We start from the raw sequence: 72089 nt of genomic DNA on the forward strand, positions 1-72089 counted from the left end.
TTACTCGCATGAAGTAAAGTGTTGAGTGCTATTGACAAGGGATTTCAGAACGATTCCGTATTTCTGGATTTCCGGAAGGCTTTTGACAATGTGCCACACAAGCGGCTTGTTGTGAAATTGCGTGCTTATGGAATATCGTCTCAGTTATGTGACTGGATTTGTGATTTCCTGTCATAGAGGTCACAGTTTGTAGTAATTGACGGAAAGGCATCGAATACAACAGAAGTGATTTCTGGCGTTCCCCAAGGTAGTGTTATAGACTCTTTGCTGTTCCTTATCTATATGAACGACTTTGCGGACGACGCTGTTGTTTCTCGACTAATAAAGTCATCAGAAGATCAAAACAAACTGCAAAACGATTTAGAAAAGATATATGAATGGTGCGAAAAGTGGCAGGTGACCCTGAATAACGAAAAGTGAGACGTCATCCACATGAGAGCTAAAAGCAACTCGTTAAACTTCGGTTACACGATAAACCAGTCTAATCTAAAAGCCGTAAATTCAACTAAATGCTTACAGTACAGGTATTACAGTTACGAACAACTTAAATGGAAGGAACACACAGAAAATGTTGTGGGGAAGGCTAACCAAACACTGCGTTTCATTGGCAGGACACTTAGAAAATGTAACAGACGCACTAAGGAGTCTGCCTACACTACGATTGTCCGGTCTCTTTTAGAATACTGCTGCGAGGTGTGGGATCCTTATCAGATAGGACTGACGGAGTACTTGGAAAAAGTTCAAAGAAAGGCAGCACGTTTTGTATTGTCACGAAATATGGGAGAGAGTGTCACAGAAATGATACAGGATTTGGCTGGACATAATTAAAAGAAACGCGTTTTTCGTTGCGACGGATTCTTCTCACGAAATTCCAATCACCAACTTTCTCCTCCGAATGCGAAAATATTTTGTTGACATCGACCTACATAGAGAGGAACGATCACCACTATAAAATAATGGAAAAGCGAGCTCGTACGGAGAGATATAGGTGTTCATTCTTTCCGCGCGCTGTACGAGATTGGAATAATAGAGAATTGCGAAGGTGGTTCGTTGAACCCTCTGCCAGGCACATGAATGTGATTTGCAAAGTATCGATGTAGATGTAGATCAGTTATTAATATGTTTCATGGGCCTCTTGTGAGGAAAAAAAAAAAAAAAAAAAGACCGATACACGGGCGGTCGTAAATTCGCGGTACAAACTTGTAGGACTTGTAGATGGAAGTGAGTAAACATTCTGAACTGGCACCCATGTCCGGAAGCGTACCGTTTATGGCCGTTTGAAAACGTGTTTGCTATGTAGGTATGCAACGGTGTAGTCTTGGTGGGAGGGTCCTTACGTACGAGTGGTTGATGTTACTCGCCGTTTGTCCTACCTCTCTGACGTGGTTCGAGCCTCATTCGCGTGTCTGTGACTGTTAGAGCAGCATGGTTGAGTACAAGTTTGCGGAATACATCGACATGACTCTTGTGTATGGTGAAGCTCACGGTAATGGAAGAACTGCTCGCCGTCTTTATAGACGTATCAGGGGGGCTGAGTGGACAATATTTTGGATTGGAACCCATTTCCTGAAACGTGCCTATTCCGTGCCACAGCCGTTTGAAAACATGTAGGTATGCAACAGGGTAGTCATATGGTGGGGGGGGGGGGGGCGGGGCAGGGAGTCCTTACGTCGAATTGGTTGATCTTATTTGACGTCAGCCCTACCTCTATTACCTGGTGCGAGTATACACGCGTGTGTGAGCGTTAGAGCTTTATAGATGAGTACACGTTTGCAGAATACACCGACACGATCCTTGAGTATGTGGAAGGTCACGCTGACGGAAGAACTCCTCGCCGCCCTTACCCTTACCCATAACCCCCGACCCCATCGCACATCCTTTTCGCCAAAATTTACGCAACGGCTTCGACAAAAGGGTAACTTCACCGTCAGCAGGTGTGATTGTGGTGCTCCAGGGAGACGCCGCGAACTCGAATTGTAATTGTTTGTGGAAACTGGTTAAGTTTTCTGTCTGCTTATTTTTGGTTATTGATGAGTGTAACTATAGCACAAGTGATGAACTGCGTCACGCGTAATAAATTACTTGTAAAAGTGGTCGCTGTACGAACTCGTTTCCAAATGAAACTTCATGGCAGATTAAAACTGTGTGCCCGACCGAGACTCGAACTCGGGACCTTTGCCTTTCGCGGGCAAGTGCTCTACCATCTGAGCTACCGAAGCAAGACTCACGTCCGGTACTCACAGCTTTACTTCTGCCAGTACCTCGTCTCCTACCTTTCAAACTTTACAGAAGCTCTCCTGCGAACCTCTCATTCTGGAAACATCCCCCAGGCTGTGGCTAAGCCATGTCTCCGCAATATCCTTTCTTTCAGGAGTGCTAGTTCTGCAAGGTTCGCAGGAGAGCTTCTGTAAAGTTTGGAAGGTAGGAGACGAGGTACTGGCAGAAGTAAAGCTGTGAGTCTATTCAAGATATTGAATACTCACTTCCCTCCACAAGTCCTAGAAGTTTGTAACGGGGATTTCCGAACACCCTGCATAAAGGTTTGTAAATTTTAACACAGTTTCTGGGTAGTCTCGCAACGAATTCGTCAGCTACATTACTTCTCACGATTTGCTTGAATTAAATTGCACTTGATTTGCATTAGTCAGCCTAGTCTTCATCATTATCTTTGTAATTCTCTGTTACGAAGTTTAATTGTAACTGTTTGTGTATGACTCTAGTTACTTCTCGTTTTGCACTTCAGTGTGACAGAATTTGGAGTGTTGTCTGCATTAGCCACCCCCGGGAATCTTTTGCCGCCCTCTCACAGTCCACCTGGTCCGCTGACTTGAAAGCTTGGCGAACCCTACCCGGCTGTTCGCTGGTCAAACCTACGTACCCGTACCATCGGCCCGACCACCAGCCTATCGTCCACACACGGGCGAACGGGTTGGAGGAGACCCGCTCGCCCGCATCTCGTGGTCGTGCGGTAGCGTTCTCGCTTCCCACGCCCGGGTTCCCGTGTTCGATTCCCGGCGGGGTCAGGGATTTTCTCTGCCTCGTGATGGCTGGGTGTTTTGTGATGTCTTTAGGTTAGTTAGGTTTAAGTAGTTCTAAGTTCTAGGGGACTGATGACCATAGATGTTAAGTCCCATAGTGCTCAGAGCCATATGAACCATTTTTTAGACCCGCTCGACGGACGAATCGGCCGACTAGTCCGATAGTTAAGGAGGCCTTTAGAGGGTACTAGCCCATCGGTGCCAATACTCTGGTCTCCTGGGACAGCTTCCGGGCAGTTCCGAGGATTTGTATAAGGGCTGCCACCTGTAAGCATCTCTCGTGTCCTTGACCCATCCAGCGCAAACAACCCAATACCCATAATCCAAGTTCTAAAATGGCTCTGAGCACTATGGGACATCTCCATCTACATCGTTACTCTGCTATTCACAATAAAGTGCCTGGCAGATGGTTCAATGAACCATCGTCAAGGCTGGTCCCAGCGGAGGTTCGAGTCCTCCCTCGGGCGTGGGTGTGTGTGTTTGTCCTTAGGATAATTGAGGTTAAGGAGGGTGTAAGCTTAGGGACTGATGACCTGAGCAGTTAAGTCCCATAAAATTAAAAAATAAAAAAAAAACATCATCAAGCTGTCTCTCTACCGTTCCACTCTCGAACGCCATGCGGGAAAAACGAGCACTGCCAACAGAATGTTTTCGCTATCGGAGGAAAAACTGGTGATTCAAATTTCACGAGAAGATCCCGTCGCAACGAAAAACGCCTTTGTTTTAATGTTTGCCTTTTCCAATTCACGTATCATGTTTGCGACACCATCTTCCCTATTTCGCGATAGTACAAAACGAGCTGCTCTTCTTTGTACTTTTTTGATGTCATCCGTCAGTCCCACCTGGTGCGGATCCCACACCAGAATAGGTCGGAGAAGCGTGGTGTAAGCAGTCTTTTTAGTTGACCTGTTGCACCTTCTTAGTGTTCTGCCAATGAATCGGAGTCTTTGGTTTGCTCTACCCACAATATTATCTATGTGATCGTTCCAATTTAGATTATTTGTAATTGTAATCCCTAAGTATTTAGTTAGCCCGCCCGGTTGGCCGTTCTGTCTAACGCACGGCTTTCCGGACGAGAAGGAGCGCCTGGTCCCCGGCACGAATCCGTCTGGCGGATTTGTGTCGAGGTCTGGTGAGACGGTCAGTCTGTGGATGGTTTTTAGGCGGTTTTCCATCTGCCTCGCCTTATTCCGCCTCAGTTACACTATGTCGGTGATTGCTGCGCAAACAAGTAGTCCACGTACGCGTGCACCACCATTACTGTACCACGCAAACATAGGGTTACACTCTTCTGGTGTGATACGTTCCCTGGGGGGGGGGGGGGGGGGGGGATCCACCGGGGGCCGAACCGCACAATAACCCTGGGTTCGGTGTGGGCCGGCGGAGGGGTGAAGTGGACTGCGGTAGCCGTCGTGGGGTTGTGGACCACTGCGGCTGCGGCGGGGACGGAGCCTCTCCGTCGTTTCTACGTCCCCGGTTAACAATACAATTCAATACATACAAGTATTCAGTTGAATTCACTGCCCTCAGATTTGTGTGACTTACGGCGTAATCGAAATTTAGGTGATATCTTTTAGTACTCATGTGAAGAACTTCACACTTTTCTTTATTCAGGGTCAATTGCTACTTTTCGTACCATACAGATATCTTATCTAAATCATTTTGCAAGTCGTTTTGGTCATCTGACGACTTTACAAGACGGTAAATGACAGCATCATCCGCAAACAATCTAAGACGGCTACTGAGATTGCCTCCTATGTAGTTAATATAGATCAGGAACAGTAGAGGGTCCATTCGCACAACTGAGGCGATACTCCGTAGGCACGCAGTTTGGTTAGAAGACGCTTGTGAGGAACGGTGACGAAAGCCCTCTGGAAATCTAGGAATATGGAATGAATTTGACATCCCCTGTCGATAGCACGTATTACTTGATGAGTATAAAGCGCTAGTTGTGTTTTACGAGAACGACAGTTTCTGAAACCGTGCTGACTGTATGTGCGCAAACACAGCCGATTGTGCAATATGCTGACGCCCCAATGGCGCCTGTGGATTTCGTCGTCTTGGGCCCTGGGCAGCTGCTGCCATGTTAACACGGCGACATGGTCATTTACTGTTTCACTGAACATGAGAGCATTGAGATTCAACCGTAGATCAGTGAAAGCGTGTCACCTGGTCTGCTGAATTACGTTTCTTGTTCCACTGGGTCGATGTTCGTGTCCAGATGCGCTGTCATCGAGGCTAATAGCTGCTCGAAACCCACGCGAAGCCATGAATGGAGGCCGGCGGGTGCCTGTCATGCTATTGCAGGAATTCAGCTGGGTTTTCATGGGATCTATGGTTGTAATCGTAAACTACATGCCAGCTATGGAATACGTGACCATCACTGCAGGCCCCCTGTTTCCCTTCATGCTTGGTCTCTTCACTGGTGCGGACGTCATCTTCCGGAAAACTGTCCGTGTCACATGTGACAAATGTGGTAGAGTAGTTTTTGTAGCTTGATAGTGAACTTACACTGCTGTGAACTGGATGGAACACATCCGGGACGCTACCAGGCGTCAGCTCTGTACCAACAAAGGTTTGGTCCGTAACTTACAGAAACTGTCACCTCTGCTTAGACACCTGTGCTAGACATGGCTATATAGACCTAGAAGGGACTTGTCAAATGCGTTCTGTGTAATGTTTTGGATCATCAGTGTATGGGAGGCTTGTATCATTATAGTGTACTTGTATTGTGTGCTACTCGAATAACACGATACCTTTGAGAGTGAAACCTCCCCTAAGAAAAGTTTGTGAATTACTGTGCTGGTAAACCCCTTACGTTATTTGATTTTCAAACAGCTGAGCAAAACTGAACGTACTCAGACATTTCTCTCTTTACTTATTCTCATCATCACTAAACTGACACACAATATTTTTAGCGCAACGCAATCTGACTTTTAATAATCTCTACAAAAGAATGGCCCTGAATAACAATAACCTATACCTTTCATGAATCACTTACCTCACAAAAATCTTCGTTACTCGAACTACTGCAATACAGCGAGCGCCACTACTGCCAGCTAAATAAAAGATTCAAACTACTGAAGGCACTAACTACTGATAGGCATATTAAGCACATGAAAGATTTTGATAGAGAACAAACAATGTATTTACCTTAATAGTGTTCAAAAGACATATATATATCACTTCATGACATCCAGTCTTACAAAGTTACTGTCTGTGATGGACACACATCCAGATCATCCGCTCTACGAGGTGCATTCAAGTTCTAAGGCCTCCGATTTTTTTTCTAATTAACTACTCACCCGAAATCGATGAAACTGGCGTTACTTCTCGACGCAGACGTACACATTTTTCACACATGATTCCATGGCAGCGGCGAAGGCTTCTTTAGGAGTCTGTTTTGATCACTGGAAAGTCGCTGAGGCAATAGCAGCACGGCTGGTGAATGTGCGGCCACGGAGAGTGTCTTTCATTGTTGGAAAAGCCAAAAGTCACTAGGAGCCAGGTCAGGTGAGTAGAGAGCATGAGGAATCACTTCAAAGTTGTTATCACGAAGAAACTGTTGCATAACGTTAGCTCGATGTGCGGGTGCGTTGTCTCGGTGAAACAGCACACGCGCAGCCCTTCCCGGACGTTTTTGTTGCAGTGCAGGAAGGAATTTGTTCTTCAAAACATTTTCGTAGGATGCACCTGTTACCGTAGTGCCCTTTCGAACGCAGTGGGTAAGGATTACGGCCTCGCTGTCCCAGAACATGGACACCATCATTTTTTCAGCACTGGCGGTTACCCGAAATTTTTTTGGTGGTGGTGAATCTGTGTGCTTCCATTGAACTGACTGGCGCTTTGTTTCTGGATTGAAAAATGGCGTCCACGTCTCATCCATTGTCACAACCGACGAAAAGAAAGTCCCATTCGTGCTGTCGTTGCGCATCAACATTGCTCGGCAACATGCCACACGGGCAGCCGTGTGGTCGTCCGTCAGCATTTGTGGCACCCACCTGGATGACACTTTTCGCATTTTCAGGTCGTCATGCAGGATTGTGTGCACAGAACCCACAGAAATGCCAACTCTGGAGGCGATCTGTTCAACAGTCATTCGGCGATCCCCCAAAACAATTCTCTCCACTTTCTCGATCGTGTCGTCAGACCGGCTTGTGCGAGCCCGAGGTTGTTTCGGTTTGTTGTCACACGATGTTCTGCCTTTGTTATACTGTCGCACCCACGAACGCACTTTCGACACATCCATAACTCCATCACCACATGCCTCCTTCAACTGTCGATGAATTTCAATTGGTTTCACACCACGCAAATTCAGAAAACGAATGATTGCACGCTGTTCAAGTAAAGAAAACGTCGCCATTTTAAGTATTTAAAACAGTTCTCATTCTCGCCGCTGGCGGTAAAATTCCATCTGCCGTACGGTGCTGCCATCTCTGGATCATATTGACAATGAATGCGGCCTCATTTTAAAACAATGCACATGTTTCTATCTCTTTCCAGTCCGGAGAAACAAAATCGGAGGCTTAGAACTTGAATGCACCTTGTAAAAACTCCACCATCTCTCTCCCCACATCCACCAATGCTGGCGGCTCACCTCCAACTGCACAACGCTACGCGCTGTTAACATCGAGCTGCCCAACACTACAATAGCGACTATGTCAACAATGCCCACCAGCCACAGACTGCACAGAGCACAGCCAATGATTTTCATACAGAGCGCTACCTGGCGTTACCAATATAAAAACCTAAACAGCCTACTTACAAGGGTTGTCAGTCTTGGATTCTGCCCGTTGGTGGTGTACTTTCTTTCTTAGTGTACTCCAGTTCCTGTTGATCGCATCGTGTGTAGTGAGCATGCAGTTTTATTGTTGTATTGACCGCTAGTGCCACAGCAGTGAGAAGCTGTTCCGTCTCAGCTGGGGAGCTGTGCTTCTCCTAGGGAGTCTTTGCCGGGACACAGTGAGCCGAGAGACTGCTCTGGAGGAAGCTGTAAGGGACGGAAAAATATGAGGGACCGCCGACGTCCGCGTCTCTAGGGCCCACACAAAGCGGAGGGCTGCGCACCTCCCCGCCCCTTTGCAGCCGCCCCTCGGCCCTCTTCTCCTCCCCTGCCTTCCACCTGTCCCCACCTGGTCTGACCGCTCCCTGCAGACGCGGCCAGCTCAACCGGAAAATACTGCCGTGTGTGTGGCGAACCCCTCACGCTGCTCGGAGGAAGGGAAAGCCTCCACGAGAAGAAGTCCGAACAAGATTTTTTTTTTTTATTTCCCGGAAACGGGGGACAGCGCTGCCATCTGGCGGCGACGCCGGCCAGCACCTGGCGCCGCGGTGCCCCTCCCACTCTCCCTCCCCCACCTGACGCGCCCCCTGCTGTCAAAAGGCGAGGCTGTGGGCTGCAAAAGACGTCCAGTCCACACCGAACTCCGCTGCAGTCCACGCTTGTCCCACTATCTTACAACATCTATTGCTATATCCACTGTAGCACGGAACTCCATAGGACGCTGCCTACAGCGAACACAATTTTAACATGTTTTCATTAGGTCACCTTGCCTGGTGGCCTGTTAGCTACAAATTTTTGAGCTGATTTCAAACTAATTTCCGGATGAGCTACAAACCGGAAACTTTCAACAAAGCACAGAACTGGAGTCTATATCGTTGACATCGATCTGTTGTAGAACTATGCAACATATTTGATCCTCAAGAATAACAACGATTTTAAAATCTCCCGTATAATAACCAGTGAGGACTCCGCGGACAGGGGTACTGCCAAACTCGGCTCGCTCTGTCCCTCCATGAGATCCATAGCACTGTAGACAACGGCGCATGGGTAGATCCCGTGTTTCTTGACTTCGGGAAGGCATTTGACACGCTGTCCAACTTCGCCGTTTAGTGAAAAAAAAATACAAACTTACTGAGTTTCGCACCAGATTTGCGACTGGGTTCAGGACTTCCAAGCAGAACTCGAAACGACGCTCTGAAGGGAACAAAATCGACACATGTAAAGGCAATTTCCGGAATACCCCAAGGAAGTGTGATAGGACCGTTACAGTTTGCAGTATGTATACAAATGTTGTTGCAGAAAGAGTGGAAAGTTCTTTAAGACTGGCGAGGTGCCGGGGCTAGCAGTGTATTTAACACTAAATTCTTCTAGAATCTACATATGTAAGTGATGCTCTAAGCCCCCCCTATTCTAACTCCGACTTTTGCTGTTGCACAAGGATTAAAAAAATACGCGAACTGACTCTAATCAAACCTGCCAGTGGAGTAGAAGAGAGTTTGGCACCTGCAATAATTTAATTTGATAAATAAGTTAAATAAACGAAGGTTTCATTAACATAGTGAGGAATGATGGGGTTGCTCTACCGATTAACAGAATGAAAGTTCTGTCCATAATAACAATATGATTTATTAAGACTAAACACAAAATAATAAACAAAAACACATGAAACATTTACAATACATCAAATTGGCTCAAATTGGATACTCAAACAAACGCTGTGAATGTGAAGTTGTCCCTAAACTAGATTGTGAGGATTATGACGAAGTGGTATGTGTGTGTCGCCTTATAGGCGCATGACCTTGAAGCGGACTTAGCCGCTGAGCGAGGCAGCCGCGCGAGTGTGCGAGAGAGAGGGCAACACGGGCCCTAGTATTACTAGGCCCGTGTTGCTTTATAATCAAACTGGCGGAAGTTGCGCAACACCGATAAGGCGCACTGACGGCGGTGGGGGCCGGAAGTGACGCGCTTTGCACAGGCAGCAGCATGCTCATTCGACTCGAGGCAGCCGCACGGAGCACACAGCCATGCCGTACCGTCGTAGAAGATATGCAAGAAGGAGCAGAATGCCAGTGTACAAGACTGTTATCAGCTTTGATGCAACTCAAATCTTAGAGAAAACACATAGCCAACCCAACATTAATTGCTGCTACCCAAGACAGAACAAAGTTAGAAAAAGACGAACAGGCGCGCTCTACTGAGCTCTGATTATCACCTAGGAAAATCCCTGTCTGCCGGTGCTGCGGACATACCTTACCAATCTGTCTTCTTAACTGCCAGAACACGATCTGGCGTACCGGAGGCGATGGCAGGTTGCTTCGACGTCCTCGACCGAAAGGCGAGAGCCGACTACCTAGAGCACCCGTACAGGCCGAACACACCACATTTCCGCCCCCACGACAGTGGCCGTGGTTAAACGTTCCAATCAGCAACTCGAAAACCGGCGGAAAATTCCCCTCTATTGCCGGAGCACTACCATTCCACCAATGGAGATTCTTGGCGCCAATTTCTGCGCTGATTTTGCTACGTCACGGAGCTATGCCCTGAGCAAGCCAATCACAGTTACTATTTTGCAGAAAGCGCGGGAATTTTCCCGCCACAACTGCCTGGGTACACAAGTCATTCCCACGCCTCGCTGGTAGCCCGCCAGAAAGTGTTTTCGCTAAGTTTCTGCGAAGTAACGGAACCTCTAGCCCAGCCGCTACTTCAGACCCCTCCGGGCGTGTCTTTTGACAATGTCGGCGTCTGCAAAGCATTCACTCGACTTCCTCACACCCGTCGGCTTAACGCTTTCCAGATCAGCAGTGCCCGCCTGTCACCGGACCACCCGGGTGACGAGAGACGCTGCGTGGGAAGTACGCATGTGAAGGAATAGCAACTTTCCACCGCATGCAATTAGAGAGGAAAATCGTAAGATAGAAATATGAGAGGGGGCTCATGCCACCTCTCAGACTGTGTGATCTGAAGTTTTACCGGCGTAGAGAAATCTTGAAAATTTCTCGCGTATTCAGCCAGGTAGCGTCGTCCAAAAGGCGCGATATTTCGGCAAGCCGACTTCTTGCCATATTGAGGCGTTCTTGGTGTTCAGACACCAAGACTGTTCGCAGATGACGTTGTTGTCTAGAAAAAAGTAGCGACGCAGGAAAACAGTATTGATTTGCATAATGACCACCAGAAGACTGATCAATGGTGCAAGCTTTGGCAGTTGACACTGAACGCGAATAAATGTGACAGATTGCGCATATATACGAAAAGAAAGCCACTAATGTACAACTACACTAATGATGAAAAACTGCTGGAAGCAGTAGCTACTGTAAAATATCTAGCAGTAACTATCCAGACGGATGTTAAGTGTAATGGCCACATAAAACAAAAAGAAGCAAAATCGGATACCAGACTGATATTCTTCTTCTTCTGCTTTTACGGCCTCATTGGACCACTTCAGTCAATCATTTCTGGTCCTCTTCTTTGGTATTTTCCCCTTCCGAGTGGCCCAGTATCTCTTCATTCGTTCCGATGCTTTTCGTCGTTCCTCATCTGTAAATACCCTATTCATTGTATGTCGTTTGTCAATTTTTGGTTTAAATCTTATTTCTGTGTCCCTCAACTTCTTTAAATTTGGCGTTTTGATCTGCAAATCATCCAGAGTTATTTCCAGTTCTTCCATATCCTCTCTTATTTCCTTAAGCCATCCTCCTTGTTGTTTCAAATTCCAGAGTTTCTCAATAATTTTCCTTGATAATCTGGTTTCTGGTGTCCTCAGAATGTGACCAAAAAAAGAGACCCTTTTCTTTCGTATGATGGGCTCTTTCGTGATGGGCTCCAGTTCTCTGTATACCACTTCATTTGGAACTATCCGCCATTGCCCAGCTTTTTGATATTTCTTATTTATGCATGTTCTAGCAATTCAGACTGATATTCATAGGAAGAATCTTACAGAAATGTAACTCATCCATGAAGTAGGTGGCTTACAAGTCGCTTATTCGACCGATTCTTGAATTTTGTTCTCATTATGGGGTACTTACCAGATACGACTGATAGAAGAGACAGAGAAGGTACAATGAAGAGCGGAATCGTTTAGTCGACAAGAGGGCGTTACAGAGATGCTCAACAAACTCCAGTGGAAGACGTTACAAGAGAGGCGTCGTGCATCACGGATAGGTTAACTATCGAAATTTCGAGAGAGCTCTTCCCGCGAAGAGGCTGACAACATATTACTTCTTCCCACATAAGTCTTCCGAAATGATCACGGAGAAGAAGTTGGAGAAATCACAGCTAATACAGGGGCTTACCGACAACCATTGTTCCCACGCGTCATTCACGAGTGCAACACGGAAGCAGGGATCTGTTAGTGGTACCAGAAGTACCCTCCGCCATACACCATTAAGTGGCTTTGCGGAGTATGATGTAGATGCAGAACTGGGTGAAAATGCAACTTAAACTCACTTCGTCCAATACGTTACGTACTTCAGCACTAAGCCTGTTATACACTGCAGCCGAATACTGTGCACCAGTGTGGTGGGATAGTGCTCACTCCAAAACTACGGACGTCCAGTTGCACACGGCGCTGACGACAGTATCTGGGCGCACAGAGTCTGCTCCACTGTATTGGGTTCTGAAACACAGTTGTAGACCTACAGTTCAACTCACTCTTCGCAGACTGGAAGCACTCGAAAAGTGGTGCATGAAACTCGTAAACATTCCTGAAATCCCCGAACGATGTCTGTGCGAAAATGCTTGGAAGGCTAAATGGTGTCGACCGATCCCCGTGTCATCCTCAGCCGATAGGCGGATATGGAGGGGCATGTGGTCAGCATACTGCTCTCCCGGCCGTTGTCAGTTTTCGCGACCGGAGCCGCTGCCTCGCCGTCAAGCAGCTCCTGAGTTGGCCTCATAAGGGCTGAGTGCACCCCGCTTGCGAACAGCGCTCGGCAGGCCGGATGGTCACCCATCCAAGTGCTAGCCAAGCTCGATAGCGCCTAACTTCGGTGATCGGACGGTAACCGGTGTTACAACTACGGCAAGCCCATCGGCACTGAACTCCCTATGCGCCAGGAAATTGCATCGCTGGGGAGATATCGGCTGCATTCGTGAAACCCATCACAGCATCTTCCTCTGCAGCTCGCCTGTGACAGTGTAACGTTGCTGCTTAATTTGCTATGAAAGCGGTGCTGATTGACAATAAAAGCGGGTCAAAAGCTGTGAGCTGTCTGGGGAAGTTAACCTTGCATTACTGCGCAACTGTTTCACCAGGTATCCAGTCTAGCTTAACAAATTCCCAACCACACTAACATTAATTATAATCTTTAATAGTCATGCGACAGCCGGTGATATATATATATATATATATATATATATATATATATATATATATATATATATATATATATATATATAAAAGAGAATTTAAATAAAAAGAAATAAATCAGTTTATATTTGGAAATTTATTTTAACATTGATCATTGAAATTTCAGCATATTAAATGTGAGTCATAACTAACTGGTGCCTTATTTAGGACTGTGAAAATGTGAGTTTGTAACCTTATGGAGCCAAGATTGGGAGACTGCATACAACACTGCATTCATAAAATAACACACGAAGAACGTTGAAACATATGCAAGAGGAAATTAACCACTACCAACCGATTCAATTTTCTCCCAAAGAAGTTACGTTCGTAGCACAATCCTGTCCGTCATGTAATTACCACACACTGGTATACTAAATTCATACTAACTCCCTGTGAAATCTTCCCGAAAAGAGTAGCTGAGGGCTACTTTGATGATTACACCACATGCTTCACGTGGTCAACTTGGTTTACACAAAGAGTGTAACTCCACAATAAATTTCGATAATTAAAATAGATTAGATCGAAAAGCAATTTACAAAAGAAAAACCTCAAACTGGTTACTATCATCTTACTATTAACCTGATGCGTCAAACAATTGTATAAGCACGTGGGACTGGTCTCACAAATTACACCCCACATGGGTTGAACATAAAGAAAAGTTGCTATATTGAAAAATATTGTCAAGACGAGACGTTATAATCTGACGCACATTTGCATTGAAGATTGATGATGCTAGTTAGAGTTACTGATCAACAAGTGGTTCCACTTTACTCATAAAGTAGTGACAAAGCAACTACCGGAATATATTCTGAACTTCACACTCGAATTACACTGCGTTGCAATTTAAGATAACATTAGATATTTTAGAGCTAAACCTGAAATAAAGGTGATTAAATTTTCAGTTAGGCTCAGCTTAAGATATCCATTGTCCTACGGTCTTAGCAGACACGCGCTTAGCCGGAGATCTTACCACTTCAGACGCTCGCCCCGGACAGACTGCCGTGGTCCCTTCCTGAGGGTGGCTCACAAATACAAACGGAAGTGGCCAGAGGGGCAGCTTCCTATACCAACATGACAAGGGACGGACAGGAGCATACTAAGGATAGAAACCTCTTTGCTTTTAGAAAGCGTAGCTACCTGTTCCGACGTTGGTCCTACTGTTCTCTAGCAGACAGGCTTGTCTGCTACCCTCAAGCATGCAACTAGAAATACATTTGCTCATTCATCCTCTCACACAGAAGGGAAGGGGGATGACAGTATCTTATCATATACAGTATATAAAAGAAAGCGGATGTAGGTTCCGTATGAGACTGTGTGACATGAATTACATATAAACTGTGTTTTAAAGTGTAGTAGTGTGACAGATCGTTCTTGTTTATGTGTAAAAGTAACACGTTTCACTGCTCAGTCTCCGCCCAGATAGTCAGAAACACCACAGTAAATTTAGAAGAGGAATTTATGCCGTAAATGACAACAGATTTAAGAAATTAACATGAAAGGAATGCAACAGAGACCTTTCAACAGATTCGATCTCAGTGATATATGGTTACCATTGAAGAATGAAGCGGCCCTTACATCTACCTGACATAATAGGTCCATCAGAAATGACCTGTGGTTATGAATTCTCCTGCTATGTATTCCGAAGTTCAAACAGAATTTGTATGGGACATTGTACTTGCGCAGAAAATCTACACAAGTAGGGAGAATTTCCAACGCCAAAGTGCGCCTGTGGAGCTCCAGGGGAATCCATCTGTCATCTTGTCGAAGAATGTGAACTGAGGACATGTCTTGAAGATCCAAAGCAGCTCTTCTTTTCAACACCCATGTGCCACGAGAGGAGAACTGCAACTGAATTAGTACTGGAAATTTACATTTCATGTGTGTTGTGTTTTTTTTTTCCTTCTGTAAATTACCCGCAATACAATATCCGCCATCTTTTGAATGGTAAATAAAGATAACAAGAATAATAACTTCCCACTTTTCGTTCCATTGTACCTCCACTAGCAAACATTATCACAATGTGAATTTCATCAAGTTGTTATTTAGAACCTAATTACTTAACAGGCGTCTTCGTACTCAATAACATTTGGAGTGTTCCTAGTGATACAGCTCTCCATAAAGTCGATATGTGTCTGTAGTAGTGTCTTCATTCCTGCATGACTGCTTTAGTATCTCGATGTAGTTTGCCATCAGATCCTGCAGCAGTGTAGTAGCAACAAGCGGCCAAATGCACCGGGGTCGATTGAAACCCTTTCTGCTTTTCACCTTGTTCGGTAATAGTGGTCACTATTTACAGATATGATTTCTGTAAACGCTCATCGTAGTCATATTTGCGACGTATTCTCCTCGCCGTTCGTTAAACGTTCTTCTTAGTTGGAGGAGAAAATATCTTGTCATTGAGAGAATTCTTTTTGTTGTAATCTGTGTACTGCAGCTGTGAAAACGTACAGGAATTCACTGACTTTGCTGTTCTAAAGTTGTGTTTTTTTGACTCGTCAGTCCCCTGACTGGTTTAATGCGGGCGGCCACGAATTCCTCTACAGTACCAACCTTCTCATCTGAGAGTAGCACTTGCAACCTACGTCCTCAGTTATTTGGTGGATGTATCCCAATCTCTGTCTTCCTCTACAGTTTCTACCCTCTACGGTTCCCTCTACTACGATGGAAGTCACACCCTGATGTCCTAACAGATGTCATGTCATCTTGTCCGTTCTTCTTGTCAGAGTTCTCCATATATTCCTTTCCTCGCCAATTCTACGGAGAACCTCCTCATTCCTTACCTTATTTGTCCACCTAATTTTTAACATCCTTCTGTAACACAGTGTCTCAAATGGTCCGATTCTCTTCCTTTCTGGTTTTCCCACAGCCCCTGTCTCAGGTCCAAACAATGCTGTACATTCTTAGAAATTTCTTCCTCAACTTAGAGCCTATTTTTGACACTACTAGTCTTGTCTTGGCCAGGAATGCCCTTTTGGCCCATGGTATTCTGCTTTTTATGCCCTCCTTGCTCCGTCCGTGATGGATTATTTTGCTGCCTAGGTAGCAGACTTCCCTAACTTCGTCCACTTCGTGATCCCCAACTCTAATCGCAAGCTTCTCGATGTTCTCATGCTCTCTACTCATTAGATCATTTCATTCAACAAATCTTGTAATTCTTTTCGTGATCCCCAACTCTAATCGCAAGCTTCTCGATGTTCTCATGCTCTCTACTCATTAGATCATTTCATTCAACAAATCTTGTAATTCTTCTTCACGTTCACGGACGATAGCAATGGCATCAGCGAATCTTCTCACTGATATCCTTTCACGTCGAATTTTAATCCCACTCTCGAAATTTCATTTCCGCCATTGCTTCATCGATGTGTAGATTGAACAGTAGGGGCGAAAGACTACATCCCTGTCTAACACATTGTTAATCCGAGGACTTCGTTCATGGTTTTCCAGTCTTATTATTTTCTCTCGGTTCTTCTACATATAGTACATTAGCCTTCTTTACCTATAGATTTCCTGTATTTTTCTGAGAATTTCGAACTCCTGACACCATTTTACGTTGTCAACCGCTTTTTCCTGGTCGTCAAACCCTCAGAAAGTGTCTTAACTTTCTTTTATAGCCTTCTTCCATTATTAACCGCAATGTCAGTACTGCCTCTCTGGTGCCTTTATTTTTCGTGAAACCAAACTTATCGTCATGTAAGATAGCTTCCATTTTCATTTCTATTCTTCTATATATTATTCTTGTCAGCAACTTGGATGCATGAGCTGTTAAGGTGATCGTGCGATAATTCTTGCATTTGTCGGCTCTTGAAATCTTCGGAACTGTGTGGATACCGGTTTTCTGAAAGTCTGATGGTATATCACCTGTCTCACACATTCTAAACATCAGCATGAATAGTCATTTGTTGCCACTTACCCCAATGATTTCAGAAATTCTGATAGAAAGTTACCTATTCCTCCTGCCTTATTAGATATTAAGTCTCCCAAAGCTGTATCAAATTTTGTTTGTAGTACTGGATGCCCTCTGTCTTCCTTATCGATTCCTGTTCCTTCACATCATCAAACAAGCCGCCCCCCCCCCTTCTTGGGTGCCTTTAATGTTCTCTTTCCACAATCCATTGTCTCGCCTGCATTTAACAGTGGAATTCTCATTCCCGTCTTTGTGTTACCGCCTTTGCTTTTAATTTAAGCGAAGGTTATTTTGACTTTTCTGTACGATGAATCAGTTCTCCCAACAATCATTCCTTTTTCGATTTCTTAACACGCGTCATGCGCCCGTTTGTTTTAACTCCCCTGAATTTTCCTAATTATCTCATGCCTGTGTATTCATAAATTTCCCTGAACATTTTTGTACTTAATTCCACAGAACATATATTGCAACCGATGTGCTGTTAATACAGTTTTATTGAAATAAATTTTATTACCAATCGTAGACTTCGTTAGTATTTTCCATAAAGGAATATAGGTTTTTATATTTTCGACTATGCACTTCCTATCTTCGATCAAAATTAGTTTCAATGTTGCGAAATTATTTGACGAAAAATAAATTTTTAATAAATTTTTAAAGTTTTCAACTTACTGTTTAATAGTAGTCTTCTTATCCTTTTGCCTTACTCCGTGCCTCTAAGGGATCGGCGTTGTTAGTCTCCAGTTACAGCAGTGTTAATGGGATGTGACGGCCAATAAAAACTGAGAAAAACGCAAATATGAACAAAAACTGGTATCTAGCGATTCATTAACAGTGGGACCGGCATTGATAGAGGGAATCTGGCAGGGAGAAAATCACTCTTGTGTTATTAGAAGTTGTAATTATGACCAAAGGACATTACATTTTGCCGGCCGCGGTGGCCGAGCGGTTCTAGGCGCTACAGTCTGGAACCGCGCGACTGCTACGGTCGCAGGTTCGAATCCTGCCTCGGGCATGGATGTGTGTGATGTCCTTAGGTTAGTTAAGTTTAAGTAGTTCTAAGTTCTAGAGGACTGATGACCTCAGATGTTAAGTCCCATAGTGCTCAGAGCCATTTGACATTACATTTTCCGTACTCTGACTGTCCCACGTTTCGTGGACTCGTACGGCGACAAACTTCCACAACTTGCTGAAAGGAAACACATTCCTGTGTGCACAGTGCTACAAAAGACGAAAGACAGACTGAGCGTTACGGAAGATTATGCAGAGAAGGTGCAAAATATGAGACAAAAATCTACGACAAATCTGTATTGAGGTCAAATTAGAAGGAATGCGCCTCGTTGTTTCATTTGGATGGGTTCGCCAGTAAGCAAAATTGGCGCGTCTTGGAGACTGCGAACTCGCATTTGGCGTTCGAGAAGTCTCATCACCCTGAACGGGCGATTGCGCGGTGCGCAGTGTGCAGTTACAGAATAATCAGTGCGATATTCCTAGGTGGCACGGTGATTACCGAACGGTACGTGAAGGTTTTGGAAGATGATTTCATCCCCATTATCCAAAGTGACCCCGATTACGACAAGATGTGGTTCATGCGAGACGGAGCATGGAAGCAGGAGAGTTTTTAATGTCCTGGAGGAGAACTTAGGGGACTGCATTCAGGCTCTGGGGTACCCACAGGCCACTGGCGTGGGACTGTATTGGACTGTATCCGCATCTGAACACACGAGACTCGTTTTTGTGGGGCTGTATTAAAGGTAAGGTGTACAGCAATAACCCCAAAACCATTGCCGAGTTGAAAACAGGCGGTCAGTACGTCATCGAGAGCATCGGCGTTCCGACACTTCAGCGGGTCATGCAGAATTCCACCATTCTTTTGTTCCACATCATCGCCAGTGATGGCAGGCACATCCAACATAACCTAAGCCCGAATATCTGTAGTGACGTTCACATGTTGCATTAAGTGTGTGCACGCCGTAGTTTGTAAGTAATTTACGTTTTTTCATACAGTTCAATAATTGTCACCCTGTAATACGGCCCATTTGTGGCTTTAACCTTGAGTGACAATCAACACCAGCTATACGGATAATTAACGAAGACACTGGGTCCACGGAAACGTAACTACACTCCTGGAAATGGAAAAAAGAACACATTGACACTGGTGTGTCAGACCCACCATACTTGCTCCGGACACTGCGAGAGGGCTGTACAAGCAATGATCACACGCACGGCACAGCGGACACACCAGGAACCGCGGTGTTGGCCGTCGAATGGCGCTAGCTGCGCAGCATTTGTGCACCGCCGCCGTCAGTGTCAGCCAGTTTGCCGTGGCATACGGAGCTCCATCGCAGTCTTTAACACTGGTAGCATGCCGCGACAGCGTGGACGTGAACCGTATGTGCAGTTGACGGACTTTGAGCGAGGGCGTATAGTGGGCATGCGGGAGGCCGGGTGGACGTACCGCCGAATTGCTCAACACGTGGGGCGTGAGGTCTCCACAGTACATCGATGTTGTCACAAGTGGTCGGCGGAAGGTGCACGTGCCCGTCGACCTGGGACCGGACCGCAGCGACGCACGGATGCACGCCAAGACCGTAGGATCCTACGCAGTGCCGTAGGGGACCGCACCGCCACTTCCCAGCAAATTAGGGACACTGTTGCTCCTGGGGTATCGGCGAGGACCATTCGCAACCGTCTCCATGAAGCTGGGCTACGGTCCCGCACACCGTTAGGCCGTCTTCCGCTCACGCCCCAACATCGTGCAGCCCGCCTCCAGTGGTGTCGCGACAGGCGTGAATGGAGGGACGAATGGAGACGTGTCGTCTTCAGCGATGAGAGTCGCTTCTGCCTTGGTGCCAATGATGGTCGTATGCGTGTTTGGCGCCGTGCAGGTGAGCGCCACAATCAGGACTGCATACGACCGAGGCACACAGGGCCAACACCCGGTATCATGGTGTGGGGAGCGATCTCCTACACTGGCCGTACACCACTGGTGATCGTCGAGGGGACACTGAATAGTGCATGGTACATCCAAACCGTCATCGAACCCATCGTTCTACCATTCCTAGACCGGCAAGGGAACTTGCTGTTCCAACAGGACAATGCACGTCCGCATGTATCCCGTACCACCCAACGTACTCTAGAAGGTGTAAGTCAACTACCCTGGCCAGCAAGATCTCCGGATCTGTCCCCCATTGAGCATGTTTGGGACTGGATGAAGCGTCGTCTCACGCGGTCTGCACGTCCAGCACGAACGCTGGTCCAACTGAGGCGCCAGGTGGAAATGGCATGGCAAGCCGTTCCACAGGACTACATCCAGCATCTCTATGATCGTCTCCATGGGAGAATAGCAGCCTGCATTGCTGCGAAAGGTGGATGTACACTGTACTAGTGCCGACATTGTGCATGCTCTGTTGCCTATGTCTATGTGCCTGTGGTTCTGTCAGTGTGATCATGTGATGTATCTGACCCCAGGAATGTGTCAATAAAGTTTCCCCTTCCTGGGACAATGAATTCGCGGTGTTCTTATTTCAATTTCCAGGAGTGTAGTTCCGTAACGCAGCCCTACGTGAAGCTGCTTCCGGCGAGTCTACAGCGATAACAAGCTCGTGTCGAGGAAATTCGCCGTTTAGCCACTCCTATTAAATGGGAGGCAGGGTAAATGCCTCTCGAAACATGTAAAAGAATACTGGAAGCTTTCGTTAACAGTTGCACAACTCGCAGTCTGATGACCATGCAGTAGAGTTCTCCTCTGTACCGAGGTCATCAGCCAAGTGCTTGTCCATACCAAGATCTGTACCAGCGTTTCTACCGGCGGGAGGTGGCGTCACATTCTCTGACCCGACGCCCACGAAAAACAGGCCGCGGTGCGCACGTCACGAAGATAGGTCTGGGGTCACTCTTTCGCTTAACTCAAGAGGTTGTAACGTATTACTATCTTTACGACGCTTCTCATCGAGCCATATACATTATCTCTCATTTCTAGCTGCTTCTCTCACACAATGATAAAACTTCAGAAATTAGGGTCGCCACCAGCCCAAGCTCTAACTAACCATTTAGAAGAAAACGGAGCTGGAACATTAACGAGGTGCATTTTTTTTCTAATTAGCTACTCACCCGAAATCGATGAAACTGGCGTTACTTATCGACGTAATCGCCCTGCAGACGTACACATTTTTCACAACGCTGACGCCATGATTCCATGGCAGCGGCGAAGACTTCTTTAGGAGTCTGTTTTGACCACTGGAAAATCGCTGAGGCAATAGCAGCACGGCTGGTGAATGTGCGGCCACGGAGAGTGTCTTTCATTGTTGGAAAAAGCCAAAAGTCACTAGAAGCCAGGTCAGGTGATGTAATGTAGGGAGCATGAGGAATCACTTCAAAGTTGTTGTCACGAAGAAACTGTTGCGTAACGTTAGCTCGATGTGCGGGTGCGTTGTCTTGGTGAAACAGCACGCGCGCAGCCCTTCCCGGACGTTTTTGTTGCAGTTCAGGAAGGAATTTGTTCTTCAAAACATTTTCGTAGGATGCACCTGTTACCGTAGTGCCCTTTGGAACGCAATGGGTAAGGATTACGCCCTCGCTGTCCCAGAACATGGACACCATCATTTTTTCAGCACTGGCGGTTACCCGAAATATTTTTGGTGGCGGTGAATCTGTGTGCTTCCATTGAGCTGACTGGCGTTTTGTTTCTGGATTGAAAAATGGCATCCACGTCTCATCCATTGTCACAACCGACCTCTTGATAAGTTTGGAAGTGTGATTACACATATCAATCACATCGCGATTACGGGCAGCATTGGGTTCACGCCTGAGCCTCAGGACGTGCGCTAGCAGCGTAATGGGAATATTGCGATGCAATCAACGCCATTGTGTATGTGCTTTGTCATGCTAGGGATTGCTGCAAAAAAAATGTAGGAGGTCCATTTAAAAAAAAACATAAGTTTGTGTTAAAAAAACACATATGCTTTCGTTTTAGAATGTTTCCAAATATGTACATTCATGGGCCCCAGCCCTACATTGATACCGGTGAAAGTCGTTTTCCAATAGCTGTTATTGTTCCAAAGATATTTTGGGTGGACAAGATAGCTGGGACACCCTGTATATATTTATTTATTTGTAGAATGTGGAGACTTGTTATTTGAAAAGATTTTGTTTGTTTTCTGTCATGTCGAGCGTGGCAGCAAGATGATCCAATGGGGACTCCAGACGCGGGGGACGACGAGAGCTAACCACGACAGCCGGCGGCTGGAAGAACCGTTGAAACATCATGCTGACCATTATTAAAATATGTTTTATGTTGTATTTTTTTATATATAAAACGAACAGGAGTTCAATGCTGAAAGTGGAATGATAAAGTTCGTATTTGGATGTCAATTGGTTATCAACTGTTAAATAAACTTCGAGTTGGAAAATAAAACAGTCAGTTGACTTGTTGTTACGACATACATCGTAAATATTAGTTATGTGTGAAATTTGCAAATTTTATTAAAATTCAGACTTCATGACGATACTATGGCTGAATTTTATCAGGAGCATCGACGATCTTCAATAATTAAGTAGTTTCAAGTTTTATGAATGAGAAGTCGACACGTATTGATATTTTGAAAATAATCGATATTGTGAAGTGTGTTAGGATTCTGTTTTGAAACTTTATCGGCGATTGTGGTCGAGAGGATCGGTTTTAAAGTGGAATATTTCGTTGAATGAGAAGAGGATTGACTATTTAGTGACATTAATTAATTATTTAAGTAAAAATCAGGAAAATTTGAATTTATTCTGGCAAAGATATCAAGGAGTGTCAGACCGCACAATGAATATATAGAAACTCTGTGACTTTGTTGAACTGTGAAAAAAATTTTTTTACGATGAAACTTGTCTACAACAGGGACTGGTGATTTTTGCTGCGTCTATGCTTATCTTCTAGGTTGAATCTGCTACAGCTCAATGTTTTTCTTTATGGATTTTTCAAGTAACTGGGAAAAGAACGTATAATTTGATCTGCGGCGGACCGTCGATATTGTGTACACGGTTAGGCTGTTGTGAAGCCTGTTGGTTTGCAGATTGCCTTTCTTTCCACTGCTGCAGACATCGTTGCTGAGTTGCTGCGACAGGAGCGGTGGTTCAGCGCAATCGCACAGGTGTGGGAGTTGTTTTGCATCACGTGGACACGCACCGGATACCACCAGCACTTGGCAGCCGCGCTGGTGGATGAATGGAACGCCCTCCCATAAGAACTCTTAACCAACCTTGTTTCCAGCAAGGGAGCACATTGCAGAGCATGCATTGCCGACCGTGGCGATCTCACACACCATTAAAACAACCATGTCAAGTTGTAAATCGTTGTCTCATTGCTTTTTTCTTTCACTTACCTTCTTTCAATGTATGGTCCAAATTTCGTTGACCTGTGGTACTTGGCAGTGGCACAACGGACTAAAACTACTTTCGTCCATAAATTTTACACAACACTGCAGTATCGGTAATTTTATTGAATTTTATAAACGAATACCGTAGAATGTGAGAGCTTTTATCATGAATAACTGTTCAGACAATTTTTTTTTTTTTTGTGAGAAGTGTAGTTGTTCCTTCTAAAGTGGAGAAAAGAAAGTTTCAATTAAGGTTTATCAAAATAACTTTGTCATGTGTAGAAATATTATTTCAGTACACACTTTTCAGGTAACACAATTTTATCATATTTCTGTAAACAATATGTTTTTCATGAAACTACATATACTGTTAGAATGAGAAGACTCATGAGTAAAATTTCTACAGCATCCCGATGATATTGATTACATTTACGTATTTAATAAACAGTAGCCTATAAGAGAAACATAAATTGTCATTTCAATTATTGCTTCCTACTTTTATTTTTAATTACTTCCCTTATTTTACAGTAAATAGTGTCATGACTGATTTTTGTTGCTGTCTGTCAGATCTACTTGCTCCTCTTTACTATAGCTCAAAAGAAATGCTATTACTGCTTACAACACATGCTGAATGAAATAATAACTTATACATTATTGTGACCAGGCGAAAATATTTTTGTCCTGCCACAACTGTGCGTTATTTGATTTCTCTGGGGAAGACTCATCATACTAGAACACATGAAATACTAGTTCACTTTATTACATCAGGGAATAAAGGATTTACTTAACTTTGACACAGTTCTTTGTCATAGGTGGGCTGGATAATTTGCAACTGTCACTGACAAGCAAAGCGTCACTTCATGCACTAATTAACAAACTGTGCTCTTGAGGTACAATGTTCAACAATACAAACGCTACAAGTTCATCTGTCCGGAGAAGAAAACTGTGTACCCCGTCGTTTTCATTCGCACGTTCAGAGTTGTTTTACCCCGTGCATGGATTGATGGGCAAAAGATTTCTTTTTTCACTGGCTACGTACGACGGGAAGGTAGTTTATGGTGCACGGATATTATGGAAACCTGTGGCAACTACGAATATTCTGAGCGAGCGTTCTTGAGTAGGCATTGGTCTACGGGAATTCATGAACGACTGAACAAAAGAGGTTTATAATAATCTGGAACAATATTCAGTCAAGAGTGGAAACTTACGTCGATACTTTGACAAGTACCTCAACAAAAGTAAATATAGGGAGACTCCACCCCACAGGTGGATATTTTGAAGATTATTAAGGCAAAGTTACAGGTCGAGATACGTGAAAAACTCATGTATGCTCCCGAAGAGAATGTCGAACACTTTCTCTCTGTCGTCGATGCCATCGACCTATTAAACGAAGATTTGAGAGCTACAGATCATGGGAATGGGTCGTCGACCAGTGTAAACAAGAATTTTGCGTATCGCGCTAAATATAACGAGCGAACATTCAACCCGATGCAAACCACGAACCCAAATAACCACATGAACATAGAATAAGCAGCAGTTCCACGGAAATAAGCAACCACAAAATATTAACCAGCAATCTCCGAATACAAATGACTGGATAAAGCAGCCACCATTGATTACAGAAATGATAATTAAATCAAGACCCTAAGCTGTTGACAGGCGTTCATGGACATCAACGGGAAGAGTTGAAAATGTGTGCCCCGATCGGGACACGAACCCTGGATATGCTGCTTATATGGCAGACGCTCTATCCATCTGAGCCACCGAGGGCACAGAGGATAGTGCGACTGCAGGGATTTGTCCCTTGCGCGCTCCCCGTCAGACCCACATTCCAGACTTAATGTCCATCCACTATATTCTTAGTGCCCCTGCCATTGATTACGGATGTCACTGACGAAACCGGAAACCATCCGTTAAACTAAACACGACTGTATCGTGCCCCGGAGAATCGGTCGGCTGTGATGTAAGGGGCTCTGACAACAGTGTTGCCATGTTCCAATGCAATTACGGACAGAGACTGGTGGATGTACTTACCCATGAGGTCCAGCATTGTACATCCAAGCGTATGACCGTTCTTTTTTTTATTATTATTATTCTGGATTTACAATGTGAGTACATTTTTCCAGCACCTATTCTAGATTACAGTAAGTCACTAATTATTGTTCTCCACTCTTCTCTATTTGTCCATAAATCTTCAGGAATGTTGTTCTTCCTCATTGCTGACTGAACTCCCTGTTTCCATGTATCAGGTGGTCGTCCCCTTTTTCTTCTTCCAATTGGTACCCAGTCGATTATGCATTTTGGTAGCCTTTCCTGTTCCATTCGTCTGATGTGTCCATACCATTTAAGTTGTTTGTGCTCGATGAAATCAATAATTGAATTTTTACATTTCATCTTGTCTCTGATTACTTCATTTCTTATTCTTTCTCGTCTTGATATTCTTGCTGAACGTCTCCAGAAATCCATTTCTGTGGCTAATAATTTTGATTTCAGTTGCCATTTTGTTGTCCACACTTCTGAACCATATGTAATAATGCTCCTAACTATTGTTTTAAAAATCCTTATTTTGTTAGCAGTTGTTATGTGTTTGTCCCAGAGAATTCCATTCAATAAAGAGATTGTCGTCTTTCCAGAATTTATTCTTGATCTAATTTCTTTGTCCTGTTTCCCATCATTTGTAATTTTCACACCTAAATATTTATATTCCTCAGTAGCTGTTATTGTTCCCATCCCTTCTTCTAATACTAAGTCTCCATTCACTCCACCAATTACCATGTACTTTGTTTTATTCATGTTTACATTTAGACCTGATTTTTTATATTCTTGAATCAATTTTCTGGTCATATACTCTATGTCCTCATAGTCTTGGGCTATAATCAGTTGGTCATCTGCAAATTGTAACGAGTATATTGTTCTATCATTTATTGGTATTCCCATAGCGTGACTTTTTTCTTCCAATTCTGTAAAGTTACTTCTGTATATATTTTATACAATGTAGGTGAGATGCTACATCCTTGACGTAATCCTTTTGTGACTTGGAATCCATGTGATAGATATTTACCAATTTTTATTTTTGAAATAGAATTTTTATATAAATTTTGAATTGCTTTAATTATTCTTGGATTTATTCCTATTGATATTAAAGCTTTCCATAAACTGGATAAAGGCACACTATCATAGGCTTTTTCTATATCTATGAATACTAAATCTATAGGTTGTGCCTGAACCATTTTTTTTTCAATAATTTGTTGTAGGCAAAAGATATGATCAATTGTTGATCTTCCAGCTCTAAAACCTGCTTGTTCTTCAGCCTCCTTTTCTTTGTATTCTTGTTCTAACAAATATTTAATAATTCTTCCATATAATCTACTGAAGGTATTGGTCACTGTTATTCCCCTATAATTTTTACACTCATCTTTCGCTCCTTTTTTATGTATCACTGAAATATATCCTACTTTCAAATCATTTGGGACATCTTCCCCAAATCATTTGGGACATCTTCCCCATTTTTTTTTTGGGTCATCATTCTACTGACTGGTTTTATGCGGCCCGCCACGCATTCCTTTCCTGTGCTAACCTCTTCATCTCAGAGTAGCACTTGCAACCTACGCCCTCAATTATTTGCTTGACGTATTCCAATCTCTGTCTTCCTCTACAGTTTTTGCCCTCTACAGCTCCGTCTAGTACCATGGAAGTCATTCTCTCATGTCTTAGCAGATGCTCTATCATCCTGTCCCTTCTCCTTATCAGTGTTTTCCGCATATTCCTTTCGCCTCCAATTCTGTGTAGAACCTCCTCATTCCTTACCTTATCAGTCCACCTAATTTTCAACATTCGTCTATAGCACCACATCTCAAATGCTTCGATTCTCTTCTGTTCCGGTTTTCCCACAGTCCATGTTTCACTGCCATACAATGCTGTACTCCAGACGTACATCCTCAGAAATTTCTTCCCCAAATTAAGCCGGTATTTGATATTAGTAGACTTCTCTTGGCCAGAAATGCCTTTTTTGCCATAGCGAGTCTGCTTTTGATATCCTCCTTGCTCCGTCTGTCATTGGTTATTTTACTGCCTAGGTAGCAGAATTCCTTAACTTCATTGACTTCGTGACCATCAATCCTGATGTTAAGTTTCTCGCTGTTCTCATTTCTACTACTTGTCATTACCTTCGTCTTTCTCCTATTTACTCTCAAACCATACTGTGTACTCATTAGACTGTTCATTCCGTTCAGCAGATCATTTAATTCTTCTTCACTTTCACTCAGGATAGCAATGTCATCAGCGAATCGTATCATTGATATCCTTTCACCTGGTATTTTAATTCCACTCCTGAACCTTTCTTTTATTTCCATCATTGCTTCCTCGATGTACAGATTGAAGATTAGGGGCGAAAGGTTACAGCCTTGTCTTACACCCTTCTTAATACGAGCACTTTGTTCTTGATCGTCCACTCTTATTATTCCCTCTTGGTTGTTGTGCATATTGTATATGACCCGTCTCTCCCTATAGCTTACCCCTACTTTTTTCAGAATCTCGAACAGCTTGCACCATTTTATATTGTCGAACGCTTTTTCCAGGTCAACAAATCCTATGAAAGTGTCTTGATTTTTCTTCAGCCTTGCTTCCATTATTACCCGTAACGTCAGAATTGCCTCTCTCGTCCCTTTACTTTTCCTAAATCCAAACTGATCGTCACCTAGCGCATTCTCAATTTTCTTTTCCATTCTTCTGTATATTATTCTTGTAAGCAGCTTCGATGCATGAGCTGTTAAGCTGATTGTGCGATAATTCTCGCACTTGTCGGCTCTTGCCGTCTTCGGAATTGTGTGGATGATGCTTTTCCGAAAGTCAGATGGTATATTGCCAGACTCATATATTCTACACACCAACGTGAATAGTCGTTTTGTTGCCACTTCCCCCAATGATTTTAGAAATTCTGATGGAATGTTATCTATCCCTCCTGCCTTATTTGACCGTAAGTCCTCCAAAGCTGTTTTAAATTCCGATTCTAATACTGGATCCCCTATCTCCTCTAAATCGACTCATGTTTCTTCTTCTATCACATCAGACAAATCTTCACCCTCATAGAGGCTTTCAATGTATTCTTTCCACCTATCTGCTCTCTCCTCTGCATTTAACAGTGGAATTCCCGTTGCACTCTTAATGTTACCACCGTTGCTTTTAATGTCACCAAAGGTTGTTTTGACTTTCCTGTACGCTGAGTCTGTCCTTCCGATAATCATATCTCTTTCGATGTCTTCACATTTTTCCTGCAGCCATTTCGTCTTAGCTTCCCTGCACTTCCTATTTATTTCATTCCTCAGCGACTTGTATTTCTGTATTCTTATACCGGCGATATATGCTGAAGTCTATGGCCATATCATTAAAGCAATTCTTGATACAGAGAGCTTGACATGACACCGGTAACTACCTCTCTGTTCTGTGAGTAATTGTGAATTTATGGGTGCAATCGGTACCAGGGCACAGAAGGTGAAGATACAGACTCTTATTGAATTAATAATAGGAAATAGAGCGACTCTATGCATGTTCCTAGTAATAAATTAATAGAGGACTTTATTTTGGGTACTGAGGGTATCCGAGAGACGGGTATAAAATTCGACTTCTCTGCGGGCTGTGCCTCTTTTAAGGTTGATGATGTTGACTGCCGTAGCTGAGGTCTCGAACTGGGCCGGGTTCTCGCACGCTCAGCACTATATTGACCTCAGTGCCAGGGCGCTGCAGCGCTGGAGAAGAGCAGTGGTTTTCAGGAGTGCCACCTGTACATCTTTGGGGACTCCAGTAAGACCTGGCTAATGTCTGTGGTATCGATTAGCGTTGCCGTCTTTGGTGAGGCGCTGCGATATCAGCATGATACCACATACGTAATTAGATGTATCACGTAATTCGTATTTAAGGTAGTATCGAGAGCTTCTGTAAACATTGGTACGGAGAGAAGTCTTCCGAAGTAAGAGTGATTTCAGGTGTGCCGCAGGGGAGTGTCGTAGGACAGTTGCTACTCACAATATACATCAGTGACCTTGTGGATGACATCGGAAGTTTACTGAAGCTTTTTGCGGATGATGCTGTGGTATCGAGAGGTTGTAACAATGGAAAATTGTACTGAAATGCAGGTGGATCTGCAAGCGAATTGACGCATGGTGCAGGGAATGGCAATTGACTCTCAATGTAGGCAAGTGTAATGTGCTGCGAATACATAGAAAGAAAGATCCCTTATCATTTAGCTACAATATAGGTGGTCAGCAACTGGAAGCAGTTAATTCCGTAAATTACCTGGGAGTACGCATTAGGAGTGATTTAAAATGGAATGATTATATAAAGTTGGTCGTTGGTAAAGCAGATGCCAGACTGAGATTCATTGGAAGAATCCTAAGGAAATGCAATTCGAAAACAAAGGAAGTAGGCTACAGTAAGCTTGTTCGCCCACTGCTTGAATACTGCTCACAAGTGTGGGATCCGTACCAGATAGGGTCGATAGAAGAGATAGAGAAGATCCAACGGAGAGCAGCGCGCTTCGTTACAGGATCATTTAGTAATCGCGAAAGCGTTACGGAGATGATAGATAAACTCCAGTGGAAGACTCTGCAGGAGAGACGCTCAGTAGCTCGGTACGGGCTTTTGTTGAAGTTTCGAGAACATACCTTCACCGAGGAGTCGAGCAGTATATTGCTCCCTCCTACGTATATCTCTCGAAGAGACCGTGAGGATAAAATCAGAGAGATTAGAGCCCACGCAGAGGCATGCCGACAATCCTGCTTTCCACGAACAATAGGAGACTGGAATAGAAGGGAGAACCGATAGAGGTACTCAAGGTACCCCCCCGGCACAAACCGTCAGGTGGCTTGCGGAGTATGGGTGTTGACGTAGATGTAGATAGACTGCTACAGTATGGAAATTTTGCATTTCACAGGTGCTACATCGCAACCTCTACAGGCACGCTAAACCCTAATCTTCGACCCTTTTTTTCCTGTCGGATCTTCCCCCGTCAGCTGCTCGTCAGCTCTCGTTCGTCGTGCCTGGGAACGCTCGCTCCAGCTCTCGCGATGATGAATTAGCCAGCGCGGCTCTGCCTCTGCCGCACCCCCTGCTGCGGACGCGTGTTAATGTGCTAAATTCGATATTAATTTCCTTCCGCAAGCCCGCCTCTGCCTGCCGCCGCCACAACACAGGCGGGCGCTGATTACTCCGCTGTGCGCTATGAGAGCTCCCTACCCCCTCCTTTCCCTCTCTAAACCTCCCCCCACTTCTCCAGATTCCGCCGAAATTTATTAAACGCGGCTCCTGCAGAAATCCCTCCCATTAGCGGCAGGGAGCAGCCACCCCAGCCAGCCGGCTAAGAGAATTATACCGCAGGAGACACAAGAGGTAAGAGGGGGGGAGGTTGATGTAAGGGGGTGATTGACTGCGCTCTCAACACGGCCATCGCGGCGGCGCGAGGTTCCCGTCTCGACATAATGCTCTGGGGGTCGCGACACAAAAGCCTGGTATTACAAGGTAGTTGAGGAGTACCGCCAGATAATATGGAAGAACTACCGGATCCACTAACAACATTTCCAGTCCTGGCACAAACGCTTGTAACTAGTGTAATGTTGATGCATTAAGTTGTTCTGAAAGCGGTGCTGATAGACAATAAAACCGGGTTAAAAGCTGTGAGCTGTCTGGGGAAGTTAACCTTGCATTACTGCGCAACTGTTTCACCAGGTATCCAGTCTAGCTTACCAAATTCCCAACCAGACTAACATTCCAGTCTAGCTTACCAAATTCCCAACCAGACTAACATTAATTACAATCTTTTAATAGTCACCTTACGACAACTGGTGACATATATATAAAAAGAGAATTTAAATAAAAAGAAATAAATCAGTTTGTATTTGGAAATTTATTTTAACATTGATCATTGAAATTTCAGCATATTAAACTTGATTCATAACTAAATTGGTGCCTTATTTAGGATTGTGAAAATTTGAGTTTGTAATCTTATGGAACACATCAAATATGGCGCCAAGATTGGGAGACTGCATACAACGCTCCATTCATAAAATAACACACGAAGAACGTTGAAGCATATGCAAGAGGAAATTAGCCACAACGAACCGATTCACTTTTCACCCAAAGAAGTTACGGTCATGCCGCAATCCTGTCCGTCATGGAATTACCACACACTGGTATACTAAATTCATACCTACTCTCTGTGAAATATTCCTGAAAAGAATAGCTGAGTGCTAACTTTGATGATTACACCACATGCTTCACGTGGTCAACTTGGTATACACAAAGAGTGTAACTCTGCAATAATTTTGGTAATTAAAATAAATTATATCGAAACGCAATTTACAAAAGACAAACTTCGAACTGGTTACCGTCCTCTTACTATTAACCTGATGGGTCAAACAATTGTATAAGCACGTGGTACTTGTCTCACAAAGTACATCCCACGTGGGTTGAACATAAAGAAAAGCTGCTATATTGAAAAATATTGTCAAGACGAGACGTTACAATCTCACGCACATTCGCATTTAAGATAGATGATCTGAGTTAGAGTTATGGATAATCAACACTTGGTTCCACTTTGCTCACAAAGTAGTGACAAAGCAACTACTGGATGATATTCTGAACTTCACACTCGAATTAAACTGCATTGCAATTTAAGATAACATAAGATATTTTACATCTAAACCTGAAACGAAGGTGATTAAATGTTCAGTTAGGCTCAACTTAAGAAATCCATTGTCCTACGGACTTAGCAGAGACGCGCTTAGCCGGAGATCTTACCACTTCAGAGGCTTGCAGCGGACAGACTGGCGTGGGCCCCTACCAAGGGTGCTTCACAGATACAAACGGAAGTAACCAGAGAGGCAGCTTCCTATACCAACATGACAAGGAACGGACAGGACCATACTAAGGATAGAAACCTCTCTGCTTTTAGAAAGCGTAGCTGCCTGTTCCCACGTTGGTCCTACTGTTCTCTAGCAGACAGGCTTGTCTGCTACCATCAAGCATGCAACTAGAAATACATTTGCTCATTCATCCTTTCACACAGAAGGGAAGGGGGATGACAGTATCGTATGATATACACTATATAAAAAAAAGAGCATGTAGGTTCCATATGAGACTATGTGACATGAATTATGTGTAAACTGTGTCTTAAAGTGTAGTAGTGTGACAGATCATTCTTGTTTATGTGTAAAAGAAACACGTTCCACTACTCAGTCTCCTCCCAGATGGAGTCAGAAACACTACAGTAAATTCAGAAGTGGAATGTATGCCGTAAATGACAACAGATTTTAGAAATTAACATGAAAGGAATCCAACAGAGACCTTTCAGTCTCCTGCCTTGATTAATGCTCTACAGAAACGTAAGTAACACCGAGTGTTCAACAAGGAAGAAGTGCTCAGTCCATACCACTGGTTCAAGTTCTGCAGTCCACAGCTTGTGGTCTAGTGGCTAGCGCTGTTACCTGTGGATCACGGGGTCCCGGGTTCGATGCCCAGCCAGGTTGGAGATTTTCTCTGCCCGGGGACTGGTTATTCTTGTTGTCCTCATCATTTCATAGTCATTCATGAAAGTGGCTAGACTGCACTGTGTACAGATTGGGAATATGTACGGGCGCTGATGACCGTGCAGTTGAGCGGCCTACAAATCAAGTATCATGATCATCATCACTAAGTTCTGTAGCCAGGATAAAATTCCGCATCCAGTATCACAGCTGCCATAAACTTTTTTCTGAAGTACCAGTTGCGACATGCTGTATTTGCTGCTTCGCATTACATGCCCCCCGCCGGCCGGAGTGGCCGTGCGGTTCTAGGTGCTACAGTCTGGAGCCGAACGACCGCTACGGTCGCAGGTTCAAATCCTGCCTCGGGCATGGATTTGTGTGATGTCCTTAGGTTAGTTAGGTTTAATTAGTTCTAAGTTCTAGGCGACTGATGACCTCAGAAGTTAAGTCGCATAGTGCTCAGAGCCATTTGAACCATTACATGCCCCAAGCATTCGAGGTTTCGCCTCTTGATGGCATTGAGGATTTCCAAATGTTTGTTCATACGCGGGTGTATTTCTTTCTTCGCATTACATACGCTAAATAGTCGCGATTTCATCTCGTGATGGTATTCGGCATTTCCAAATATCTTTTCATACGCCACAGTATTGCCAAATTTACTTGTCCTAACGTCCACATTTCAAACGCCTCCAGTTTCTAACCCAATCCTGAGAGGAGTGTCCATGACTCAGGTCCACACCGGAGAATACGGATCATTACCACCATACTAACCAAGTGCGGAGTTTAATACTTAAGTCACGGCTGGTCAGAGCATTCTTCATTATCTGGTAAGATCTTCCGGCCTGTTCAGCTCTGTACCGAATTTCTTGAGAGAAATCCCCTCATTGTAGATCTGACATCCTAAATATTCATGTGATGAAGTCTTTTCGAACACCATTACTCTGTCTAAGAGAGCCCTGAATCTCATTTCTGTTTTTGCTGACAACTATTTTGTGATACTGACGTTTGAACATAATCCCAGACGGCCGCTGTGGTCGAGCGTTCTAGGTGCTTCAGTCCCTAACCGTGCTGCTCCTACGGCCGCAGGCTCGAATCCTGCCTCGGGCGTGGATGTATGTGATGTCCTTAGGTTTAAGTAGTTCTAAGTCTAGGGGACTGACGACATCAGATGTTAAGTCCCGCAGTGCTTAGAGCCATTTGAACCATAATCCCACTGTTATGCTCTCTTCAATAACAGTGTTCAGTAGTTCTAACGGATCTTCCAACGCACGTTTCATAATCCATTGCTAGTTTAGCAAGTCACTGTGGGGGCATGTGGAGTTCATGATCTCCCCGTTTTTCTTTGTAATGAATTCCCTTTTTGTTATCGGTAGCATTTATTACTTCGATTCTAACTCTGTCTTCACTAGCACTCTTTCACAGATCTTAGAAATTCCATTTCTTATGGTTGTAGTTGACATAAACCTTCATTTCTTAACGTCCATCTTTCCACCCCATGTAGATTAATGACAAAAAAACTGCAGCACCAAAATACAGTTAATGTAGAGTAATGAAATTACGGGAATACGTTTGTCCAGGTAACAAACCTAAGTGATTAACATTGCCAGACCACAGGTTAATGTAAGCGCGAGATAAACCATTGCAAATTTGAAATGCAGGTAATTTGATAACCGGTGTAACCGCCAGAATGTATGATGCAAGCATGTAGACGTGCATGCGCTGTGTTGTACAGGTGGCGGACCGAGCGAGGTGGCGCAGTGGTTAGCACACTGGACTCGCATTCGGGAGGACGACGGTTCAATCCCTTCTCCGGCCATTCTGATTTAGGTTTTCCGTGAGTTCCCTAAATCGTTTCAGGCAAATGCCGGGATGGTTCCTTTGAAAGGGCACGGCCGACTTCCTTCCCAATCCTTCCCTAACCCGAGCTTGCGCTCCGTCTCTAATGACCTCGTTGTCGACGGGACGTTAAACACTAACCACCACCACCACTTCGCGCTATGGATTCCATGCCTGTTGTACACGGTCGGTCAATACAGGGACCGTTATGCCACTGAAACTTCTTTATTTAAATGAGTGTGTGTTGTAACACCTCCGTTTATTATCCCGACCAGATCTGATCGAATAGCAGTCCAATATTTATTATTAACATGACCGTCAACCTAATTGGGCTGGTAATCGGAACTGACTGCTACAGAAGTTGTTACTTTCCAATTCGTCCTGTTCAATACTACACTCCTGGAAATTGAAATAAGAACACCGTGAATTCATTGTCCCAGGAAGGGGAAACTTTATTGACACATTCCTGGGGTCAGATACATCACATGATCACACTGACGGAACCACAGGCACATAGACACAGGCAACAGAGCATGCACAATGTCGGCACTAGTACAGTGTATATCCACCTTTCGCAGCAATGCAGGCTGCTATTACCCCATGGAGACGATCGTAGAGATGCTGGATGTAGTCCTGTGGAACGGCTTGCCATGCCATTTCCACCTGGCGTGTCAGTTGGACCAGCGTTCGTGCTGGACGTGCAGACCGCGTGAGACGACGCTTCATCCAGTCCCAAACATGCTCAATGGGGGACAGATCCGGAGATCTTGCTGGCCAGGGTAGTTGACTTACACCCTCTAGAGCTCGTTGGGTGACACGGGATACATGCGGACTGGCATTGTCCTGTTGGAACAGCAAGTTCCCTTGCCGATCTAGGAATGGTAGAACGATGGGTTCGATGACGGTTTGGATGTACCGTGCACTATTCAGTGTCGCCTCGACGATCACCAGTGGTGTACGGCCAGTGTAGGAGATCGCTCCCCACACCATGATGCCGGGTGTTGGCCCTGTGTGCCTCGGTCGTATGCAGTCCTGATTGTGGCGCTCACCTGCACGGCGCCAAACACGCATACGACCATCATTGGCACCAAAGCAGAAGCGACTCTCATCGCTGAAGACGACACGTCTCCATTCGTCCCTCCATTCACGCCTGTCGCGACACCATTGGAGGCGGGCTGCACGATGTTGGGGCGTGAGCGGAAGACGGCCTAACGGTGTGCGGGACCGTAGCCAAGCTTCATGGAGACGGTTGCGAATGGTCCTCGCCGATATCCCAGGAGCAACAGTGTCCCTAATTTGCTGGGAAGTGGCGGTGTGGTCCCCTACGGCACTGCGTAGGATCCTACGGTCTTGGCGTGCATCCGTGCGTCGCTGCGGTCCGATCCCAGGTCGACGGGCACGTGCACCTTCCGCCGACCACTGGCGACAACATCGATGCACTGTGGAGACCTCACGCCTCACGTGTTGAGCAATTCGGCGGTACGTCCACCCGGCCTCCCGCATGCCCACTATACGCCCTCGCTCAAAGTCCGTCAACAGCACATACGGTTCACGTCCACGCTGTCGCGGCATGCTACCAGTGTTAAAGACTGCGATGGAGCTCCGTATGCCACGGCAAACTGGCTGACACTGACGGCGGCGGTGCACAAATGCTGCGCAGCTAGCGCCATTCGACGGCCAACACCGCGGTTCCTGGTGTGTCCGCTATGCCGTGCGTGTGATCATTGCTTGTACAGCCCTCTCGCAGTGTCCTGAGCAAGTATGGTGGGTCTGACACACCGGTGTCAATGTGTTCTTTTTTCCATTTCCAGGAGTGTATAATACTGAATGTCTGGTAATGAGGAAAACCAACACATACACGAAAAGTATGTCATGCACAAAATATTCACACACCATTAAAAAAAATAAAATACAAGAAAATGGTCAGCGTGACGGACTCAGTCCTTTGGGCCCGGGTTCGATTCCCGGCTGGGTCGGAGAATTTTCTCCGCCCAGGGACTGGGTGTTGCGCTCTCCTCATCATCATCCTATCCTCCTCTTCGACTGCAGGTCGCCGAAGTGGCGTCAGATTGGAAGACCGGCACCCTGCGAAAGCTCTGCCCGACGGGGGACATAGCCATACGAATAAATAAATAAATGTTCATTGGCTACTTTCCTGCCAAGTCTTTTTGCAGTATCGCAGCCCGAACACCCAGCTTCTTTTAGCGCTATTACGCAACCTCTTTCAAACTCATCGAGTTGCTGGTATTGGCGTCTTTTTCGCCCTAAAGGCATTCTTGACAAACATCAACTGACCTCATCCTATCTCAAAGGTAATTAACGATCACGACAGCTACGACGTCTATTTAAAACGAAACCTCATTTTCACCGTCATTGTGACGCTGCTAGCGCCACTCTTATGCAACTGGTGCGAAATTTGAAGAAAATGGCAAATGGTTCAAATGGCTCTGAGCACAATGGGACTTAACATCTGACGTCATCAGTCCCCTAGAACTTAGAACTACAGGGTGATTCAAAAAGAATACCACAAATTTAGGAATTTAAAACTCTGCAACGACAAAAGGCAGAGCTAAGCACTATCTATCGGCGAATTAAGGGAGCTATAAAGTTTCATTTAGTTGTACATTTGTTCGCTTGAGGCGCTGTTGACTTGGCGTCAGCGTCAGTTGATGCTAAGATGGCGACCGCTCAACAGAAAGCTTTTTGTGTTATTGAGTACGGCAGAAGTGAATCGGCGACAGTTGTTCAGCGTCCATTTCGAACGAAGTATGGTGTTAAACCTCCTGATAGGTGATGTATTAAACGCTGGTATAAACAGTTTACAGAGAATAGGTGTTTGTGCAAAGGGAAAAGTTCTGGACGGCCGAGAACGAGTGATGAAAATGTAGCACGCATCCAGCAAGCATTTGTTCGCAGCCCAGGAAAAGCGACTCGCAGAGCTAGCAGAGAGCTGCAAATTCCACAATCAACTGTATGGAGAGTCATACGAAAAAGGTTGGTTAAGAAAACCTGAACGTCAACTACCCGAGGCGATGGATCGGCCGCCAGGCAGCCCGTGACAGAGCACTTCATCACTGGCCTCCGAGAAGCCCTGATCTTACCCCCTGCGATTTTTTCTTATGGGGGTATGTTAAGGATATGGTGTTTCGGTCACCTCTCCCAGCCACCATTGATGATTTGAAACGAGAAATCACAGCAGCTATCCAAACTGTTACGCCTGATATGCTACAGAGAGTGTGGAACGAGTTGGAGTATCGGGTTGATATTGCTCGAGTGTCTGGAGGGGGCCATATTGAACATCTCTGAACTTGTTTTTGAGTGGAAAAAACCTTTTTATATACTCTTTGTAATGATGTATAACAGAAGGTTATATTATGTTTCTTTCATTAAATACACATTTTTAAAGTTGTGGTATTCTTTTTGAATCACCCTGTACTTAAACCTAACTAACCTAAGGACATCACACACATCCATGCCCGAGGCAGGATTCGAACCTGAGACCGTAGCGGTCGCTCGTTTCCAGACTGAGATGTCTAGAACCGCTCGGCCACACTGGCCGGCGCGAAATTTGAATAGACATCTCTGAGACGTAGAAATACACCTCCCACCTACTCTTAATGTTGCACAGCTCCTTCTTGTTGTTGTGATTTTTTTTTTCCGTCAGTATAATAAAGTGGGAATTATCATGACTGTATAAAATTTTAGTTGTGTCTCACTACTTGTTTTGCACTTAATTGTTTTCCTTATTGTGCAGCATATATGCTGGTAGGTAGGGCTATTAGTTTCTTTTCTGTATGTACATATCTTGATCATACGACAAGTGAGACACTAAATGTTGGAAATGGTCGACCTGTTCTGTCGGTTTATTATTGTGGAGTATTTCTGGTCATACTGCAGTGGATAGATGTAGATGCCGTGTGGCTAGGGCCTCCCGTGGGGTAGACCGTTCGCCGGTTGCAAGTCTTTAGATTTGACGCCACTTCGGCGACTTCCGTGTCGATGGGGATGATTAGGACAGCACAATGCCGAGTCCCTGAGCGGAGAAAATCTCCGACCCAGACGGAAATCGAACCTGGGCCCTTAGGATTGACATTGCGTCGCGCTGACCACTCAGCTACCAGAGGTGGACGTCATACTCCAGTTAAAAAGGCTTTTGTTTTAGTTTCATTTATAGGTGTTGCTTGCACTAAACTGATTTATTTTATATAATATCATTTGTAAAGTGTCTTCACTGTCCTGTATGGTAACTTGATCGTCTGCGAGTAACATCGTGTTAGTATGTTTACTTCAGCCAGTATTTACGGCTGGTTGCGTTCTTTTTTCATTTTTTAATCATGTCAGCTATGTAGCTCTTGGATAATGTTGGTGATAAGCTAACCTTTGTTCTATTCCTTGAACTGTTTGTATTTCATTCTCTCTTTACCAGTGTCAGTCCTAATTCTGGTGTTAACACACAGGCTTTTCTCGACTTGGATCAGATGTTTAGGCATTTCTCTCTTTTTCCACTATTGTCCTTATCTTATCTCTGTGAATTCTGTCAAATGCATTATCATAACCCACAGATGCTATGTGAGTTTACAGAATCAAATTCTCGTCTCTTTTGAATTAACTGTTTCAGACCGGAAACATCGTCTATGAATGATCTCCCTTTCGGAAACCTGCTTTTTCTTCCATTAAAGTACATGCTAGATAATTTTTCGCCTGCCATTTATTATTTTTCTGTAGATCTTGTAAGCAAGACCCAGAATGTTAATACCCTTGTAGTTAAGTGTTACTTGTTTCATCCTTTGCTATTTTACATTCAATGTGGGACATATTAATATTTTTAATATGCATAAATGATTAATCATGTAGGATCAGTAGCACCATAAGATCGTTCACAGAGAATGCTGTTGTCTGCTGGAAAGCTAGCCGCTAAGCTAACATAAGGAGCTGCAGCAAGGCTTGGAGGCAACAGCCTGTATTTTGGGTTCAAAAAATGGTTAAAATGGCTCTGAGCACTATGGGACTAAACATCTGAAGTTATCAGTCTGTAACATACCCGCGTGGCACACGATACTCATTAAAGCCTGTACTATGGTGAGTGAGTGGGGTTCATCTTACGTGACAGGATTTTGGTATAGATATTGACCGCGTGTACCTGAATGGAGGCAAATCAGACTTACACCCACTCTGTAATAACAATGATACGTCAAGTAAGTCCGAAATGCAACTACACGTCAGGACGGACAAGAAACAACACAGAAGATGCTACCAATTTGTTAATAATACGGTCGCCAGCCTAATTAGGCATTAACTGAGTTTCTTTCCTGTAGAAGTTGGTGTATATTCATGCAAACCAACACGTAGTAACACTGCATAATATAGTAAATTTTAGAACCAGAAAATCTATTGAACTGATAGTTTCACTTTCTGTACCGATATGGAAAAACCATAAATACACAACACCATTCTATAATGTATACTACCAAACTTCGTACTGTCTATTGATCTGATTAAAATCGGGCATAGGTCACCCTAGAAATAATAATTGCGAGTCACACACACAATGTCAATTTTAATAAAGATAAAACATTGATAAATTTTGGCTTTTATATTGATTTTAACTTTTGCTGGTCAAATCAATTTAGAACACTTCAGAATTCAAATGAATAAAGAAAAGGGGGGGGGGTGGACCTTGAAACTGTTATGATCACTGTATTAAAAAAACTAATTACTGACACCATTATACGCTCAAGATTTCCAATATATGAGTTACTGCTCTCTTTATCTTATTTCCAACTCATTTAAATACTTTTATATCTGTCTCGAAATAATTAAACTTCATTACTAAATCAATATCAAAGTTATCTTCCAACTTTGTCAGACTTTCGTTATTCATTTACTGGTTCATTAACAAAACTGTTCTTTAAACACCACTCTAACATAGTTAGGTCTGCAGGTAATTATTATTAACACAAACTTTAATTTTTCATCTCGGGACACTCGGATTGCACAACATTTGGAAAGGACCCTGTCTAGGTTAGTTGTGAGGATAATTAAATGATAGGAAAGTTCTGGTAAAATTTAAGTTGTTATTAAGTTGTTATTGAACAGTATGGAACAAAAGTAACACTGGTCCATACGAATACAGTACTAAAAGTTTCAACCTGTTCGTATCGATGCGGCGGTTGGCAAGCGGCGAGATGGCGAGGCACAGAGCACACATACAACCACATCTATGGCTCTTGACGTACCGGCACTTTATTTCTTCATAGCGTCGCAATACTTTTCCGGTTAGTGCCTATGGAATTTTGCCATGCTGTATGAGCGTTGGAACGGCATACCCGAGGCTCAATGAAACCACGTCTTCCAGCAGAGCCTGCTCGATCCAGAACGTGTTGCTCAGACCAATGCCAAACTCCGACTACTACTGCTGAGCCCGTTGTGCCGTGCGGCGCCCGTGCGCATTTTCCCGCGCTCGCCTGCCATCCACCTTTTACCGCTCCCTTACAGACAGGGTATTCACCCGAGGTTTTACATTCTACATATTCTAACACATTGCCTACGTATGGACCAGACGCACAGTTACAATTTTAAACATGTTACAACAGTTTCAACATTTGTTACCTTTCAATTCTATTACAATATTGCTTGACATTTGACATAAACATTAATATTCACATTGAAACTTGTTTACAGTTTTCTTAACACAATGACATGAATCAAAAAACAAATGAAATCAGAACATCGATTACACTAATTCAACGAAAAATCAGAAGAAAAAAATTACTTATTTGTACAATAGTACAGCGTTGTTGTTGTTACAAGTCCCTTAGACTTAGAACTACTTACACCTAACTAACCTAAGGACATCACATACATCCATGCCCGAGACAGGATTCGAACATGCGACCGTAGCGGTCGCGCGGTTCCAGGCTGAAGCGCCTAGCACCGTTCGGCCACAGCGGTCGGCTATATTTTGGGTCATCAGCCTTCTGACTGGTTCTTCACGGCAAGCCACGGATTCCTCTCCAGCGCAAACCCGTAACTGCAGAAATAACAGCGCACGAGTATACATACAGCGGCTGGACAACAACATGCGAAAACCGACAGATGGACTTGCTTGAGCACAAATTCAGGTGCTAGCCAAGCCTGCAGGGTCCACTGCTGCACTTTACCACGAACGGCACCTGTGCAATGTCCTCGATAAGTTGCAAGTGTCCGTCGTGGTCAGAACAGTGTTCTCTGTAGTTTTGGCTGACTTACTCCGGAGCTAAGTGAATTCGAACGTGAACAAATTGTCGGTGGTCGTATGTTTAGCAAACGTGACAGAAAGCAGATTTCAGAGTACTTGACGGCTCAACACAAAAGTTTTGTCTCAAGTACAGATAGTGTTGCGGATCAGTGGACAAAGTTCAAAACCATCGTACAATATGCGTTAGATGAGTATGTGCCAAGCAAGATCGTAAGAGATGGAAAAGAGCCACCGTGGTAGAACAACCGAGTTAGAAAACTGCTGCGGAAGCAATGGGAACTTCACAGGAAACATAAACATAGCCAAAGCCTTGCAGACAAACAAAAATTACGCGAAGCGAAATGTATTGTGAGGAGGGCTATGCGAGAGGCGTTCAATGAATTCGAAAGTAAAGTTCTGTGTGCTGACTTGGCAGAAAATCCTAAGAAATTTTGGTCCTATGTGAAAGCGGTAGGTGGATCAAAACAAAATGTCTTTTTCACAAACCTGTTTCACAGAGGAAGACTCGTCCGCCGCTCGTGGTCTCGCGGTAGCGTTCTCGCTTCCCGAGCACGGGGTCCCGGGTTCGATTCCCGGCGGGGTCAGGGATTTTCACCTGCCTCGAGATGACTGGGTGTTTGTGTTGTCCTCATCATTTCATCATCATCCAGGAAAGTGGCGAAATTGGACTGAGCAAAGATTGGGTAATTGTACGGGCGCTGATAACCACGCAGTTGAGCGCCCCACAAAACCAAACATCATCACAGAGGAAGACTGCACAGTAGTTCCTTCGCTAGATTGTCACACAGATGACAAAATGGTAGATATCGAAATAGACGACAGAGGGATAGAGAAACAAAATCGCTCAAAAGAGGAAATGCCGGTGGACCTGATGGGATACCAGTTCGATTTTACACAGAATACGAGAAGGAATTTATATGGGTGTAGGCATTAGGAGTGATTTAAAATGGACTGATCATATAAAGTTGATAGTCGGTGAAGCAGATGCCAGACTGAGATTCATTGGAAGAATCCTCAGGAAATGCAATCCGACAACAAAGGAAGTAGGTTACAGTACACTTGCTCGCCCACTGCTTGAATACTGATCTCCAGTGTGAGATCCGTACCAGATAGGGTTGATAGAAGAGACAGAGAAGATCCAACGGAGAGCAGCGCGCTTCGTTACAGGATCATTTAGTAATCGCGAAAGCAGTACAGAGATCATAGATAAACTCCAGTGGAAGACTCTGCAAGAGAGACGCTCAGTAGCTCGGTACAGGATTTTGTTGAAGTTTCGAGAACATACTTTCACCGAGGAGTCAAGCAGTATACTGCTCCCTCCTACACATATCTCGCGAAGAGACCATGAGGATAAAATCAGAGAGATTAGAGCCCGCACAGAGGTATACCGACAATCTTTCTTTCCACGAACATTACGAGACTGGAATAGAAGGCAGAGCAGATAGAGGTACTCAAAGTACCCTCCGCCACACACCGTCAGGTGGATTGCGGAGTATGGATGTAGATGTAGATCTAGATGGTCGGTGCTTCCGTAACCAAGGCTACCGAAGTGTCTGGTGTATAAGGCAGCACCGGTCGAAGAGTTATACTGCATGAAAGGGAAGCGGGAAAACATCAACCGTTAAGCGTCAAACCCAACGAAAGTGTGTGTTGAGTCACCGTAACAGACGATCATTGAAGAAGATCGTGTTAAAAAATAAGAGTTTGACAGCTGCAAAAGTCATTGCAGAACTTAGTGTCGCACTCACGAATACTGTCAGCACCAAGACAGCACAAAGGAAACTCAGTATGCAGGGAACTGCAGGACAAGATAGAATTTAAAAACCTCTCACCAGTGATGCAAATACTCGTAACAGGGAAAGGTGGTGTCGAAGTAACAGAACGTGGCTATGGAGCAACGCAAAAAAGTCATTCTGTCGGATGAGTATTGTTTCACACCGTTTCCAACTTCTGGCCGAGGTTACGTCTCAAGACTGAAACATGGCGGGGGTTCGGTGATGAGTTGGGTAGCCACGTCGTTGTACTTCATGGGCCCATGATTGTTACATCTACAATGTCGCATTACTGTCGATGACTGGGCGACTTTTTGGCTGCTGGGGGTCCATCCCATGGTACAAGTACGGGGTATTCAAAAAGCCTCTCCGCAGTGCCATATTATTGTTAGCCGCGCGTGTCGTATGCCGCAGTAAATATACCGAAATGGATCTCAGTGAAATAAAAGTTGTATATTTATTGAATATTCATTTTTACTTACAAATTTTCACATTAAATGTTTAAAGTGTCCCCCCTATTGTTGAATACACAATTCAAATCGTCTAATCATGTTTCTAAACACAAGCTGTAACGTTTCTTCTGTAACAGAAGCAGTGAAAGTGGATATTGCAGTTTTCACTTCATCGATGGATTTTGGATGGATTTTATAGACAGTTGCTTTCGCTGCACCCCAGAAGGAAAAGTCAGGTGGTGTTAGGGCAGGCGATCGTGGAGGCCAAAGTCCCTGTGAAATTATGCGATCACCAAAATCATCAGCAAACAGTGACATTGAAACGCAAGCTGTATGCGCGGTTGCAGCATCTTGTTGAAAATAACTGTTCAGTATTTTACTTAACACAAGTTCTCCTATGAATGGGTACAGAATATCACTGCAGTATCGTTTATTATTTCGTTGAAAAATATTGGACACACAATCCGACTTCTAGAAATTGCAATCCAAACTCCTGTTTCCATAGAATGATATGGTTCCTCATGAATACACAATGGATTCGCAGTACTCCACATATGAGAATTTTGAGATTCATGTACTCGGATAAATGAAGTTTTCGCTCTTGAATTCTTTTTGTTGCAACATAGTTCAAATCGGTTTACTTTTTGTTTACATTTCTCTGAGACGTCTGTGTACTATCTCGCCTGCTCTCACTGTGTAAGTAGGCTGTTGATGTTTTCTTATATTGGTAGCGCCGCCGCCACGTAGCGCTCTCTGTATGAAAATCACTGGCTGTGCTGTGTGCAGTCTGTGGCTAGTTTGCATTGTTGTCTGCCATTGTAGTGTTGGGCAGCGGCAGCTGGTTGTGAACAGCGCGTAGCGTTGCGCAGTTGGAGGTGAGCCGCCAGCAGTGGTGGATGTGGGGAGAGAGATGGCGGAGTTTTGAAATTTGTCATGAACTGCTATATATATTATGACTATTAAGGTAAATACATTGTTTGTTCTCTATTATCATCTTTCAATTGCTAACTATGCCTATCAGTAGTTAGTGCCTTCCGTAGTTTGAATCTTTTATTTAGCTGGCAGTAGTGGCGCTCGCTGTATTGCAGTAGTTCGAGGAACCAAGATTTTTGTGAGGTAAGTGATTTGTGAAACGTATAGGTTAATGTTAGTCAGGGCCATTCTTTTGTAGGTATTTTTGAAAGTCAGATTGCGTTGCGCTAAAAATACTGTGTGTCAGTTTAAACACAGTCGTGTATAATTTCTCTAAGGGGTCGTTTCAACTGTTCATCACATATTATGTAACTAATGCATAGTATCATGTTGTGTTATGTTAACCGGAGACCTAGAAAAGACGGAGAGGCTCCGTCCCCGCCGCAGCTGCAGTGGTCCGCAACCCCACGACGACTACCGCAGTCAACTTCACCCCTCCGCCGCCCCACACCGAACCCAGGGTTATTGTGCGGTTCGGCCCCCGGTGGACCCCCCCAAGGAACGCCTCACACCAGAAGAGTGTAACCCCTGTGTTTGCGTGGTAGAGTAATGGTGGTGTAAGCGTACGTGGAGAACTTGTTTGCGCAGCAATCGCCGACATACTGTAGCTTAGGCGGAATAAGGAGAACCAGCCCGCATTCGCCGACGCAGTTGGAAAACCGCCTAAAAACCATCCACAGACTGGCTGGTTCACCGGACCTCGACACAAATCCGCCAGGCGAATTCGTGCCGGGGACCAGGCGCTCCTTCCCTCCCGGAAAGACCTGCGTTACACCGCACGGCCAACCGAGCGGGCAATGTATAGTCTTACAACTGCCAAGAATACAGAAAGAAAAGAAGCATTTCAGTGACCGGACAAACTTCATGAAATTGTGAAAAAAATGCACAAGACCGTTTAGAACCCGGTTCGCCCGCCTCAGAGTCCAATAACGCGACCACTTGTTTATAGAAGAGGGCCGAAACGTGGCAAAAAGAAAATAAAGGAGATACATTCGGACGCGAACACGCAAATATAAGTTCACAATGCACAACGATTACGACTTTCTTTGTGTGTGTGTGTGTGTGTGTGTGTGTGGGTGTATAACAGTTACATTTCCGACAGTTTAGCTGTTGGTATGAACTGCAAGTTTTCAAAAATTAAATGATTTGAGTCATTTTTATATGGTTCAAATGCTTAATATTCACGCGTGTGCATTTTGGACTTCGCGTTTTTTTTTTAGGCCTCTTACCTTTTTTTGTTTCCTCCAAGGCAATGAATTAAAATAAAATAAAAGAAGTAGTTTCGAAAAAAACAAAAGGGTTACATCGAAAAACGAATGTGAAGGAATATGGCGTTAAGTGTAGCGTGCCCACACCTTCTTTTCTCCGTCACTTCTACATCGTGGAACATCTAAATCCAAACAAGAGTGTTCACAAGCAAAGTGAGGGATGTCAAGTCATCCAACTCCTCGTCGATGAAAAACAAGATACAGAATATTAGAAAAAAGCTCACGGTAACGTGGCATCCTGAGCCACGTACAATGGGCTGTGGCCATGTATTGGGAAAACGCACGCGGATCTGCGTCATATCCACTCACCATCACCTAGTGGACATAATGTCCAACAAGCCACATGATGGTATTGTTCTTCGATCCGGGAAAGAAGGTTGAACCGGGCCGCACGAGAATCTCCCCCGAAATAGCCACCTCCGACGTCCTGAGGAGAAAAGCCAGTTGTCAGCGAAGCCATCTCCAGTGGCCATGACCGCAGGAAATCAACCGGTGATATGATGCGTCGGTTTCATGGCAACGATTGCAACGAACCGTCACATTGAGGCCAAAGCGAAAAAGTCGAATGTTGGTAGATACAATATCAATGAACAATTTCGCACCACGAAAACGCCAATTCCATCGGGAAAATCGGGAGTCTAACGTTAGACCAACCAATCATCCAATTCGTTTCTGGCGACAGGGCTTCCACGGAGTGAATACTACGAGGAATTCTCCAGCGGCTTAACAGCATTTTTAGGGTGAGATTCGCTTGGGAAAGAATATTTTCTGCTAAATAATTGACTTCAAGAAAAGAAATCCTTAACGTGCCGTAGTTTATAACTAATCCTACAAATATCTACTGGAGGTGCTAAACTCGCCGGTCGGATGCAGTCATAAAGGCGAGCTGTAAGTGACTGGCGGGCGCGTAGACATCTTAAAACGGTGCGTCAGGGAGGCCCAAACCTCCCAGCAGGCGGGGGCGCCCCATAACCCCATAACGTACGCGAAATATAGAGTTGAGCCAGATAAACCTGCCAGTTAAACTTTGCAACTTGCGGTACATCATCGCAGGAAGTGGAAAGATGGGTGCAATAAAATAAGCCTTACTTAACAGATACGTTTCCATGGCTCGTACCTTATGAAGAAGAGAGAGGGAGCGACGCTCGTGTTCAGTGATTGCTGCTTGTATCTTATCCGTGACAGACTTGCAGTTTAGCGTAGCCATCTTCAGCTGACAACTGTCAGTTATAGCATCTAACGGTCGATATCGGGTGACCTTCCAAGACCATGGAATTTCAAGAGCGCCAAATTCTCGCAAGATGAATAAGCGACAATTCTGGTCATTAACGCGCGCTCCCATAAGACGACAAAAGGCATCAAATGTTCGAATGGCTGCAAGCACTGTGGGACTTAACATCTGAGGTCACCAGTTCCCTAAACTTAGAACTACTCAAAGCTAACTAACGTAAGGACATCACACACATCCATGCTTGAGGCAGGATTCGAACCTGCGTCCGTAGCTACCGCGTGACAAAAGGCTGAAACGTCCCCTTTCAACAATTATACAAGACTGTGCTTAAATTGACACACAATAATTTTAGCGCAACGCAATCTGACTATCAAAAATCCCTACAAAAGAATGGCCCAGACAAACATTAAACTATACCTTTCACAAATTACTTACCTCACAAAAATCTTCGTTACTCGAACTACTGCAATACAGCGAGCGCCACTATTGCCAGCTACATAAAAGATTCAAACTACAGAAGGCACTAACTACTGCTAGGCATAGTTAGCAATTGAAACATGATAATAGAGAACAAACAATGTATTTACCTTAACAGTCATAATATATGTAATTTCAAAACTCCGCCATTTCCTTCCCCACATCCACCACTGCTGGCGGCTCACCTCCAACTGCGCAACGCTACGCGCTGTTCACATCCAGCTGCCGCTGCCCAACACTACAATGGCATACAACAATGCAAACTAGCCACAGACTGCACACAGCACAGCCAGTGATTTTCATACAGAGCGCTACGTAACTTTGCCAATAAGAAAACATAAATAGCCTACTTACAAGGCATCCAAAACTTCCTTCAGCAGTGGTATATCATCACGGCTACGGAGAAGAACCAGAACGTGATTAGCATATGCACGAACGGTAAACCTTTCTCACAACAGTGACCAGCCACCCAAACGAGCATTTATAGATAGCGATAAGGGTTCCAGAAACAGCACGCAGAGCGACATAGATAATGGGCTCCGTTGAAGGACACCCTGTGTAGTGGGACGCGAAATTGAAGCGTCACCCATCCACCAGTGTCAGCCCAGTTTGCAGGTGAATATAAGTTTAATTTAGTTTTGTTTAGGTATTTTTGTAATATTTGTAATAGCTGTGAATTATCTAAAGTTTTTGTATTTATTTTTTATGTTTCATGTACGGTGAGGGCGGCGCAACGAACGGAGACAGCATCTTCGCTGCCGGGACCAGAGAGAAAATTGCTGGCCACTATACGTCGCGGGTCGACAGCCAAAGAGCAACAGAAGATCCTGAAAACGATTTGTTGCGTTGTGCTTCTAAAAATTGAAAATGAATTTTTTGCGATGTTTTGTACAACAATGACGTCATAGAGAGTTTAATCTTATTGAAAATGTCAGTCCTATCTTGTCAAGGCTCTGGTTCACGTCTGTATGTAGAAAGATAATAAACTAGTGGATGCTACTAAAGTTGAAATACGTTTTCCGAGGATTTATTTATGAAGAATTATGTGAATGAATTAATAATATATTTGACAAGATTATTGAATTTTGACAGCGTTCATCGCACCTTTGAATCTCAAAAGTTTATTCAATGTGGTTCTAATATCGATTAAATCAGATAACGTGTATCAATATAATTTCTGAGGAGAAACAAACGACATCTAAAATTGAAAAAGTTTACTCAAACCAATTGGCCTGAATGACGTAATTCTGTGCATAAGACTCAAATAATGTTTTACAGTTTCGTTCAAGAACCATTCTGAGACAATTTAAAAGGAATATAAATAATTTTGAAGTGGGTTGTAACTGACGTAGGTGACGAAGTCTACACATGGTCATATGTCGAAAGAAAACCATTTATAAGAAACTTAAGTCGTTACACTACACCTGACACACCGCGATGGGGGAAGTAAGATGGCCATTCACGTCAATGGACGTCCGAATACCAGTAACTAGAGAGCTAAACAGCCGTCTTGCAACATCGTTAAAACCAACAGTCGTCAGTACTCGCATAAGCAATCCGTGATTAAGGCGGTCGAACGCTTCGTGAAAATCAATGAAAAGCAATGCGCTTGGCACGGGAATGATGGAATCAATCGAAATTAAATCACGACATTCGGCAACGGGAGTCAGGAGAGTACGACCCGGATGACAACTTTGATGGCTCGTGATGATGGTAGCCAACAATACCGATAGTCGGCTATTTACCGCTCGCGCCACTATTTTATAATCATAGTTGAAGAATGTTATCGGGCGGACCTGATCCAACCACTGAACCATGACGCCGTGGCTCTTGCATTCTGCTCAACGTTTCAGTTGTTAAGCGTGGACCGTCCACTGTTTATATTTTGCTTGTTTTTCACAGTTAATTCCTTTTTCTTCCTGTTTTCGTGCTTCATCTGTGTTCAGTTTCTCGCAGGCTATCCACTGGACCATCTTACCAATAAATCTACATCTACATGCATACTCCGCAAGCCACCTGACTGTGTGTGTAGGAGGGTACCTTGAATACCTCTATCGGTTCTCCCTTGTATTTTTTCTATCTTTGATCAAATCTTTGAGAAAGACATTTGATAGTGTAATATAGGCCTAAGGGCAACGGCCTTGCCGCAGTGGCTACACCGGTTCCCGTGAGATCACCGAAGTTAAGCGCTGTCGGGCGTGGTGGGCACTTGGATGGGTGGCCATCCGAGCCGCCATACGCTGTTGCCATTTTTCGGGGTGCTCTCAGCCTCGTGATGCCAATTGAGGAGCTATTGGACCGAACAGTATCGGCTTCGGTCAAGAATACCATCATAACGACCGGGAGAGCGGTGTGCTGACCCCACGCCCCTCCTATCCGCATCCTCCGCTGAGGATGACACGGCGGTCGGATGGTCCCGGTAGGCTACTCGTGGCCTGAAGACGGAGTGCTAAGTGCTAATGTAGTCTGTCGGTAAACTGAAGAGCGGGCGAGTTCCCGCTCTGGCTACCCAGCTACGTCACAGGGCACTTCTACAGGCTGTTTCACAACGTAGTACCGGCCCTGCCGAGGCGCGCGCCTTACATCTGTGGCGACGCCGTGTACAGATATGACCAGGCTGCGTTTATTTTTAGACAAATGGCATTAAGACCATAAAGAATACAAAAAACGATAGGTTCTTCCGAAACAAAAAAATGGCTCTGAGCACTACGGGACTTAACATCTATGGTCATCAGTCCCATAGAACTTAGAACTACTTAAACCTAACTAACCTAAGGACAGCACACAACACCCAGCCGTCACGAGGCAGAGAAGATCCCTGACCCCACTGGGAATCGAACCCGGGAACCCGGGCGTGGGAAGCGAGAACGCTACCGCTCTTCCGAAACACAACATTATAGAGTAAATAATATTAACACAGAACGGAACTCAGGATTCTACTACAAACATAGAACCGAATGCCTGTTCATGTGAATGTATGTTCCTCTATTGCCATTCGTAAAAAGAACCCCATGTAATGCAATAAATCTGCAGAATTTAAGGCTTGTTCTTACTTTGTGTTTCTACTGAAAGGTAGAAGGTTTCTTTGAACGACTGTATTGATACATAAGAATTCTTGCAACACGAAGAGTGTTGTAGTTGTCCGATTTGCACTACTTTTCTGTCACTGTCTTCGTAAACATGTCTCAAAAGTATGTGTACAATGTTATGCATAGTAGGTATCCACTCTGTTGTGACCTGTCAAAAAGGTTACATATGTTTTGCTAGCATCAACGATTATTTGTTTTGTATAAAAATAGATTAGAGAATCTGTATAAAATTTTGTTGTAAAAATGGAATAAAGTGTATGAAATTTTTAGAATTGTTAAATACTGCTTTTGGTGAGCGTGTTATGAGTAAACTAACGGCATGCAAGTGGTATAAACATTTTAAAGCAGCAGTTTTGTAAGTATGGATTAGATTCAAAATCCACCGTTAAGAGCCCTATTAACTATCCCGAAGAAACAGTTCCTAGTTTCTCGAACTGGAAAAAGCACTGGCGTACGTGTATAGTATGTAATGCGGAATATTTTGAAGAGTATAATATTGCTGTAGATTAACAAAAAATGGTTCAAATGGCTCTGAGCACTATGGGACTTAACTTCTGAGGTCATCAGTCCCCTAGAACTTAGAACTACTTAAACCTAACTAACCTAAGGACGTCACACACATCCATGCCCAAGGCAGGATTTGAACCTGCGACCGTAGCGGTCGCGCGCTTCCAGACTAAAGCGCCTAGAACCGCTCGGCGGCACCGGCCGGCTGTAGATTAACAAATAAAGTTCTTTCCCAAAAATGGAAATCAATATGTAAACACAGCTCGCATGTCAAGCTTTTTGCTTAGAAGTCCAGAATCGGGGTACGTGTTTCGAAAGAAATTTGAGCAGTGTTTAGAATAGCTATTGCGCACATGTTTTAAGCAATACGTCTTAGAATCAGGTGAATAGTGGCCGAGACAGAGATATAGTGTTCCATAGGCATCAAAGGTTTTACGTGATTTTGAATGTGTCTACAACGATGGGTTTCCTCTCAAAATTATTAGATCTCCTTCGTGGCGATACCAGTAAAACATGCGGCTTATTTTCGCGTTCCTTCCTTATGCGTCCTATTGGGAGAGGCTGACGTTAGCATAAATTGCAACCCTTTGATTGGGACTGGTAATATTATCCAACAGTTCTTGTTGTGTTGCCTCTCTAATGCACGCTGTAGCAACATTAGAAACGATCAACGCTCGTTATTCCGCAAATACCTCCTCTTCTTCGTAGTCTGCACATTTTCTTGCAATGCTAGACTATTATCCATCACTTCCGGATACCGATCAGTATGTATACAAAGTTAACTGACATAGGCGACGTATATCACTGCACACCGATCTACACCGCTAGACAAGTAACGGGCATCAGGTCTTGGGTGCCCCTGTAGACCGGTGGCAGCGTTCTTCGGGGAAAGGCCACTTCCCCCACCAAAAGCGCTGCTCGCTCTTGAGTTTGTAGACTATACCGGCCGCCGGCCGAAGTGGCCGTGCGGTTAAAGGCGCTGCAGTCTGGAACCGCAAGACCGCTACGGTCGCAGGTTCGAATCCTGCCCCGGGCGTGGATGTTTGTGATGTCCTTAGGTTAGTTAGGTTTAACTAGTTCTAAGTTCTAGGGGACTAATGACCTCAGCAGTTGAGTCCCATAGTGCTCAGAGCCACTATACCGGCCTAAGGGTCCCACTCGGAGACCGACTGGTCTGTCGACTCATTCGTCGACCCATCTGTGGTGGGGGAGAGGGGGGGGGGGATATGGGGAGCTTCGGGGAGTTTCCCTTGTTAGTGGTATGAATAAACGATAAAGACGGAAAAAAAGAGCTACATGAAACGGAACACTACGTTGCAAGACATATACCAAGAGTCGAACCTGGAATCGAAACTAAATCTTCGCGCCTTTTGCAGACGGTAGTCTAATCGTGAATGAGTTTCTCGGAGGGAGGGAGGGAGGGACAGTGCTGTAGGTGAGCGGTTTTCCGCCAGGCGGCAGCTGTTGCCAGGTGAGTTGTGCGAGTGGCCGACAGCCCAGAGCAGGTCGCGGCGGGCAGGATTTAGGGCGGGCAGGTGGCCGGGCCCCGCCCCCCGCGTTTACGACTCAGCGCCGCCTCCGGCTGAATGCTTTAGTGCGGCCGCGTGCGCAGCCGCGCCAGAAGCGGACGGCTCTCTCTCTCTCTACCTGGCACCGCTTGGCGACCCTCCAGGCGCGAGGCTGGTTGCGTCCGATCGCACCGCGCCAGCCAACGTAAGTGGCGCCGGAGCGGTTATACGCTGAGAGGTGGCATGAGCCCCCTCCCATATTTCTACGAGGCTAGTTCAATAAGTAATGCAACACATTTTTTTCTGAAACAGGGGTTGTTTTATTCAGCATTGAAATACACCAGGTTATTCCCCAATCTTTTAGCTACACAACACTATTTTTCAACGTAATCTCCATTCAATGCTACGGCCTTACGCCACCTTGAAATGAGGGCCTGTATGCCTGCACGGTACCATTCCACTGGTCGATGTCGGAGCCAACGTCGTACTGCATCAATAACTTCTTCATCATCCGCGTAGTGCCTCCCACGGATTGCGTCCTTCATTGGGCCAAACATATGGAAATCCGACGGTGCGAGATCGGGGCTGTAGAGTGCATGAGGAAGAACAGTCCACTGAAGTTTTGTGAGCTCCTCTCGTGTGCGAAGACTTGTGTGAGGTCTTGCGTTGTCATGAAGAAGGAGAAGTTCGTTCAGATTTTTGTGCCTACGAACACGCTGAAGTCGTTTCTTCAATTTCTGAAGAGTAGCACAATACACTTCAGAGTTGATCGTTTGACCATGGGGAAGGACATCGAACAGAATAACCCCTTCAGCGTCCCAAAAGACTGTAACCGTGACTTTACCGGCTGAGGGTATGGCTTTAAACTTTTTCTTGGTAGGGGAGTGGGTGTGGCCCCACTCCATTGATTGCCGTTTTGTTTCAGGTTCGAAGTGATGAACCCATGTTTCATCGCCTGTAACAATCTTTGACAAGAAATTGTCACCCTCAGCCACATGACGAGCAAGCAATTCCGCACAGATGGTTCTCCTTTGCTCTTTATGGTGTACGGTTAGACAACGAGGGACCCAGCGGGAACAAACCTTTGAATATCCCAACTGGTGAACAATTGTGACAGCACTACCAACAGAGATGTCAAGTTGAGCACTGAGTTGTTTGATGGTGATCCATTGATCATCTCGAACGAGTGTGTTCACATGCTCTGCCATTGCAGAAGTCACAGCTGTGCACGGCCGGCCCGCACGCGGGAGATCAGACAGTCTTGCTTGACCTTGTGGCGATGATGACACACGCTTTGCCCAATGACTCACCATGCTTTTGTCCACTGCCAGATCACCATAGACATTCTGCAAGCGCCTATGAATATCTGAGATGCCCTGGTTTTCCGCCAAAAGAAACTCGATCACTGCCCGTTGTTTGCAACGCACATCCGTTACAGACGCCATTTTAACAGCTCCGTATAGCGCTGCCACCTGTCGTAAGTCAATGAAACTATACGAGACGAAGCGGGAATGTTTGAAAATATTCCACAAGAAATTTTCGGTTTTTTCAACCAAAATTGGCCGAGAAAAAAAATGTGTTCCATTACTTATTGAACTGCCCTCGTATCTTACTCTGAGTAATTAGATTTTCCTCTCTAATGGCATGCGGTGAAAAGTCGCTATTCCTTCACACGCGGACTTCCCACGCAGCGTCTCTCGTCACCCGGGTGGTCCTGTGACAGGCGGGCTCTGTTAATCTTGAAAGGGTGAAGCCGACGGGTGTGAGGGAGTCGAGTGGTTGCTGCCCAGACGCCGACATTGTCATAAGAGCGGCGCAGACACGCCCGCAGGGGCTTGAAGGAGCGGCTGGGCTAGAGATTCCGTTGATTCGCAGAAACTTTCTCAAAACACTTTCTGGCGGGCTACCAGCGAGGCGTGAAAATGACTTGTCTTCCCAGGCAGTCTTGGCGGGCAAATTCCCGCGTTTTCTGCAAAATCGTAACTGTGATTGGCTTGCCCAGGGAATAGCTCCGTGACGTAGCAAAATCGCTGCAGAGATTGGCGCTAAGTATCTCCATTGGTGGAATAGTAGTGCGTCGGCAATAGAGCGGAATTTTCCGCCGGTTTTCGAGTTGCCGATTGGCACCTTCAACCACGGCCACTGTCGTGGGGGAGGGAATGGTCTGTGTCCGGCTTGTACGGGCGCTCTTGAGAGAGTCGGCTCTCGCCTTTCGGTCGGAGTAGGTTACAAGACTGAGCTCTCGCTGCTCTGGACAGCCTGCCTTCTGTTGGCTGTCTAATATACTTTCATTTAATTGTAACTGTTTTACAAAGTTGCTGAAGTTTCGACTTCAATGTAACTTTCTGAGTACAGTTGGCAATTGAGCGTTCTGCGTACAGGCGTCCTATGTTGTCCGTCTTGAGCAGTTTTGGCTAAAGTTTACTGTACCGGAGTTCCTGTGTGACTTCTCTTGTTAAAATCAATCACTGTACCGTCAGTGATTGTGAAGCGATCCTTCTTCGTCTCCAAACAGAGGCGTTTTGTGTTGCTAGGAAGTCTTTAGTCTGTAACAACGAGACCAGAAGAATTTGTTTCGGGCTATACTCGCGACATTATATTGACCACAACGGGATGTCGAAGCAACCAGCCATTGCCTCCGCTATGCCAGATCGTGTCCTTGCAGCTAAAAAGACAGCTTCGTAATGTATGTCCACAGCACTGGCAGATTAGGGAATTTTCCTCTGTGATATTCAGAGCTCAGCAGAGCGCGCCTGTTCATCTTTTTTAACTTTGTTCTGTCTCGGGTATTCATTGTCTGACTTATCACTACTGTAGCAGCAATTAATGCTGGGTTGGCTGGGTGTTTCTCTTAAGATTTTTTAGTTGCAAGGAATTGGCTCCACATACCACTTGGTCATAAATGTCACAATCTAGTTTATGGACAACTTCACCTTCATAGCATTTATTTGAGTATCCAATTTGATGTATTGTAAATGTTTCATGTGTTTTGTTTATAATTTTGAGTTTGGTCATAATAAATCAAATTGTTATTTTGGACAGAAATTTGATTCTGTTAATCGGTAGAGCAACCCTTTCATTTCTCATTGCATTAATGAAACTTTCCTTTATCTAATTAATTTCTATCAAATTAAATTATTGCAGGTGCCAAACTCTTTTCTACTCCACTCGCAGGGTCGATTTCAGTCAGTTCGCGTTTCTTCTTAATCCATGTGCAACAGCAAAAGTAGAAGTTAGAAAAGGGGGGGGGACTTGGAGCATCATTTCCATATGAAGAATTTAGTGTTAAATGCACTGCTAGCCCCGGCACCTCGCAACGCCACTCAAATTTGCGGGCGAGCAAAAGTCAGAGAGATTTGCGCACCGTGTTCCTGGAAGCTGCCTGCTCACCAAGTCACTGCCTACCTTCGCCCCCCTGAGTTTTTGGGCAGTGACTTACCGTTAAGGCCGGTATTACAGTATCAAATTTCTTTGTCAAAGTTGATATGTCAAATATTTATGTCAAAGAAATTTGATGGTGTAATAAGACACTTCGTCAAATCCTCGTCTGCCGTCAAATAAATTTGATCAACCAGAATGAGATTTTCGCTCTGCAGCGGAGTGTGCGTTGATATGAAACTTCCTGGCAGATTAAAACTGTGTGCTGGATCGAGACTCGAACTCAGGACCTTTGCCTTTCGCGGGCAAGTGCTCTACCATCTGAGCTACCCAAGCACGACTCACGCCCCATCCTCACAGCTTCACTTCTGCCAGCACCTCGTCTCCTACCTTCCAAACTTAACAGAAGTTCTCCTGCCAACCTTGCAGAACTAGCACTCCTGAAAGAATGGATATTGCGGAGACATGGCTTAACCACAGCCTGGGGGATGTTTCCAGAATCAGATTTCCACTCTGCAGCGGAGTGTCCGCTGATACGAAACTTCCTGGCAGATTAAAACTGTGTGCCGGACCGAGACTCGAACTTGGGACTCGAGTTCGAGTCTCGGTCCGGCACACAGTTGTAATGTGCCAGGAAGTTTCAAATTTGATCAAATCTAGGGCCTCGCTGCAGATTTGATCATAAAAGTCGCTTTTCTTCTGTTCGCTGCAATGTGACATGTTACCACGTGGAGCGCTAGCATCGCTGCATCGTTCTGTCATATGTAGTGTTTTTATAAACAAGGAATCGGAGTGTTACAGTGAGTCTGTCTTGTGCAGATACAGCAGTTCTTAAGTGAGTATTGTGCTTCGTGATAAGGGGATACACTTCACCGAGCAAATGCTGAAATGTAGGCTCATCCATTCTGAAGTAATTTATGGACGACTTGACGTCCTCCACTACAAGTTCACGTAACAAGTTTTGTTGAATTCTTTTATCGTCTCGTCGTAAAACACACGGTTTCACCCAGGTACGTTTCCTTCTTTTTCCCCACTTCTCTTCCGCAGGGGCACTCAGTGCAATTGTTGTAAATGCAATTGCTGCGGTTAGTAACAAGTTGTTGTTGTCGTCAGCCATCTTGAACTTTGACGAAAAATATGATGACTGTGTAATACCTCTTTTTGGGGCCACGTCAAAGATCTTTGTCAAATAAATTTGACGAATATTTGATCATATCTTTGATCAAATCTTTGACAAAGAAATTTGATAGTGCAATACCGGCCTAAGGCTCCCATTCACAGACCGACAGGTCCATCGAGCCATTCGCTGACCCATCAGACTTTACGTGTACACTAAAGACTCCTTGGCGGATCCTGCCTGCCTGAGTGAAGGCAGGTAGCGGTCGGGGCACGCAGAAAGAGGTGTGTCGGCCGAACACGACGTAACTCTGTCCCGAAACCTGCCAGAAAATCCAAAGAGATTTTGGTAGTATGTGAAGTATGCTAGCGTCAGGACACAGTCAATTTCTCCCCTCCAGGATTCCGATGGAAATGCTGTTAAAGCAGAGTTACTAAACACAGCCTTTCGAAATTCCTTCAGCAGAGAAGACGAAGTAAATATTCCAGAATCAGAATCAAGTACAGCTGCCATCTTAGAAGTAGATATCCTCGGAGTACACTGGTAGCAGTTACTTCTGTAAAATATCTGGGAGTATGCGTGCGGAACGATTTGAAGTGGAATGATCATATAAAATTAATTGTTGGTAAGGCGGGTACCAGGTTGAGATTCATTGGGAGAGTCCTTAGAAAATGTAGTCCATCAACAAAGGAGGTGGCTTACAAAACACTCGTTCGACCTATACTTGAGTATTGCTCATCAGTGTGGGATCCGTACCAGATCGGGTTGACGGAGGAGATAGAGAAGATCCAAAGAAGAGCGGCGCGTTTCGTCACAGGGTTATTTGGTAACCGTGATAGCGTTACGGAGATGTTTAACAAACTCAAGTGGCAGACTCTGCAAGAGAGGCGCTCTGCATCGCGGTGTAGCTTGCTCGCCAGGTTTCGAGAGGGTGCGTTTCTGGATGAGGTATCGAATATATTGCTTCCCCCTACTTATACCTCCCGAGGAGATCACGAATGTAAAATTAGAGAGATTAGAGCGCGCACAGAGGCTTTCAGACAGTCGTTCTTCCCGCGAACCATACGCGACTGGAACAGGAAAGGGAGATAATGACAGTGGCACGTAAAGTGCCCTCCGCCACACACCGTTGGGTGGCTTGCGGAGTATAAATGTAGATGTAACAGTAGTGAAGCAATTTATATGACTAAAAGCAACTATCCTGGTCCACACTGTATACCAATTAGCTTCCTTTCAGCGTATGCTGATGCAGTAGCTCTGTACTTAACAATCATACACAAACGTTCGCTCGACGAAAGATCCGTACCCAACGACTGGAAAGTTGCACAAGTCGAACTAATATTCAAGAAAGGCAGTAGGAGAATTGACTAAATAACATGCATATATCATTAACGTCGACATGCAGCAGGGTTTTGTAAAACATATCGTATTCGAACATTACGAATTACCTCGAAGAGTACGCTAATTGACAAATCGTTCTTGTGAAACACAACTAGCTCTTTACTCACACGAAATGTTGAGTGTTATATACAAAGAATTTCAAATTGATTCCGCATTTCTAGATTTCCAGAAGACTTTTCACACTGCACCACACAAGCAACTTGTAGTGAAATTGCATCCTTAGGAATATCTTATGCTATGCGACTGGATTCGTGTCCTGTGAGAGAGATCTCAGTTCGCAGTAATTGTCGGAAAGTCATCCAGTAAAACAGTAGTGTTTTCTGGCGTTCCTCGAGATATGTTATAGGTCCTCTGCTATTCCTTATCCGATTAATGATTTAGGAAACTACCTGAGCAATTGTCTTAGGTTGTTTGCAGATGATGCTGTCGTTTATCATCTAGTAAAGTCATCAGAAGATCAGAACAAATCGCAAAATGATTTAGAAAAAAATATCTAAATTATGCGAAAATTAGCAATTGACCCTAAATAATTTAAAGTGTGAGGTCATCCAGGTGAGTGCTAAAAGGATTTCGTTGAACTTCGGTTACGGGATAAATCAGTCAAATTTAAAGTCCGTAAATTCAGCTAAATTCCTAGGAATTACAATTACGAACAACTTAAATTAGAAACAACGCACAGAAAAAGTTGTGGAGAAGGCAAACCAAAGACTGCGTTTAATTGGAAGAACATTTAGAAGATGCGACAGATGTACCAAACATACTGCCTGCACCACTCTTGGCCGTCCTCTCTTGGGGTAGTGACGCGCGGTCTGCGATCCTTAACAGATAGGATTGACGTAGACATCGAGAAAGTTCAAAGAAGAGGAGCACGTTTTGTATCATCGCGAAATAGGGGAAAGCGTATTACTGACGTGATACAAGATTTGGGGTGGACATCATTAAAACAAAGGCGTTTCTCGTTGCGGCGGAATCTTCTCAAGAAATTTCAGTCACGAACTCACTCCTCCGAATGCGAAAATACTTCACTGACTCCGGCCTACATAGCGAGAAATGGTCATCATAATAAAATAAGGCGAAATCAGAGCTGGCACGGAAAGATATGGGTGTTGGCTTTTTCCGCTCGCTGTTCGAGGTTGGAATAATATTGAGAAGGTGGTTCGATGGAGCCCCTGCTAGGCACTTAAGTGTAATTTGCAGAGAATCCATGTAGGTGTAGATTGTAAGTAGGCTGGTTAGGTTCTTATATGTAGGCTGTTTATTTTCTTATATTGGTAACGCCGCCGCCATGTAGCGCTCTCTGTATGAAAATCACTGGCTGTGCTGTGTGCAGTCTGTGGCTAGTTTGCATTGTTGTCTGCCATTGTAGTGTTGGGCAGCTGGACGTGAACAGCGCGTAGCGTTGCGCAGTTGGAGGTGAGCCGCCAGCAGTGGTGGATGTGGGGAGAGAAATGGCGGAGTTTTGAAATTTGTAAAAATGGATGTCATGAACTGCTATATATGTTATGACTATTAAGGTAAATACATTGTTTGTTCTCTATTAAAATCTTTCATTTGCTAACTATGCCTATCAGTAGTTAGTGCCTTCCGTAGTTTGAATCTGTTATTTAGCTGGCAGTACTGGCGCTCGCTGTATTGCGGTAGTTCGAGTAACGAAGATTTTTGTGAGATAAGTGATTTGTGAAAGGTATAGGTTAATGATAGTCAGGGCCATTCCTTTATAGGGATTTCTGAAAGTCAGATTGCGTTGCGCTAAAAAATATTGTGTGTCAGTTTAAGCACAGTCGTGTATAAATATTTCTAACGGGACGTTTCAAGATGAACGAGCTTGTGACACTTGCATGGAGTGACACTTGCACAGGGAGCTTTCAAATGGTTCAAATGGCTCTGAGCACTAAGGGACTTAACATCTGAGGTCATCAGGCCCCTAGAACTTAGAACTACTTAAACCTAACCAACCTAAGGACATCACACACATCCATGCCGTAGGCAGGACAAGCGACACATGGTACAGTATGTACCAGTCCCGTGGGACAGTCCGCCATTTCTACTGAACTTGCTTCTGTTTGGTCGGCACGTTCGGGTGCTAGGCGCCAAAACGCTTAACTTGTCTTATTAATTATTTACGTACTTTTCATTGCATTTAGCTCAGTTTGTAGTATGACAATGTCTCACGGTTACCTTACCAGTCTCTCGTTTTTGTTTATTTGAGAAACATAAGAGTAACGATACTGCAACCGAAGTGCTTCGGACACTTTCGGGTCGCCTTGGCGCGTCTGTGAGACGGAGGTACTTCGGCTGCACTAACCACTCTGTTATCGGGCATTCTGGAGGGCCGGACACGCGTCCCAGTATCGTGCGCTACTTGCATGTGAATGTGTAATAGTCACTGTGTTTCGGGTGTTCTGCAGAGTCGGACATGTTTTGCTCTTTATCGGGCGTAACGTAGCTGTGAATATGTAACACTCACTCTGTTTAGTGCCTACCGGAGAGCCGGATATGTGTATCATATTTCGGATATTGGATGGAAAAGTCACCATACAATTAAAAAAAGCTATGTCGAGTGTTGTAAAAGACAGTGTAAATATGTGAATATTTGAATAAAAACCAAACCCAAACAGAGTACATTAATGAGAGGTGTCACCTATCATCATTGTCAGTACTTGCCCTCTGTAGATACAGAGAGTAACAGGAGCAAGTGGCATCCAGCAAAAAGCGCAATCACAGTTTCGAATTGACAGCGTAGCAGCCTCCGCCCAAGAAGATCCCACGACCGACGAGCAGTCTTCTGCGCTGGGGACACAACTTTAGAAGACGACAAGTTGGTGGATAGAACGGACAGAGACTCTTACGCAATCTCTGTAAAATTCTGGGAGCCCTCTCGTCGTTAACATTTCTAGGCATTACTGCGTCAGTTGTATTGTATGGTATCGTATATTAACCGGGGGCCTAGAAATGACGGAGAGGCTCCGTCCCCGCCGCAGCCGCAGTGGTCCACAAGCCCACTACGACCACCGCAGTCAACTTCACCCCTCCGCCGCCCCACACCGAACCACTCTTTCAGGGTTATTGTGCGGTTCGGCACCCGGTGGACCCCCCCAATGAACGTCTCACACCAGACGAGTGTAACTTTATGTTAGCGTGGTAGAGTAATGGTGGTGTACGCGTATGTGGAGAACTTGTTTGCGCAGCAATCGCCGACATAGTGTAGCTGAGGCGGAATAAGGAGAACCAGCCCACATTCACCGAGGCCGATGGAAAACCGCCCAAAAATCATCCAGAGACTGGCTGGCTCACCGGACCTAGACACAAGTTGAAACGTCCCCTTAAAAAAAATTATAAACGACTGTGCTTAAACTGACACACAATATTTTTAGCGCAACGCAATCTGACTTTCAAAAATCCCTACAAAATTTATTATTTATTTAGCGTATGGCTCATAACATCACAGTAAAAATTACAGAAACAACAGGATTTAAAAAAAATCACATATGTATAAACAGAGCAATAAATAACAGTTTGTATATAAGGACACCGCCAATTGTAAAGTTACACTCACAGAAGACCAGTCAGAAGCAGACGTCCAGCTTAGATAGTAAATAGTCGATTGCCTCTTGGGTCGCCATTAGGAAATCTTGTGGGTCACCCTCGTATGCCCTTAGTGGGCATTCCTGCACGATGTGTTTGACCGTCTGTCTCTCAGCGCCACAGTCGCAAGCGGCCGAAGGAAGTTTACCCCATCTGTGTAAGGAGTCGGCGCATCTCCCACAGTTGGTTCTGATGCGATTAAGAGTTGACCAAACTTTGCGAGGGCAATCAAATCCTTCTGGTTTACTAAAGATGCATGGCATACTGTGGCAGTTTACTGCTGTTCTGCTCTCCCATTCCTCTTTCCATCGGTCATTTATTTTGAAGTTGGTTTGGTGCAGAGCCTGTGCGGTCTTTAGTGGAGGATGCCTAGACCGGAGTCGGTTTCCTCGGGTGTCGTGAGTATCTTCATGGATTTTTAATTGACGGTTGGTCACGATTTTTTGAAATTCTCTAACCAGAGCGTGTTCACGGCGCAGGTTAGGAGGGGCTATGTTACTGAGAACGGGCAGCCACACTGTAGGAGTTGGCCTGATATAATACGCATTGTTGCATTAAGTTGGCTATCTACCACGTGTGTGTGTTTGCTGTTGAGCCACACTGGGGCACAGTATTCTGCCACTGGATACACCAAGCCAAGTGCGGATGTTCTTAAGGCAGATGCTGTGGAGCCCCAAGTGGTGCCACAGAGCTCCTGCAATATGTTGTTGCGTGTTTTAAGTTTCGCTGCAGTTTTCGTCAGGTGTTCTTTGACTGTTAGTGTCCTATCTAGGGTAACCCCAAGGTACTTTGGGTGTTTGTTGTGATTTAGTAATTTCCCGTCTAGATAGACTTGTAGTTCTCTGTTGGCCATTTTGTTGTTCAAATGGAAGGCAGATACTTCCGTCTTTGTAGCACTAGGTTGTAGCCTCCATTTTTTAAAGTACTCGCTGAGAATCCCTAGGTCACTCGTAAGGATATCTTCGGCAGTTTCCCTACAAAAGAATGGCCCTGACTAACAATAACCTATACCTTCCATGAATCACTTACCTCGCAAAAATATTCGTTACTCGAACTACTGCAATACAGCGAGCGCCAATACTGCCCGCTAAATAAAAAGATACTAACTACTGAAGACACTAACTACTGATAGGCATAGTTAGCAAATGAAAGATTTTGGTAGAGAACAGAACCGCGGGACTGCTACGGTCGCAGGTTCGAATCCTGCCTCGGGCATGGGTGTGTGTGATGTCCTTAGGTTAGTTAGGTTTAAGTAGTTCTAAGTTCTAGGGGACTTATGACGTAAGATGTTGAGTCCCATAGTGCTCAGAGCATTTTTTTTTATTTGATAGAGAACAAACAATGTTATAGCAAGCACTTCATGAGATCCAGTCTTACAAATTTACTGTCTCTGATGGACACACGTCCAGATCGTCCGCTCTCAAAACTCCTCCATCTCTCTCCCCACATCCACCACTGCTGGCGGCTCACCTCCAACTGCGCAACGCTACATTCTGTTAACAGCCGACTGCCCAACACTATAATAGCAAATATTGCAACAATGCCGACCAGCCTCTGACTGCACACAGCACAGCCAGTGATTTTCATGCAGAGCACTATATGGCGTTACCAACATAAAAACCTAAACAGCCTACTTACAAAGTCCGCCGGGCGGATTCGTGCTGGGGACCAGGCGCTCCTTCCCAATTCGGAAAGCCGTGTGTTAGACCGCACGTCTAACCGGGCGGGCACTGGGTGAGTTACTTTTATGTCTGGAAATTCCCCTCCGTTAAGAGCGACAAATCGTGTTCTGTTTGCTAGAAACTATTCAGTCTATTCAGGAAGCTTGTCCGATGTTCCGTAAGTTCTCATTTTCATAACTAGGTAGCGGTGCGGAAATCTGTCAAAAGCATCCCGAAGTCGAGGAACACGGCACCAACCCAGGCGCCTGTGTCTACGAGGGCGTGCTTAAAGGTAATAGCTACGAATTTTACATAAGAAAACACTTAAAGTTTTTTTTAATAAAGCAAATGTTATTAACATTTGACAGCCTTGTTCTTCACCTCTGCATATTTATTTCGCAACATAACCACGCTACTGACAAACACATTTCTCCCAACGAGAGACCACTTTACTGGCATCGTCTCTATAGAATGTCTTACTTTGTTGACAGACTCACAACTTCGCCTCTGTGCCGATTCATCACTGTCAAAGTGGAATCCTCGAAGATGCTCTTTAGGTTCTGGAAACAGATAAACATCGGATGGGGCCAGTTGGGACTGTGTGTAGGATGGTCGATGACAGTGAAGCCAAGGCGTCGGAATGGTGCAGACGTTGGCAGCGCTCATGTGTGGTCTGGCGTTGTCGTAATGAAGGAGAGTGTGCTGCACGTGAGGACCAACTCTTCGAGTTAGAAACCCGATTTACGGCACGCATAGATATAGCTACGTTACACACCGCCACCGTACACGGTATAATTCAGAGATTTTTAGCGGTAGAGGGCTTAATATATGTAGGCATGAAAAATAAAAATGTGAATCGTACAACGTAAGCTTTCACAGCTGGCGCTGGCGCTGACATCACTGAAAACTTCAGTGTCGATTTATGAAACTTTTTTCCTGAGGTTTCTTTTCGGACTGCGGGAGACATCTTCAGACCTACAGTGATGAACTGCAACCAGAAATCGAGGGAGCAGTGTAGAGGGCACCATAGTCTGTCACTTGACGTCGGCCACGAGATTACCACCGATAATGCCAACATTATCGGTTTAAAGTGATCCATCGTCATTCTTACGTTGCAATGTTGAGATCCAAATTTTATCTACTCTAACACCTTCCTCTTTCCTATAAAAATTATTATGGTGTCCATAAATCTCAATAGCATCTCTGTACATACGTGCATGATAATGCATTTTTTCTTGATACGACACTCGTCTCAGTGAATTTTATTTCATGATCACCCTCTTGGTAAAGATGTTTCGCTATGGCCGATTTATCCGTATGTCCCAGGCAGCAATCCCTCTTGTGTTCAACGAGACGGGTGTTAACACTTCTTTTTGTGGTACCAATATAAACCAGTCCACAACTACAAGGAATTTTATATACGCCCGATGTAGTCATCGGATGTTGTATACCTTTTGCCGATCTTAAACATTCTTTTATGTTTCCGCGGGTCTGAATCTAATTTCCACAACATACTCCCTCAACACGTTCCAAATACGGTCTGTAATCGTTCTGACGAACGGCAGGAAAACTTCCCCTTTGGAAGGCCGTCGTTCCACATCGGTCCTGATTCACTCCCTAGGCGAAATTTTTGTGAGACCAGTACCACGTGCTTATACAATTGTTTGTCCTACCAGGTTAATAGTAAGACGATAGTAACCAGTTCGAGGTTTTTCTTTTGTAAATTGCGTTTCGATGTAATTTATTTTAATTACCAAAATTATTGTGGAGTTACACTCTGAGTAAACCAAGTTGACCACGTGAAGCAAGTAGTGTAAACATCAAAGTAGCCCTCAGCTATTCTTTTCGGGAAGATTTCACAGAGAGTTAGTATGAATTTAGTATGCCAGTGCGTGGTAATTTCGTGACGGACAGGATTGCGCCACGAACGTAACTTCTTTGAGTGAAAACTGAATCGGGTGGTTGTGGTTAATTTCCTCTTGCTTATGTTTCTACGTTCTTCGTGTGTTATTTTATGAATGCAGTGTTGTATGCAGTCTCCCAATCTTATTTGATGTGTTCCGTAAGATTACAAACCCATAAGGCACCAGTTTAGTTGTGAATCAAGTTTAATATGCTGAAATTTTAACGGAACAATGATCAATGTTAAAATAAATGTCTAAATATAAACTGATTTATTTCTTTTTATTTAAATTGTCTTTATATATATATATATATATATATATATATATATATATATATACCACCGGTTGTCATAAGATGACTACTAAAAGATTATAATTAATGTTAGTCTGGTTGGGAATTTGGTAAGCTAGACTGCTTACTTGGTGAAACAGTTGCTCAGTAATGCAAGGTTAACTTCCCCAGATAGCTCACAGCTTTTAACCCGTTTTTATTGTCTTGAATATCAACATTACAATACGATGTAAACTGCTATTACCTTAAATAATTTACTGATGACTTTTGTATTTAAAATATTTGTGTGTATAAAGTGTTCATGTTGATGTAAATTTGACAACTGTACGAAATGGTCTCTCTTAGGAATAATGTAAGAAATAGGTGCTTTTTTTGAAAGGGAAGTGGCTCTACAGAGTGGAAAAGGTGGCACGGGGTAGTTGGCGCACTACCTTGAGCAAGCGCGGGAAGTGAGACACACAGCCTGTAGGCAGCAGTGATTGAGGCAACATCTTTGTGGAGGCGAGAATCTTTGCCTGCAAATTCGCACAAAAATGCCTGGGATGGAGACTGCAAACGGCTTACGGCGTAGCTGCGAGTTGTTGGCCTACTGTGTGTAAAACTGAACGACGCCAAGTAGAGAAATTCAGCCCATACAGTAAGATAATTCCAAGCCTTACTATGGGAGTGTAGCCGCTATAATTCTTCGCCACACCCAAGCCTACAGCCGGGAGAGAAGATTTATTTATATTTTACTTTTGTACAGCACGAATCATTAATTTAAACTGTGTTTTAATAATCACTCTTGAACTTTAAAGAAACTGGTTCACCCTGTTATTTCATCCTAATCATACGCCTATTTATGGTTCCTTCCTGCTGTTTGATTAATCGGAGTATGCTGTTTTACAGACTTACGAAGTGCCAAGTTAGTATAAAGAGGCAACATTCAAATTATCTTTATGTAAATAACGAGAAATTTTTTCTTAACTATTGCGAAGTGTTATAGTAAAAGTTTGCTTACGTAAAATTCAATCAGAGTAGAGCCAAGTTTCTAGAATCTGATAAATGACTATACAGAGTTAGGTAAAAGAATAATTGCTTTTGAAAGTAAATTCCAATAAGAAAGAGGTTTTCTTGAAGTAAAATGTTCAGTATAAAAAGTGTGTGCTTTAGTACCTGAGTATTCTACTATTTAAGTTTGTTGACTTTGGAAAGTGCTTTTCTAAAGGTCCCCCCTGGCCAACTTTTAGCTTTTTTAAAGTTACCTACCGGGCTTTTTCTCTTGTAAAAACATAATGTATAAGGGTGTAGTCCAACATTGTTTATGTGGAGTAATATTTATTCGAAGAAGCAACTTAACCAGTAGCAAGAAAGTAGGCAAAATTCATACTTCTGCTTTTCCAATACTTAACTGTTTCATTGCCTGGATAGACTGGCAATCTCTAGTACATATTTTAAACCACTAAATGAACTTGGAACTGAGTTGTGCAAGCTTCAATATAGTAGTATTGATACTGCGTTTCTTTCTAACCGGTGGGTAAGATCTTACGAGAACAATTGAATAGTCCGAATTACTGATTCATTAGACACAACACACGGTCAAATCCTGTAAAAAGGGTAACTCTGCTGATTAGCTTTTCAAATTAACAGAGATATTCCTCCCACAGTGTACTTTATTTGGATAATAACTAAATTTTAGTAACGGGGCTATACGTGGCAACATGGAGACAGGGTTTTCTGTTACTTAGGTAAAAGCAGGGGTAAATTACAACACTAGTGGTAGTCTTATAACATCTCAACAGTATTAATCCGAAAATGCAATTTACTATGGAGACGGAGAATAACGGCCAACTCTATTTCTTAGATGTGTCTGTTATCAGGCGAACGACGGGACGCTGGCCCAAAGAATATACAGAAAAGCCGAGCATACTGACCGTTACCTGCATAAAGATTCCAACCATCACTACAGCCAAAGAACAGGCGTGATTAAAGCCTTGGTAGATAGGGTGCCGAAAATTTGTGAACCGAGTTACTTGAAAGATGAGCCTGAACATCTACGTGGGTTGAACATAAAGAAAAGTTGCTATATTGAAAAATATTGTCAAGACGAGACGTTATAATCTCTCACACATTTAAGATTGATGATCTTAGTTAGAGTTACTGATCAACACATGATTCCACTTTACTCACAAAGTAATGACAAAGCAACTACAGGAAGATATTCTGAACTTCATACTCGAATTACACTGCGTTGCAATTTAAGATAACATTAGATATTTTAGAGCTAAACCTGAAATAAATGTGATTAAATTTTCAGTTAGGCTGAACTTAAGAAATCCATTGTCCTACGGACTTAGCAGAGACGCGCTTAGCCGGAGATCTTACCACTTCAGACGCTCGCCGCGGACAGACTGCCCTGGTCCCTTCCTGAGGGTGGCTCACAAATACAAACGGAAGTGACCAGAGAGGCAGCTTCCTATACCAACATGACAAGGGACGGACAGGACCATACTAAGGATAGAAACCTATTTGCTTTTAGAAAGCGTAGCTACCTGTTCCGACGTTGGTCCTACTGTTCTCTAGCAGACAGGCTTGTCTGCTACCATCAGGCATGCAACTAGAAATACATTTGCTCAATCATCCTTTCACACAGAAGGGAAGGGGGATGACAGTATCTTATCATATACAGTCTATAAAAGAAAGCGGATGTAGGTTCCGTATGAGACTGTGTGACATGAATTACATATAAACTGTGTCTTAAAGTGTAGTAGTGTGACAGAGCGTTCTTGTTTATGTGTAAAAGGAACACATTCCACTGCTGAATCTCCTCCCAGATGGTCAGAAACACCACAGTAAATTTAGAAGTGGAATTTATGCCGTAAATGACAACAGATTTAAGAAATTAACATGAAAGGAATCCAACAGAGACCTTTCAGTATTTTATATACATTGCTCACATACAATGAAAAGAACTTCAAACTCCAGTATATTACACTTCACATATACAGAAAATACCGTATCAATATGGGAAAATTTTAAAACAAAAAATATAAAAATTTAGGTGAACCATAAACAAATGGTGTTATAATGTTGACTTGTTAAGTAATAGAACCCAGTACGTTGTCCTCGATGGTGAGTGTTCATCGGAGGTGAGGGTATAATCTGGAGTGCCCCAGGGAAGTGTGGTAGGTCCGCTGTTGTTTTCTATCTACATAAATGATCTTTTGGATAGGGTGGATAGCAATGTGCGGCTGTTTGCTGATTATGCTGTGGCGTACGGGAAAGTGTCGTCGTTGAGGGACTGTAGGAGGATACAAGATGACTTGGACAGGATTTGTGATTGGTGTAAAGAATGGCAGCTAACTCTAAATATAGGTAAATGTAAATTAATGCAGACGAATAGGAAAAAGAATCCCGTAATGTTTGAATACTCCATTAGTAGTGTAGCGCTTGACACAGTCACGTCGATTAAATATTTCGGCGTAACATTGCAGAGCGATATGAAGTGGGATAGGCATGTAATGGCAGTTGTGGGGAAGGCGGATAGACGTCTTCGGTTCATTGCTAGAATTTTGGTAAGATGTGGTTCATCTGTAAAGGATGTACCGCTCGAGCGTTTGGGATCCCTATCAGGTCGGATTGACGGAGGACATAGAAGCAATTCAGAGGCGGGCTGGTAGGTTTGATCATCACTCGAGTGTTACGGAAATGCTTCAGGAATTCGGGTGGGAATCTCTAGAGGAAAGGAAGCGTTCTTTTCGTGAACCGCTACTGAGGAAATTTAGAGAACCAGCATTTGAGGCTGACTGCAGCACAATTTTACTACCGCCAACTTATATTTCGCGGAAAGACCACAAAGATAAGATAAGAGAGATTAGGGCTCGTACAGAGGCATATAGGCAGTCATTTTTCCCTCGTTCTGTTTGGGAGTGGAACAGGGAGAGAAGATGCTAGTTGCGGTATTAGGTACCCTCCGCCACGCACCGTATGGTGGATTGCGGAGTATGTATGTTGATGTAGACGTAGAATGTATCAGGACGGCATCCAGTTCTGGTTGCAGTTCACCATTTTACCTCTAAAGATGTCTCCTGTAGTGTGACAGGAAACTCTAGGAAAAAGTATTATACATCGACCACGGCGTAATAGCACGAAAATTTTAAGTGATAAAAAAAATGTAGAATGTTAATAACGTTTGTTTTATTTAAAAGCTTCAAGAGTTTTCACATACAAAATTCGGAGGCATTACTTTTCAGTACGCCCACGTACAATCTTGTGTATCTGGTGGGCAAATGTAGCGAGCTGAATTTCGCAAGGTCTGTGTTTACGGAATCCATTAGACGCCTGTTGGCCCAGACGGCAAGAGGTGCTACATCTCGGCTTGCATCAGCAAGTAAGTAACGCAGCAACAGAGTTGGAAGCTTATCAAAGCGAGAGGTTCATCCACTAACGTGGCCACGCGTTCGTTTTTCTCGGCTAAATAACTTGACGCCTCGCCGGCTAAATCGTACACAAAAGTGTGTCCGTCCGTGCGCGTGTATGTTCGAGATTTACACAGCCCAAAGTGCACACAGAGTATTAGGCGGTATCTGAGGACGCCGAGTGGGTCTGAAACGCTCGGCTTGTACACGTGTATGCCGTCGGCATTCGGCGGCGCATCTTTGTGGGCTCCTGCGCCCGGCTGTGCCGTGTAGCGGCCACGTGGGGCAGAAGAGACGGCTCGCGGCCAGATAAAGAGCAGTGTTTATTGGCCGGTCCGTCTGCTGCAACCACGCTTCCCCAAGTAGCACACCGTCCCCGCGTCCTATAAATAAGGACCGCCGGCGCACCTAAGTCAGCGCAAGAGTGGTGCGTGAATGGAGCCCTGTGGACAGACGCGTTTATCAGACGCCCGAGTACAGTGTTGCCGGGTGATAAGTGTACATACAGTAATTCAGGGCACTGCTCTCAGACCTGGAGTTCGTGACAGGTTCTATACTGGGTGTATGAAGAGCGCGCTCTTGATATTTTCGGAAATCAGGCTACACAGTATCAGGCGGAGCAGTCTCTGATTCCAAAATCAAATACACTACTGGCCGTTAAAATTGCTACACCACGTAGATGAGGTGCTACAGACGCGAAATTTAATCGACAGGAAGAAGATGCTGTGATATGCAAATGATTAGCTTTTCAGAGCATTCACACAAGGTTGGCGCCGGTGGCGACACCTACAACGTGCTGACTTGAGGAAAGTTTCCAACCGATTTCTCATACACAAACAGCAGTTGACCGGCGTTGTCTGGGGAAACGTTGTTGTGATGCCTCGTGTAAGGAGGAGAAATGCGTACCATCACGTTCCCGACTTTGATAAAGGTCGGATTGTAGCCTATCGCGATTGCGGTTTATCGTACCGCGACATTGCTCCTCGCGTTGGTCGAGATACAATGACTGTTGGCAGAATATGGAATCGGCGGGTTCAGGAGGGTAATACGGAACGCCGTGCT

The sequence above is a fragment of the Schistocerca cancellata genome, chromosome 12, assembly GCF_023864275.1.
Source record: "Schistocerca cancellata isolate TAMUIC-IGC-003103 chromosome 12, iqSchCanc2.1, whole genome shotgun sequence".
Classification (NCBI taxonomy): Eukaryota; Metazoa; Arthropoda; class Insecta; order Orthoptera; family Acrididae; genus Schistocerca; species Schistocerca cancellata.